The sequence below is a fragment of the Cynocephalus volans genome, chromosome 12 (assembly GCF_027409185.1).
Source record: "Cynocephalus volans isolate mCynVol1 chromosome 12, mCynVol1.pri, whole genome shotgun sequence".
NCBI lineage: Eukaryota > Metazoa > Chordata > Mammalia > Dermoptera > Cynocephalidae > Cynocephalus > Cynocephalus volans.
Window position 1 is genome coordinate 64664945 of NC_084471.1, and position 72089 is coordinate 64737033.

At 34.8% G+C, this 72089-nt stretch overlaps 3 protein-coding genes across 4 annotated transcripts; 1 reads left to right on the forward strand and 2 right to left on the reverse strand.

The window, feature by feature from the left end:
- Positions 1-9458: 9458 nt before the first annotated feature.
- Positions 9459-10397, reverse strand: LOC134360410 (olfactory receptor 6C2-like). The gene has a single exon (XM_063074744.1). It carries the CDS (start codon positions 10395-10397, stop codon positions 9459-9461), a length of 939 nt encoding a protein of 312 aa, XP_062930814.1.
- Positions 10398-37358: 26961 nt separating this feature from the next.
- LOC134361134 (olfactory receptor 6C70-like) lies at positions 37359-40344 on the forward strand. Of its 2 annotated transcripts, none has more exons than XM_063076082.1 (2): positions 37359-38281; positions 40326-40344. In XM_063076082.1, exons 1-2 carry the CDS (start codon positions 37359-37361, stop codon positions 40342-40344), a joined length of 942 nt encoding a protein of 313 aa, XP_062932152.1. The 2 variants fall into 2 exon arrangements, with proteins under 2 accessions (XP_062932152.1, XP_062932153.1); XM_063076083.1 differs by lacking the exon at positions 40326-40344 and adding an exon at positions 40186-40203 and having other exon boundaries at positions 37359-38267.
- Positions 40345-40392: 48 nt separating this feature from the next.
- On the reverse strand, positions 40393-43481 carry LOC134391683 (olfactory receptor 6C2). The gene is made up of 3 exons (XM_063115662.1): positions 42580-43481; positions 40907-40966; positions 40393-40480 (listed from the first exon to the last, which is right to left on the reverse strand). The coding sequence occupies exons 1-3, from the start codon at positions 43479-43481 to the stop codon at positions 40393-40395; spliced, it is 1050 nt and encodes a 349-aa protein (XP_062971732.1).
- Between the last annotated feature and the right edge of the window lie 28608 nt (positions 43482-72089).

A 72089-nucleotide genomic window follows, 5' to 3' on the forward strand; every position in this document is an offset into this window, starting at 1 on the left:
GCTGGATGCCTCCCTTCTCTGTGCACGCGCAGCTGGGCCAGGGATGGAATTGGGGGGTGGTGGTGAGGCCTACCTGCTGGGTTGCATGCTGGCACTGCAGGGCATGTGGTCTCTGCAGAGCTTCCGCCTCTCTGGCTGGATGTCTCCCTGATCGACACACACTCGGCTGGGCTGGGAATGGAGTTGGGTGGCGGTGGCGAGGCCCATCTGCTGGGTCGCACACCGACACCGCAGGGCGCATGGTCTTTGCGGATCTTCTGCTTCTCCGGCTTGATGCCTCCCTGCTCCTACGGTTTTGAGCTATCTGCATAAAGTTCCTACAAACATTCGTGTACGTCATTTTGGAGGATATATAATAGTCCCTCAATATCCACAGGGGACTGGTTTCAGGAGCATCATGAATAACAAAATTTACAAATGATAACTCATATAATATGGCTAAGTATTTGCATATAATCTATGTACATCCTCCCATATACTTTAAATCATCTCTAGATTACTTACAATAATTAATACAATGTATATGCTATGTAAATTATTGTATTATTTTTATTTGTATTATTTTAGTGGTGTTATTTTTTATTGATATTTTTCCCAAACAATTTTGATACTTTGTTCATTGAATCCTTGGATGTGGAACCCACAGATATGGAAGGCCAACTGTGTATTTTCATTTCTCTTGGGCAAATAAGTAAGAGAGGCTTTGCTGAGACATATGATAGCTATGTATATATAAAACTGCCAAAATGTTTTTCAAAGTGGTTTTGTATCATTTTACATGCCCACCAGCAATGCATGATAGTTCGTTGTCAACTATAGTTCCCACCTCTTTGTCTTCATTCCATTGTCAGTCTATATTCTAATTGGAGTCATTCCAGTGGGTGTGTGACTCATTTTAGTACTATTTGAATTTCCTAATGATTAATTATGTTGAGCATCTTGTCATGTGCTTATTGGCTATCCATGTATCTTCCCTTATAAAGTGTCCAATATATTTTCTTGACAATTTTCTGTTGGTTTTTCTTATTGTTGAGATGTAAGCTTTGCTAATATATTCTTAAGAATATTTTCATCTACGATCATGAGTGATATTGGTTTATATTTTTCTTCTTATAATTTCTTTTCCTGGTATTATTATCAGATTTGTGCTGATATCATAAAATGAGTGAGAAAGTGTTCACTTTTCCCATTTTCTCAAGGACTTTGCATAGACTGGATTATTTCTCCCTTTGACAGTATTCACTGGTGAGGTAATAAATTTGGAGTTTTCTTTGTAGTAGATTTTTAGATATGAATTCAATTTCTCTAACAGAAAGTTTATGCAGATTTTCTGTTTTATGTGTCAGGTTTTTAATTTGTATCTTTCAAATAAATTTTTCATTTCATCTAAGTTAGCAAACATGTTGCTTTAACATTGTCCATAGTATTCCTTTATTGTCCTGTTAATATCTATAAGATCTGTATTGATGCCCTGTCATGCATTCTTTATGTTGGTGTATCCATCTGCATTCAACCAGGAGACAGAAACCACAGAGTGATTTAAAAAGGGGAAGTTTAATATAAAGAATTATTAATCTCTGTGAAATTAGTTTCCACAGGATATAAGAGAACTCTAGAAGATACCCTAAGGCTCAGGCTCATGGAGGATTAACAAGGAAGGACAATTTTTGAAAGGGGGCTGACTTTACAAGGCAATGTAGTTCAAATCTCATTGCAGAAGGAGTCCATTGGGTGGCAGAAAAGTCCACTGGTTTTTCTAGGCCTTAATTAATCTATAGTCTTAAGCAAGGCAGAAGCAACACCTTGGGGCACTAGCTAGTCATAGCCAGTTTGTAAGCCTGAGGGTGTGCAGATGGAGTGGGGGTACAAAGGAGGGTGCAAGGGCCCTTCCATATCAGCAGGCATGTAAGCAGTGATCACCAGCCAGACCAGGACTGTGAGGTTGCTGAAGGACCAAGTGTACCTGTTGAGAGGCTGGGGCAGATGTCCTCACATCCAAACCTCTAAGAGACTGCCAGGCTGTCAGAAGTAGCAAGAGGAACCCCTTTCTTCTGTAATATTCCTCCTGTGCTCTCTTCTGAGCAAGCTTTCCATCTTGCTCCCTGAAAATAAACACTTAAAAGAAATCCATCTATTAAAGCAAATTGAAGGTTGAATTTGCAGCAGAGAGGCAATTTTTAATCCTTCTTAGTCTTTTTCTTCATTTCCCTTGATTCTTTTGCCTGTAATCTAAAAAAATAATTTAACAAATTATACCACAGTATTGTTTCTTGCTTAGTGTATAAAGAGGTATTCTGTCTTATTTTGGTTTAAATTTTATAGAATTTGGAAGACATCCATTATGCTGAGTGTTTGGTTGTTGTATTTAATTGTTGATAGATGAGTTTGTTTTATTTTTACCTATATTTTGTCTTCATAAATAATGATTATTAAATAGAGGAGTAGAATAAATTGTGTGTATAATTCATGGTCTACAACGATGAAGTTGTCTATTTTTTTCAACTATTTTGGACTGGTAATGGATTTTTCTCAGTGCTTTGTTCTTCTAACAATATTGTTTCTGTCTTAGGGGACTTTGGGTGAAAGATGAGTTTGACAGTTTTACTAGGCTACTATCTTGATCAATTCTTCCCTTCAATTGTTGGTTAAATTTTATCAAAAGACTTTTGCTTTGTTTGTCTTATCTAATAACATGGTCTACATGGTAGAGAGAGTACTTTAAAATTAGGAAGATTAGATGCTCTTGATGATCATAAAAACAGCAGCGTGGAGAGCACAGGGGACAGATTAGACCTTAAGAGCTTGATAAAGAGGGGAATAAGCTCTGAAAGGGATGAAAGTTTGGACAATAGCTGGTAAAAGATGTGATATTAAGGATTTTTTTCTTTCTTTTCTTAATCCATGGGAGTAGCAGAGCTATATATCACAATGAAAAAAGGATCTTGGAGACAGTCTTCATAAATAATCTATTATTAGATAAGCAAGCTCTTTGTCTTGCTCTGATAAGAAAACAGTTTATGTGAGAAAATTGTCCAGATAAATGAATTAATTCCCATTTCTGAAGTAGATAGTACAGTTGTTGATTTGCCTTACCTTTCTGGGCAAGAATTTTCTGGAACAAATAGTTAAGCTATGTGAAGGCAGGTGATCTCTTTCTTAATACTCAGAAGGCTTCAGAATCATTTACAAAGTAGAAAAAAATATCTGGGAAGAAAAGAAAATAGAAGAAAATTAAATACTCAGTACAGATTACTCAATGCATGAATAATTAAATTGAAAAAATGGTAATAGTGAAAAAGGAAAAGAATACTAAAGAACATGTGTTTCCAGAATGACAATTTCTTACCACTGTGGATAAAATTAGACCAAAAAACCTCCCCCATATCTTTGTAAAATTTTGCACATAGACACAAATAGAAAAATCTCATGTTTCCAGAATAAAAGAAACTGGTCACATGCAAAGAGTTGGGATCAGAATGCCTACAAATTTCTCATTGGTGACATTAGAAGCATAATATAATGTTGCCATATCTTCAATATTACAAAGGGATCCAGGCAAACCCTAAACTAAAAAATTACCTCACAATCTTCTATGGGATGCACTGAAATGTATGCTTTGGTAAAATGCATGATGAAAAAAAAAAGAAAAAGAAACATCCTGGTTACAAGAAACAGGAGACTAAAAATAGCAGAGACAAGCAGGATTCCTAAGGATAATGGTGAATTGGGTTCCCAGACACAGAGAACAATTACTCCAATTTGGACCAAAATGAAATTTTTTTTGCCCAAGAGCAGTATAGGGCCCTGCAGCTATAGCCACCTTTCCCTCCAAAATAAACAAATAGGCTTCATGAAAATCAGTGGATCCATCACTGTTAATATGGGCTGAATGATAAGTGGCATGTGGCTAAGGCTGAATGACATTGAATAAGTGTCATGACATGAATGTGTACACTGAACTGTAGTGCTCTTAACCAAAATCTTGTAAATGCCCTATTTGGTCTGTTTGCAATGAAAGAGAAAATACGCTTGCCAGAGAAATAGGAATTCTCTTACATACTCTTCTTCATTTTATGAAGGTACTTCAAAAAGTTCAATGGAAATTCAAAGGTCAAACGGAAAGATTTTATAATCTTTTTTTTTTTTAACTGAAACATAATTGATTATACGTATTTGTGGAGTACAGAGTTGACTATCAATACCTGTGTAAATATGTGATAATCAAATCAGGATGATTAGCATAATCATTACAATACATAATTATTGTTTGTGTCCATTAATTGATTTCTCACAGACCCTCTCTCCCTCCCCCTTTCCCACCTTTAGAAACCACGGTTCTGTTCTCTGCTTCTGAATTTTCAACATATTATTGTGATTGTTTTCATTTGTTTGTTTGTTTCTTTCTTAGCTCCCACTTATGAGTGAGGATATGAGACATTTCTCTTTCTGTGCCTGGCTTATTTCATTTCACATCATTTTCTCCAAGCTCATCCATGCTGCTGCAAATGGCAGAGTTTCATTCTTTTCTATGGCTGAGTAGTAGTATCTTTTAGTTCTATTTTTCCATGAACTTTTTGGAGTACCCTTGTGTATATATAGAACATCTCCAGAAGGGCACAGAAAGTCTGGTAGTAGAGATTGATCCTGAGGTGACTGACCAGCTGGGAGAAATGATAAGAAAGAGATTAACTTTATACTCTTTGAAATTTTGTTTATTTTCAATTTTATAAAACTTGTAAGTAATCTATTCTTTAAAAAGAGGGATAAAATAAAATCCACATCATAAGCAAACTGAAAAATATTTAAATTATCTCCAACAATATAAAACAACATTAATCTCTTTAACTGAATTTGTGATAAATGTAATATTCATGTAATAAATGCATATTAGAGAAAATGTGAAAATGAGAATCAGTGTAGGGTGTGACTAATACAGAAAAATTTTCCAAAAGAGATCATTTCCAGCTTGTTCTTGAAGGATATTTTGTAATAATAATGATCAATTGAGATATAAAGTTTCCTCAGATGTATGTGTGACTCTTTCATTCACATTTGTACTATCAGTACAATGGTTACCTGGGACCAGTTATAGATGACCAGGTATTTATTGTCTGGGACAAAAAGCAAGACAGGGTCTGCCAAGAGAAATGGATTTCCTCATGGAAGAAGACTAGCATTTTATCTGGCGAACATAATGAAAGGTTAAAAAAATGAAGAAAAGGGTTTAATTATTGCCAAGGTAATTATTGAAAATTGAACCGCATATTCTCAATTATGCAAGATGGGAATCAACCTAAAGTGTGAGTTGATAGAGGTAAAAATTAGATTTTTCAATCTTCTGGAACTTCTAATGAAGACAAAGAAGACATAAGAAAGTAATTAAGTAGGAATTATAGTCCATTTATTTATTGGGGGGAGAAGGGATATTGTAACTCCAGTGTACATATTCATATCACTGCAAATCATTATGTAAAAGATGTGTGTGAGATCAAAATATAACACTTCTCAACTGATAGAACATAAAATTACACGAGATGTAAATGATCACAAAAGCAAGCCATATATCTGCTGTTTTATGTAAATGTGACCAGAATATTAGTCAAATTTTTGTGATCCAGTTTCAGACAAGTGCCAGAGTAAAAAGAGGTGAGGCCCAGACCCAGAGTTAAATAAATAAAAAAAATTTAGTTTCATTTCATGGACTAAGCAGTTGGGGACACCTTTCAATGTAAATCTTCATACTATTTTTTTCTTGCATTTTCTCTTATTCTGACAAGTTTTTCATATTCGATAGTTGCATTCATTTCTCTTTTTGTTTCCTTTAGCTCTTATTTTCCGCTCCACAACTTTTCTATATTTCTAATTTAGTATCATTATTTTGGAACAGGTTCACCAACAGGGTAATAAGGAGAGAAAAGCTGAATAGAAGAAAGCTATAATACTCTTAGTCAGATGTTTTGTGAAGGAAGGAAGTATGGGGGCATAGTAATCACTCTTGTGTTGATAAATTTTGCTCCTGTCACATGTATTATGCAGTTTTGATTAGTGCGTGAACTAAATTGAGAGATGAATTAAGCATTGTATCTAGGGTTGCCAAATAATATACAGGGTGCCCGGTTAAATTTGAATTTTAGATAAATACTAAACACTTTTATAAAAAAATTAGGTCAAACAAATAATATTTAATGTAAATATACTCAAAATATTGCAGGTAATATACTAAAACAAAACAAAAACAAACAAAATTTACCTGAAATTCAGTTGTTAACTGAACATTATATCTCTATTTGCTAAATCTGTCAATCCTAATCATATCATAGTCAAAGTAACTTGCTGTAATATATTTTCTCAATTTCAATGCCTCTTGTGTCTGAAGGTAATACTTAAGACATCTGTTCTCTAGCTTTAAAAAAAACTTTACATTTATGCTCTTAAAAAATATAGTAATATTGATATCTTACACATTTAAGAAATTTAATAAGATTTAATGAAGGAAACTAATGGTATATTAATTACACACTGCAGTTAAAAAATGAGTGGAATAATAGCTATGAATGTCCTAAAGACAGACTTAACCTTTTTAATAATTTGACCTAGGGCCCTGCTGTCTATATTGCTTCTCCTTTCTGCTATGTTTATATGCCAACCTTCTGTATGTACACACCTTTTCTCTCCATTCTGACTGAGAAATACTGTCATTTCATCTTTCATACATACTTGACAAACTCTTTTAATCCTCCTTTTTCTGCATTGTTTTTATGTGAAATCTTGACTCCAAAACAGTAAATATTAGTTTAGTTGAGATCTTGTAAGTATCAAAACGTTTTGACTTAGGTTGAGTTTGCCTTTTCATAACCTTGCATGTTTGATCTGACAGCATAGAACTCACTGGGCATCATGCTCTTAATCTTCCTTTATCATGTTTATCCATTTTAGGTCTTATTTGTTATACTAACCCAGAAGCAGATTAAAAAGTAAACAGAAATCTTGCTGTATTTTATGTCCTGTATTTTTTTTTTTTTTGTCAGTTAGAGAGGTAAGGAAACCAAATGTCAGGGACTCTGCCATTCAGGGGATGGGATAATAGCTGGTTAGAACTGTAGGTTTTCCTTCATGGAGATATGAAGTAATTCTTTCGTGACCTGGGATGTACAGGCATGATCACCGACAAGGGTGGAGTTGACTGATAGAAAAGACTATTTATGGGTGTAGTGATGCCCTTGAATTTATTGCTGAGACACTCAAGGAATGATTAAAAAGTCAACTTGTGTTGTATGATAGAATTATCTATGCATTGTACCTATCATTTTTCCCTCATTCGTCTGTGCATTGTTTTCTCATTCTCCTTCACATCTAAGAATTTACTGTGATTATTAAGAGGAAATAGATGAAAATCTGACCCTCAAGGTGTCATTGTCTTATAAACAATTTGTTGTTTATCATTGAAATCTCATTTGTTGTTTTAAAAGTTTAGATTTGTGACCTTTTATTGCTATTAACTATTATGGTATATGCTGAAGGACTGAAAAATTTCCACCAATCCTAGCAAGGCTTTATCCCCAAGTGTTGTGTCCACTCCTCTTGCTAAACTCATAAGACCAATCAACAGCTGTTAAACCAGATCCAGTCTTCCAGCCCCTGCATTCTATCTCATGATTGACACAACCTGTTTCCCCAGACTTTCTGGGAATCTGAACAGCAAACAATAATCAGAACAAAACTGACCTCAGATTGACCATCTCCAGTGATCCCTATAAATCTTTAACCTCTTCTTTGCTTGCCTCATTATGATCATCTTGAGTTGTTTTCATGTTAAAACGTTTGATAAAGGCTTAAACTAATGGTGTTTTTTGCTCCTTTCATAATATGGATTGTTTGACAGAGGATAAAGAGGTGGGAAGAAGTCTAATTCTGGATGCCTTTCTAGTCGTACTACTTAATAAATCCCATGTTCATGAATAGGTACAGCTGACTCTGTTCGTGAATGTAAGTTATTTACAGCTCAGATATTATTGAAAAATCATTTTGAAGTAATTGTGAACACACTTAATGAAATTTCCATCTTATTCCTACACAAGGATCTAAAGGAGAGCACACAATACCCCCCCCAATGGATACTATTCTAACCTAGGGGTTATCTCATCATATTTTTTCCTTCTGACAGTTTTCAAAGGAGGTATTTTGAAATTTTAAAGAAAAGCATCATACTTACTTTTCTGATAGCAATTCATGACTTCTGTTGTCAATTTCACCACAAATGTCCTTAGGATTTTAGAGTAACTAAAAGCTGAACAAGGGATTTTAGTGGAGATGTGTCTATGCACTGCCATGTTTTTTCAAGAATTCACATTCACAGAAAGCCTTGGAAATACAGAGATCTTCAACTCGTTTTATTCATTTATCCCATCACTTGATATTGTTTCTCATTGGAAAGTTAGGAAATGATATTTCCACATGCAGATCCCCGTTAGCCCAGATCCTTCTTCTATGTAGTTTTGAACTGTGGATACTAACAACTTCAACTGCCTTAATCTTTGCCAACTTAGCTCACAAAGATAATCACACTGAGCTTAGTCTCCAACTCACAATGCAGGCCAAGCTAATGTTAATTATGAGATTAATAACTAAATTCCCATTTTCTGGAGAATTGGACTTTTAAGCTGCTTATTGTCAAAAGTGATCTCATATAGTTTATTCTGTTTTATGGTATTTCTGGCAGAAAGCATAAACTTGCACCTGTTACTCTGACAAAGTTAGAAAAAAAATTTCTCGTTATTTTTATTCTTATTTTTCTGTTTGTGTGTGTGCATACATATATGAGTGTGTGCATGGTATAGTCAAGCAGGTTTGTTGTATTTTCTTCCTGTTTGTTGAAATAAATGTAAATATTTTGACTTGTTAATATCTTTTGTTTGTCATATTTGCTTCTAGATTCTTATTATTTTTTCCTTTTAAAAATTTTTAAAAATATTTTTAAATTTTACTTGTTTTGCCTGTTTTGAGCTCACTTATTTCAAAATTTGTCTTATTAATACATTAAACAAATGAAATGTTTCTTCTAATATTTCAAATATTTCAGTAAATTTGAATGTTTAAATTAAAGAAGTTTGCAAAACCATTGTTCCAACATTTTCCTAGGAGCCATCCATACTACTTTATGAATATTTCTATAAATGCTATTTTATATGATTTCTTTTTGAATAATAACAGAAAACCCAAGCAAGAAATAAAGAAAAATTTTAATTCCTGGAAATCAATCCCATATTCTCTTAATGATAGAAACAATTCTGATTGACATTAAAGAAAGGAAGAAATTATTTCTTCTAACTAGGTTCACAAATCAAGCTTCACAGGACCATAAGAAAGTTATCCTGGCTGAACTAGTTAGAACTTCCAGAGAAATTGGTAAGGAACTCATCTTTCATTTTCATCCAATTGCTCAGATTCAGTATGTTCTCTTACTTGTGTAAGATAAAAGCAAGTTTTTTGATTGTTTTATTAAAACCTTGTTTCACTTGCTTGTTCCTTAAGGTATAAATAAAGGGATTTAACAAAGGGGCAACAGAGGTAGTGAGCACAGATACCCCTTTATTGATGGCCACCTCTTCTTTGGCTGAAGGCTTGAGGTAGATGAAAATGCAGCTGCCATAGGTGACAGAAACAACAATCATGTGAGAAGAGCAGGTGGAAAAAGCTTTTTTCCTTTGATGAGCAGAGGGAAATCTGAGAATTGTTTTGATGATATATATGTAAGAAAGAATTACACCTATTAGTGTGATAATGAATGTCAGTACTGCACAGATTATAACCATTTGTTCTATGAACCATGTATCTGAGCACGAAATCTTAAAAAGAGGAGATGCATCACAGCCAAAGTGATCAATGGCGTTGGAGTCACAGAATTCCAGCTGGAGGCCCATACCGAGTGGAATGACGATGATCATCAACCCAGAGATCCAGCAGCAGAGGACAAGGGTGGTGCAGACCCGGTGACTCATGATGGTCATGTACTGAAGGGGTTTGCAGATGGCCACATAGCGGTCATAGGACATGGCAGCCAGGAGAAAAAACTCTGTAGCCCCAAACAGTCCAATAAAAAATATTTGACTGGCACAAGCATTGTAAGTTATGGTGTTGTCCTTGGTTGATATACTGTAAAGGAATCTTGGGATACAGACTGATGTGAATGAGATTTCTAAGAAGGAAAAGTTTCGAAGAAAAAAATACATAGGTGTTTTAAGATGAGAATCAGTCAGGGTAAGAATGATAATGGTCAGGTTTCCAGTTATGCTCAGAAAGTATGTCAGAAATAGAAATATAAAAATGAGAACTTGCAGCTGTGGGTCATCTGTAAGTCCCAACAAGATGAATGTTGTTATTGCTGTGTGATTTCTCATAATCACATTTGACATTTTAGGCAAAAAAAAAAAAAAAAAAATTAATAGAATAGAAAACAGAAAAACAAGATGTTAACAGAGTCAAAGCTGATTTTTAGAGAAAATGAATAACATTAATAAAATTATTATGAGATTAATCTGGAAAAAGAGAGAAGATGCAATTCATCAGCAATGAGAGTGATGGCATCAGTACAGATTACACAGATATTAAAAAGGTTAAACGAAATATATTGAAACCTATGTACATAGATTGGGCACATTACATGAACTGGACTAATACTTTGAAAGATACATTCTACCTGAGCTCATTCAAGTTAGAATATTTAACCTACATAGCCCTATATTTATTAAAGTAAATAAATATATACTTAAATAATCTTACAAAGAGAACTCAGGATGGATAGATTGATTGTTGATTATTACCAAACATTTAAAAACAGAAAAAGAAAATTACCAGATCTACACAACTGCTCTCAGAAAACTGATCTTTGAAAACAAATATTAAAACATCTGATGCTGTTTCCAATATATGTAGACATAATATAACAACAACAAACAAAAGTGAAAAAGTAAAGTATCCCATAAATAAACAAAGTTTCAACATTTTCTTACGTGGTCAAATATATATTATAAGTGGCTTATGATATGTTAACTGTGTATATTGTAATTCCTAGGCTGGGCACATGTACAGACACACAAAATTTTAAGAAATGATATAGTAAAAGAAAACATAGAGGAAACACTTCAGGAAGTAGGACTTGTCAAAGACTTATGAATAAGACCTCAAAAGCACAGGCAACAAAATAAAAAAGGAATGGGATTGTATCAAAGTAAAAATCTTCTATACAGCAAAAGAAACAATTAACAGAGTGAAAAAGCCTACAGAATGGAAGAAAATATTTTCAAACTATGTATCCAGCAAGGGATTGATACCCAGAATATACAAGGAACTCAAACAACTTAACAGTAAATAGAAGGTAACCTTAATAAAAAATGGGCAAAGGAGCTGAAAAGACATTTCTTAACAGAAGATATACGAATGGCCAACAGGTACATGAAAAAATGCTCGACATCACTAATTATCAAGGAAATGCAAATCAAAACCACACTGAGATATCATCTCACCCCAATTAGACTGGCCATCACCAAAAAGACTGAGAATAACAAATGCTGCTGAGGATGTGGAGAAAGGCGAATCCTCCTACGCTGTTGGTGGGGCTGTAAATTAGCGCAGCCTTTATGGAAAACAATATGAAGTTTCCTCAAAACAACTACAGATAGAACTGCCATCCAATCCAGCAATTCCACTGTTGGGTACATACCCAAAGGAATGGAAAACATCATGTCAAAGAAATACATGCAACCCCATGTTTATCACAGCTCTATTTATAATAGCCAAGAGTTGGAACCAACATAAATGTCCACTGATGGACCACTGGATGAGGAAAATGTGGTATGTATGCACAACGAATACTACACTGTCATAAAAAAGAATAACATTCTGTCATTCACAGCAACATGGATGAACTTACAGAAAATTATGTTAAGTGAAATAAGCCAGGCACAGAAAGAGAAATGCCACATGTCCTCACCCATAAGCGGAAGCTAAAAAAAACTACAACTAAATAAAAAAGAAAGAAAGAAAGATGCAGCAGTCACAAAAATTTGTTGTACTTTCAAAAGGAGAGAACAGAACTGAGGCCAGCAGAGGGCAGAAAAGGTAACATGCATTTTTATTCCATTACATGACAGTCTCAAAAAGAAAAAAAGAAAACTTTATGATGACTGAGAACAAACAGATCAGTGGTTTGTAAAGGACAGTTATTTGTGTATATAATAAGAAAGCATAAGGAAAGTGATTTTTGTTGTTGTTTGTTTGCTAATAGAATTTTCCTTTAAACTTGTTGTTATGTTGGTTACTCAAATCTGTAAATATTAAAAAATTTATCGAGCTAGACAAAATGTCAATTTTATTGTATGTTAATTTAGAAAATAAAGTATTGAAGTTCTATGTTAAAATACCATCTAAAAATCAATAGTGTGTGTGGTAAACTATTATTCGTGAATTAGAAGACATAATATAGTAAAAAGATGATTTCCTCCTAATTGATCTGTACATTCAATAAAATCCATTTCTTGGAATATAATAGTTTCTCAGTATATCTATAAACACATCATAGGTATTTACTGACAAACATCAGGATCTATTCTTTACTCATATTTTAAGATTCTACTTGAGAAAAGTCCTTTACTCCTGTGGTCCACATAGAAGGTATTGCATTCATATTGGAAGCACTATCATGAGTCCTTTAATGATGGGGATGTGTTCTGAGAAATGCGTTCTTAGGCGATTGTATCACGTGTGAACATCATAGAGTGTACTTACTACACACCTGGGTACCATTTTTGAATGGTAGAATATAATCACTCAGAGCAGGCATTTCATCAGCTTTACTTGTCACAACTCCACAAGACATTTCATTTAAATTCTATCGAATATTGACCACATGGAAAAATTATAAAAAGTAAGCTTAAGACCTTATAAAAATAAGGTCTTTGAAAAATTACAGATATTAGCTAACCATAACTTTTCTCATGTGTTGTATTTACTGCCAGAGAGTCCCATAATTGCGTGGGGGATGCTCTTTTAGATGTTATTAGTAGTTTAAGGGGCAAACACTTGGACTGTAGTCCTTTTAGCCTGGAATTAGCATTTTTTCTAGATGATGTCTTATTAGACGGTTTGTTCCAGCCAAAGCCTGCTCCTTCTTTCTTTCTTTGGGAAAATGATATCAGATGGAGTCTATGTAACAAGAGGAAGCATTTAGTTTCTAGACTCTATCAGAGAGGACAAACAGTGATACAGGCTTATGGACAATTTTTTTTCCCTAAATGCTGTTACTGTTCTGAAGATCCATACTTGAAATATGTGCAAGAGGGAAAATTGAGAAACACAGGATATTGCTCCCCTGTGCCCATCTTCCTTCCTTTTTGCAGTCATCTTCTCTTCATTCCCAACTGCAACCTCTAGCAAAAGTCCCTGCTGATCTTGAGTATTACTCAAGGACCCGAAACAGCCCTAGTTATCTACTTTAGAATCCGGTCTCAGAAGCACTCTGACAGATTAATTAATTATAATGCAACTGTAACTTACTGATTTCTGTTTAATATGCTTAAAAGTATTTGTGTTTACAAAACACAAGATATTTTACAGATGAAATGCCAAACCAAATTTTATTAAGTTGGGGGGAGATACATTTGTATATTTGAATTTATGTGTGCAGATGTGCATGTGTGTGTTTGTGTGTGTGTGCGTGTGTTGTCAGTGTAGGCAATAGATGTTACATTGTATTTCCATTGAATTTGACTATTTTATTTCCCACATACTTTACTAATTCATAAAACAAGTTTGAAGACTTCATTTGCTTCCATGATTAATATTCTTAATAAATAAATGACATTACAAAAATGAAGTTAATTTGTCAGATCCTTATGAACTATTCAAATTAAAATGCACACACACGTAAACACACACATACATAAGCTTAGAAAGTGATAGAAAATATTTCATTCTATTAAATTTTACAAAAAATAACTGAATTGAGAAATATGAAAATACTTACTCTTTTAGTCTCTCATTCAGGCATTAGTTTTTGTTTTATCCACACAGATCCTTAGAGAAATTCATAACTGCATAAGAATGTATTAGTAGTGACATGAATATAAGCTAGTTGTGCTTTCTTGTTCAACTTGCACTCATTGGTAGCAGTTAAATACATGCACAAGCTGTCTCAAATTGTATATCCCTGTGTCTGATATTACCCATAAATCCTAATATCAGTTTAAATTTTAAAAGGAACTATTTGTGCATGATCTGAATGGCTGAATAGAAAGAAAGACTAATAGACAGCAGATAAGAACTAGAAAAAAATTTTTTTTGATTCTTGAAAGAAGTTAACCATCTGACCCAACAATCTTAATACAGAATGGGTAACTTAAAAGTTTCACCACAGATGTGATTGAGGATGTTTTACATGGTCCACCTGTAACAGGTAGGATCAACTAAGTCATAAAAAACCAAGTGTCCTTGGTGACCCTGCTTCAAAGTCACTCATGAACATAGATCTAATTAATATTATTGAAAAGTGAAACAGAGTAAAAGTTAATAAATGCACCTAGGAATTAAGACACTGTCCTTGGAGAATAGAACATGCATTAATGGCACCAAGGTCAACATGCATTATCAGCATAGTGAATCTTTGTAAAAATAATGATCCAAATAATGCTTCTTCATTCTTTTGTTCATTTTTCTTTTATTAATTTTATTTTGTCGATATACATTGTGGCTGATTATTGCTCCCCATCCCCAAAACCTCCCTCCCTCCTCCCTCCCCCCCCAACAATGTCCTTTCTGTTTGCTTGTCGTATCAACTTCAAGTAATTGTGGTTGTTATATCTTCTCCCCCCCCCGGTTTTTTTTTGTTTGTTTTTGTGTGTGTGTGTGTGTGTGAATTTATATATTAATTTTTAGCTCCCACCAATAAGTGAGAACATGTGGTATTTCTCTTTCTGTGCCTGACTTGTTTCACTTAATATAATTCTCTCAAGGTCCATCCATGTTGTTGCAAATGGCAGTATTTCATTCGTTTTTATAGCTGAGTAGTATTCCATTATGTAGATGTACCACATTTTCCATATGCACTCATCTGATGATGGACATTTGGGCTGGTTCCAACTCTTGGCTATTGTAAAGAGTGCTGCGATGAACATTGGGGAACAGGTATACCTTCGACTTGATGATTTCCATTCCTCTGGGTATATTCCCAACAGTGGGATAGCTGGGTCGTATGGTAGATCTATCTGCAATTGTTTGAGGAACCTCCATACCATTTTCCATAGAGGCTGCACCATTTTGCAGTCCCACCAACAATGTATGGGAGTTCCTTTTTCTCCTCAACCTCGCCAGCATTTATTACTCAGGGTCTTTTGGATTTTAGCCTTCCTAACTGGGGTGAGATGGTATCTCAGTGTGGTTTTGATTGGCATTTCCCGGATGCTGAGTGATGTTGAGCATTTTTTCATATGTCTGTTGGCCATTTGTATGTCTTCCTTAGAGAAATGCCCACTTAGCTCTTTTGCCCATTTTTAATTGGGTTGCTTGTTTTCTTCTTGTAAAGTTGTTTGAGTTCCTTATATATTCTGGATATTAATCCTTTGTCTGATGTATATTTTGCAAATATTTTCTCCCACTCTGTTGGTTGTCTTTTAACTCTGTTAATTGTTTCTTTTGCTGTGCAGAAGCTTTTTAGTTTGATATAATCCCATTTGTTTATTTTTCCTTTGGTTGCCCGTGCTTTTGGGGTCGTATTCATGAAGTCTGTGCCCAGTCCTATTTCCTGAAGTGTTTCTCCTATGTTTTCTTTAAGAAGTTTTATTGTTTCAGGGTGTATATTTAAATCCTGAATCCATTTTGAGTTGATTTTAGTATACGGTGAGAGGTATGGATCTAGTTTCATTCTCCTGCATATGGATATCCAGTTATCCCAGCACCATTTGCTGAAGAGGCAGTCCCTTCCCCAGTGAATAGGCTTGGTGCCTTTGTCAAAGATCAGATGGCAGTAAGTGTGTGGGTTGATTTCTGGATTCTCTATTCTATTCCATTGGTCAGTGTGTCTGTTTTTATGCCAGTACCATACTGTTTTGGTTATTATAGCTTTGTAGTATAGCTTAAAGTCAGGTAGTGTTATGCCTCCAGCTTTATTTTTTTTCAGCATTGCTTTGGCTATGCGTGGTCTTTTATTGTTCCAAATAAATGTCTGGATAGTTTTTTCCATTTCTGAGAAAAATGTCTTTGGAATTTGGATGGGGATTGCATTGAATTTGTATATCACTTTGGGTAGTATGGACATTTTCACTATGTTGATTCTTCCAATCCAAGAGCATGGGATAGCTTTCCATCTTCTTGTATCCTCTCTAATTTCTCTCAGCAGTGGTTTGTAGTTCTCATTATAGAGATTTTTCACCTCCTTGGTTAACTCAATTCCTAAGTATTTTATTTTTTTGGCGGCTATTGTAAATGGGCAGGCTTTCTTGACTTCTCGCTCTGCATTTTCACTATTGGAGAAAAGAAATGCTACTGATTTTTGTGTGTTGATTTTGTATCCTGCTACTGTGCTGACATCATTTATCAATTCCAACAGCTTTTTTGTAGAGGTTTTAGGCTGTTCGATATATAGGATCATGTCATCTGCAAACAGGGACAGTTTGACTTCATCTTTTTGGATCTGGATGCCCTTTATTTCCTTCTCTTCTCTGATTGCTGTGGCTAGTACTTCCAACACTATGTTGAATAGGAGTGGTGAGAGTGGGCATCCTTGTCTAGTTCCTGTTCTTAAAGGGAAAGCTTTCAGCTTTTCCCCATTCAGGATGATATTGGCAGTGGGTTTGGCATATATAGCTTTAATTATGTTGAGATACTTTCCCTCTGTACCTAACTTATAGAGGGTCTTTGTCATGAATGAGTGCTGAACTTTATCAAATGCTTTTTCAGCATCTATAGAGATGATCCTATGGTCCTTGTGTTTGAGTTTATTAATATGGTGTATCACATTTATTGATTTGTGTATGTTGAACCAACCTTGCATCCCTGGGAAGAATCCCACTTGATCGTGGTGAATAATTTTACGTATGTGTTGCTGTACTCTGTTTGCTAGTATTTTAGTGAGGATTTTTGCATCTATATTCATCAAGGATATCAGCCTGTAGTTTTCTTTTTTGGTTATATCTTTACCTGGTTTTGGTATCAGGATGATGTTTGCTTCATAGAATGAGTTTGGGAGATTTGCGTCTGTTTCAATGTTTTGGAATAGTTTGTAAAGAAACAGTGTTAATTCCTCTTTGAATGTTTGGTAAAATTCTGCTGTGAATCCATCTGGTCCTGGGCTTTTCTTTGTTGGGAGGCTTCTGATAACAGCTTCAATCTCCTTTATTGTTATTGGTCTGTTCAAACTTTCTACGTCTTCATGGTTCAGTTTTGGGAGCTTGTGTGTGTCCAGAAATTTATCCATTTCCTCCAGATTTTCAAATTTGTTGGCGTATAGTTTTTTATAGTAGTCTCGAATGATTCCTTGTATTTCAGATGAATCAGTTGTAATATCGCCTTTTTCATTTCTAATTTTTGTTATTTGAGTCTTCTCCCTTCTTTTTTTTGTTAGCCATGCTAATGGCTTGTCAATTTTATTTATCTTTTCAAAAAACCAACTTTTTGATTCATTGATCTTTTGAATTGTTTTTTGGTTTTCAATTTCATTCAGTTCTGCTCTGATCTTAATGATTTCTTTCCGTCTGCTAACTTTAGGTTTGGATTGTTCTTGTTTTTCTAGTTCTTTAAGGTGAAGTGTTAGGTTGTTCACTTGCCATCTTTCTATTCTTCTGAAGTGAGCGTTTAATGCAATAAATTTTCCCCTCAATACTGCTTTTGCAGTATCCCACAGGTTTTGGTATGATGTATCATTATTTCATTAGTTTCAATAAATTTTTTGATTTCCTGCTTGATTTGTTCTTGGACCCATGTGTCATTAAGTAGAATGCTGTTTAATTTCCATGTGTTTGTATAGTTTCCAGAGTTTCGTTTGTTATTAATTTCTAGTTTTAATCCATTGTGGTCTGAGAAGATACATGGGATAATTCCAATTTTTTTGAATTTATTGAGACTTGATTTGTGACCTAATATGTGATCTATCCTGGAGAATGATCCATGTGCTGATGAGAAGAATGAATATTCTGAGGTTGTTGGGTGGAATGTTCTGTAGATATCTGCCAATTCCAATTGGTCTAGAGTCTTGTTTAGATCTTGTGTTTCTCTACTAATTCTTTGCCTAGATGATCTGTCTAATATTGACAGTGGGGTGTTCAGGTCCCCTACTATTATGGTATTAGTATCTATTTCCTTCTTTAGGTCTCATAGAGTTTGTTTTATAAATCTGGCTGCTCCAACATTGGGTGCATACATATTTATGATTGTTATGTCTTCTTGATGGATCAGTCCTTTTATCATTAAGTAGTGTCCCTCATTGTCTCTTTTTATGGTTTTTAGTTTAAAGTCTATTTTGTCAGATATAAGAATAGCTACTCCAGCTCATTTTTCTTTTCTGTTTCCATGGTAAATCTTTTTCCATCCTTTCACTCTTAGTCGTTGTGAATCTTTACAGGTGAGGTGGGTCTCTTGTAGGCAGCATATAGTTGGGTCCTGCTTTTTGATCCAGTCAGCCAGTCTGTGTCTTTTAATTGGGGAATTTAAGCCTTTTACATTAAGAGTTGTTATTGAAAGGTGTTGATTTATTCCTAGCATTTTATTGGTTGTTTGGTTGTCTTAGGTGTCTTTTGTTCCTTGCTTTCTGATTTACTGTTTGTTTTCTGTGTTTGTTGGTTCCTTAGGTTGTAGATAGTGTTTTTTTTTTTTTTATTTTTTTTTATTTATTTATTTATTTATTTTATTTTATTTTTTTTTAAATTTTATTTTGTCGATATACATTGTAGCTGATTATTGCTCCCCATCACCAAAACCTCCCTCCCTTCTCCCTCCCCCCTCCCCCCCAACAATGTCCTTTCTGTTTGCTTGTTGTATCAACTTCAAATAATTGTGGTTGTTATATCTTCTTCCCCCCCCCCGGTTTGTGTGTGTGTGTGTGTGTGTATGTGTGTGTGTGAATTTATATATTAATTTTTAGCTCCCTCCAATAAGTGAGAACATGTGGTATTTCTCTTTCTGTGCCTGACTTGTTTCACTTAATATAATTCTCTCAAGGTCCATCCATGTTGTTGCAAATGGCAGTATTTCATTCGTTTTTATAGCTGAGTAGTATTCCATTGTGTAGATGTACCACATTTTCCGTATCCACTCATCTGATGATGGGCATTTGGGCTGGTTCCAACTCTTGGCTATTGTAAAGAGGGCTGCGATGAACATTGGGGAACAGGTATACCTTCGACTTGATGATTTCCATTCCTCTGGGTATATTCCCAACAGTGGGATGGCTGGGTCATATGGTAGATCTATTTGCAATTGTTTAAGGAACCTCCATACCATTTTCCATAGAGGCTGCACCATTTTGCAGTCCCACCAACAATGTATGAGAGTTCCTTTTTCTCCGCAGCCTCGCCAGCATTTATTGTTCATAGTCTTTTGGATTTTAGCCATCCTAACTGGGGTTAGATGGTATCTCAATGTGGTTTTGATTTGCATTTCCCGGATGCTGAGTGATGTTGAGCATTTTTTCATATGTCTGTTGGCCATTTGGATATCTTCCTTAGAGAAATGCCTACTTAGCTCTTTTGCCCATTTTTTAATTGGGTTGCTTGTTTTCTTCTTGTACAGTTGTTTGAGTTCCTTATATATTCTGGATATTAATCCTTTGTCAGATGTATATTTTGCAAATATTTTCTCCCACTCTGTTGGTTGTCTTTTAACTCTTTTAATTGTTTCTTTTGCTGTGCAGAAGCTTTTTAGTTTGATATAATCCCATTTGTTTATTTTTCCTTTGGTTGCCCGTGCTTTTGGGGTCGTATTCATGAAGTCTGTGCCCAGTCCTATTTCCTGAAGTGTTTCTCCTATGTTTTCTTTAAGAAGTTTTATTGTCTCAGGGTGTATATTTAAATCCTTAATCCATTTTGAGTTGATTTTAGTATACGGTGAGAGGTATGGATCTAGTTTCATTCTCCTGCATATGGATATCCAGTTATCCCAGCACCACTTGCTGAAGAGGCAGTCCCTTCCCCAGTGAATAGGCTTGGTGCCTTTGTCAAAGATCAGATGGAAGTAAGTGTGTGGGTTGATTTCTGGATTCTCTATTCTATTCCATTGGTCAGTGTGTCTGTTTTTATGCCAGTACCATACTGTTTTGGTTATTATAGCTTTGTAGTATAGCTTAAAGTCAGGTAGTGTTATGCCTCCAGCTTTATTTTTTTTGCTGAGCATTGCTTTGGCTATTCGTGGTCTTTTATTGTTCCATATAAATGTCTGAATAGTTTTTTCCATTTCTGAGAAAAATGTCTTTGGAATTTTGATGGGGATTGCATTGAATTTGTATATCACTTTGGGTAGTATGGACATTTTCACTATGTTGATTCTTCCAATCCAAGAGCATGGAAAATCTTTCCATCTTCCTGTATCCTCTCTAATTTCTCTCAGCAGTGGTTTGTAGTTCTCATTATAGAGATTTTTCATCTCCTTGGTTAACTCAATTCCTAAGTATTTTATTTTTTTGGTGGCTATTGTAAATGGGCAAGCTTTCTTGATTTCTCCTTCTGCATGTTCACTATTGGAGAAAAGAAATGCTACTGATTTTTGTGTGTTGATTTTGTATCCTGCTACTGTGCTGAAATCATTTATCAATTCCAACAGTTTTTTTGTAGAGGTTTTAGGCTGTTCGATATATAGGATCATGTCATCTGCAAACAGGGACAGTTTGACTTCATCTTTTCCAATCTGGATGCCCTTTATTGCCTTCTCTTCTCTGATTGCTCTGGCTAGTACTTCCAACACTATGTTGAATAGGAGTGGTGAGAGTGGGCATCCTTGTCTAGTGCCTGTTCTTAAAGGAAAAGCTTTCAGCTTTTCCCCATTCAGGATGATATTGGCAGTGGGTTTGGCATATATGGCTTTAATTATGTTGAGATACTTTCCCTCTATACCTAACTTATAGAGGGTCTTTGTCATGAATGAGTGCTGAACTTTATCAAATGCTTTTTCAGCATCTATAGAGATGATCATATGGTCCTTGTGTTTGAGTTTATTAATATGGTGTATCACATTTATTGATTTGCGTATGTTGAACCAACCTTGCATCCCTGGGATGAATCCCACTTGATCGTGATGAATAATTTTTCGTATGTGTTGCTGTATTCTGTTTGCTAGTATTTTAGTGAGGATTTTTGCATCTATATTCATCAAGGATATCGGCCTGTAGTTTTCTTTTTTGGTTATATCTTTACCTGGTTTTGGTATCAGGATGATGTTTGCTTCATAGAATGAGTTTGGGAGATTTGCGTCCATTTCAATCTTTTGGAATAGTTTGTAAAGAATCGGTGTCAATTCCTCTTTGAATGTTTGGTAAAATTCTGCTGTGAATCCATCTGGTCCTGGGCTTTTCTTTGTTGGGAGCCTTCTGATAACAGCTTCAATCTCCTTTATTGTTATTGGTCTGTTCAAATTTTCTACATCTTCACGGTTCAGTTTTGGGAGCTTGTGTGTGTCCAGAAATTTATCCATTTCCTCCAGATTTTCAAATTTGTTGGCGTATAGTTGTTTATAGTAGTCTCGAATGATTCCTTGTATTTCAGATGAATCAGTTGTAATATCGCCTTTTTCATTTCTAATTTTGGTTATCTGAGTCTTCTCTCTTCTTTTTTTTGTTAGCCATGCTAATGGTTTGTCAATTTTATTTATCTTTTCAAAAAACCAACTTTTTGATTTGTTGATCTTTTGAATTGTTTTTTGGTTTTCAATTTCATTCAGTTCTGCTCTGATCTTAATGATTTCTTTCCGTCTGCTAACTTTAGGATTGGATTGTTCTTGTTTTTCTAGTTCTTTAAGGTGAAGTGTTAGGTTGTTCACTTGCCATCTTTCCATTCTTCTGAAGTGAGCATTTAATGCAATAAATTTTCCCCTCAATACTGCTTTTGCAGTATCCCACAGGTTTTGGTATGATGTATCATTGTTTTCATTAGTTTCAATAAACTTTTTGATTTCCTGCTTGATTTCTTCTTGGACCCATATGTCATTAAGTAGAATGCTGTTTAAGTTCCATGTGTTTGTATAGTTTCCAGAGTTTTGTTTGTTATTAATTTCTAGTTTTAATCCATTGTGGTCTGAGAAGATACATGGGATAATTCCAATTTTTTTGAATTTATTGAGACTTGATTTGTGACCTAATATGTGATCTATCCTGGAAAATGATCCATGTGCTGATGAGAAGAATGAATATTCTGAGGTTGTTGGGTGGAATGTTCTGTAGATATCTGCCAATTCCAATTGGTCTAGAGTCTTGTTTAGATCTTGTATTTCTCTACTGATTCTTTGCCTAGATGATCTGTCTAATATTGACAGTGGAGTGTTCAGGTCCCCTGCTATTATGGTATTAGTGCATATTTCCTTCTTTAGGTCTAATAGAGTTTGTTTTATAAATCTGGCTGCTCCAACATTGGGTGCGTACATATTTATGATTGTTATGTCTTCTTGATGGATCAGTCCTTTTATCATTAAGTAGTGTCCCTCATTGTCTCTTTTTATGGTTTTTAGTTTAAAGTCTATTTTGTCAGATATAAGAATAGCCACTCCAGCTCGTTTTTCTTTTCTGTTTGCATGGTAAATCTTTTTCCATCCTTTCACTCTTAGTCTGTGTGAATCTTTATGGGTGAGGTGGGTCTCTTGTAGGCAGCATATAGTTGGGTCCTGCTTTTTGATCCAGTCAGCCAGTCTGTGTCTTTTAATTGGGGAATTTAAGCCTTTTACATTAAGAGTTGTTATTGAAAGGTGTTGATTTATTCCTAGCATTTTATTGGTTGTTTGGTTGTCTTAGGTGTCTTTTGTTCCTTGCTTTCTGATTTACTGTTTGGTTTCTTTGTTTGTTGGTTCCTTAGGTTGTAGATAGTGTTTTTGTTAGCTTGTTTTCTCTTCATGAATGCCATTTTTATTGTACTAGCGGGTTTAGATTTTTCTTAGGTTTTTATGGCAGTGGTAGTTATTTTTCAGGAACCAAACCCAGTACTCCCTTGAGGATTTCTTGTAAGGGTGGTCTTGTGGTAGTGAACTCCCGCAGTTTTTGTTTGTCTGAGAAATATACTATTTGCCCCTCATTTCGGAAGGATAGCCTTGCAGGGTAGAGTATTCTTGGCTGGCAATCTTTGTCTTTTAGTATTTTGAAAATATCATCCCATTCCTTTCTAGCTTTTAGGGTTTGTGATGAAAAGTCTGATGTTAACCTGATTGGGGCTCCCTTATAGGTGATTTGACGCTTCTCTCTTGCAGCTTTTAAGATTCTCTCTTTGTCTCTGAGTTTTGCCAATTTGACTATGACATGTCTTGGAGAAGGCCTTTTTGGGTTGAATACGTTTGGAGATCGTTGAGCTTCCTGGATCTGAAGATCTGTGATTTTTCCTATACCTGGGAAGTTTTCTGCCACTATTTTGTTGAATATGTTTTCAATGGAATCTCCATTTTCCTCCCCTTCTGGAATACCCATGACTCGGATATTTGAGCGCTTGAGGTTGTCTGATATCTCTCTCAGATTTTCTTCCATGTCCTTGATTCTTTTTTCTTTCTTTTTGTCTGCTTGTGTTATTTCAAACAGCCCATCTTCAAGTTCAGAGGTTCTCTCTTCAACTTCGACAAGCCTGCTGGTTAAACTCTCCGTTGTGTTTTTTATTTCGCTGAATAACTTCTTCAGCTCAGCAAGTTCTGCTACATTTTTTTTCAGGACATTGATTTCCTTGTATATTTCCTCTTTCAGATCCTGTATACTTTTCCTCATTTCATCATGATGTCTAGCTGAGTTTTCTTGTATCTCATTCAGTTTCCTTAGAATTATCACTCGAAATTCCTTGTCAGTTATTTCAAGGGCTTCTTGTTCTATAGGATCTAGAGTATGAGATTTATTAACTTTTGGTGGTGTACTTTCTTGATTTTTTGTATTTCTGGTGTCTTTTTTTTGGTGTTTATTCATTGTGGCAGGGGGTTTCACAGTCCACCGGTTTGAGACTAATGACTCACTAGGATGTTGCTGTGGTTGCCAATTTGGTATGGCTCCCGCCGTGACTGCTCAGTTGGCCTCTAGTGTCTTGTGTGTGTGGTTGCCTCGGGTCTTGGGCTTCTCCGGGGATCCACCTTTCTGGTCAGCTTGTACTCTGCTAGGCTGGTGGATCACGTACCACAGGGTGTGTGATCTCTGTTGAGCTTTCACTTTCTGTACAGGACTTCTCCCCGTTCCGTGTGCTCTGGCCCAGGCTGTTAGATTGTGCAGTGGCGACCCCACCGGGTGTGTGGTTTCTGTCGAGTCTCCGCCTCCCTGGCCGCACGTCTCCCCCCTCTGTGCACACTGTGCTGGGCTGGGGTGTGTCTTCTGCACCCCTCGTCTATCAGCTGGGCTTTCAAGACCCTGCTCAGCACCGCCTCGCCCAGGAAGTCTACCAGGTTTCTGCTAGGCACAGACAACCGGTCTCTCTGGGTGCCTTTGTAGCACTGTGTAGATCTTTCTCGGGTCTTGTTCACCTTTGTATCCCCCCGTTATAAACCGAGTCTAGTGCCCGCCTGCAGCCTGGTCTCCGGCAGGTTCAAGCGGACCTGGGAACTCTCCTACTACACTATTCCCAACCAGAAATTCGTTAGGCTTTTTTCCAAACTGGTGGTCGCAGAGATGGTATCTGCCTCCCAGTAACAGGAAGTTTACCGGGGCGGAGTCCAGGGTGTGGTGGAGTGACAGTCGGCCCGCCCGTACTTCCTAGACCTCACAACACTGGTCGGGATGCCCCACACCCCCAGCCCCACCAGAGAACCGCGGAGGGAGTGGGGGAGGGAGTGAGAGAGGAGGCCGGCCCGCAGGGTCCGGAAAGCCCCGCGCCAGGCCAAGCAAATGGGCTCAGTGATGGCCCAGCAGGGCGGAGCTGCCCACACCTGGGAAAATGGAGGCAGCACCGGGGCAGTGAGTTGCCTGGTGGTGCAGGCGGAAGCCGCGTGGGCATCCACCCCCCGAACAGATCTGTGCCAGGGATCACTCACAGTGCTGTGCCAGGTCGGGCGCTCGCTCTGTCTCTGGTTTGTTGCCTTCCGTGTTCTCGGCGCTGCCGCCTCAGGCTGTTCAGTCGCGGCGCTGCTCGGGCGCTCCCAGGAATCTTCTTTAATGCCGGCCTGAAACCTCAAATCCTGAATAGGGCAGCTGGCCGCCTTCAGTGCGGCCCCAGCCTCCGGGATCCTGGCTGCATCCACAGCAGCCCTGGCGCCGTGTTCCCTGTTTCAAGACTCGCTTTTGCAGCTAAGAATCAGTTCTTTTCCTGCTCCACACTTCAAAGCTGTTGCCTGTAAATGAGGCAGCCTCTCCTGCCAGGGGCAAAGTGGCGTTGAGCCCCCACGACCGGCCAGCAGCAGCAGTCCTCCCTTAAGAGATGGCCAGAGGAAGGTCCACAAGTTTCCCGGCTGCCTGAGGCCCAGTGGCCACCTTTTCCACCTCAGCTACTCCGCGCCAGCCACCGCAGCCGCCGCCATCTTGCCCCAACTCGTAGATAGTGTTTTTGTTAGCTTGTTTTATCTTCATGAATTCTATTTTTATTATACTAGCGGGTTTAGATTTTTCTTGGGTTTTTATGGCAGTGGTAGTTATTTTTCAGGAACCAAACCCAGTACTCCCTTGAGGATTTCTTGCAAGGGTTGTCGTGTGGTAGTGAACTCCCACAGTTTTTGTTTGTCTGAGAAATATACTATTTGCCCCTCATTTCAGAAGTATAGCCTTGCAGGGTAGAGTATTCTTGGCTGGCAATCTTTGTCTTTTAGTATTTTGAAAATATCATCCCATTCCTTTCTAGCTTTTAGGGTTTGTGATGAAAAGTCTGATGTTAACCTGATTGGGGCTCCCTTTCAGGTGATTTGACGCTTCTCTCTTGCAGCTTTTAAGATTCTCTCTTTGTCTCTGAGTTTTGCCAATTTGAGTATAACATGTCTTGGAGAAGGCCTTTTTGGGTTGAATACGTTTGGAGATCGTTGAGCTTCCTGGATCTGAAGATCTGTGATTTTTCCTATATCTGGGAAGTTTTCTGCCACTATTTTGTTGAATATGTTTTCAATGGAATCTCCATTTTCCTCCCCTTCTGGAATACCCATGACTCGGATATTTGAGCGCTTAAGGTTGTCTGATATCTCTCTCAGATTTTCTTCAATGTCTGATTCTTTTTTCTTTCTTTTTGTTTGCTTGTCTTATTTCAAACAGCTCATCTTCAAGTTCAGAGGTTCTCTCTTCAACTTCGACAAGCCTGCTGGTTAAATTCTCCGTTGTGTTTTTTATTTCGCTGAATAACTTCTTCAGTTCAGCAAGTTCTGCTACATTTTTTTTCAGGACATTGATTTCCTTGTACATTTCCTCTTTCAGGTCTTGTATACTTTTACTCATTTCATCATGATGTTTAGCTGAGTTTTCTTGTATCTCATTCAGTTTCCTTAGAATTAGCACTTGAAATTCCTTGTCAGTCATTTCATGTGCTTCTTGTTCTATAGGATCTAGAGTTTGAGATTTATTAACTTTTGGTTGTGTACTTTCTTGATTTTTTGTATTTCTGGTATCTTTTTTTTGATGTTTATTCATTGCGGCAGGGGTTTTCACAGTCCACCGGTTTGAGACTATTGACTAACTAAGATGTTGCTGTGGTTGCCAATTTGGTATGGCTACCTCCGTGACTGCTCAGTTGGCCTCTAGTGCCTTGTGTGTATGGTTGCCTCGGGTCTTGGGCCTCTCCTGCAAGCCAACTTTCTGTTTAGCTTGGACTCTGCTGGGCTGCTGGATCACGTACCACAGGGTGTGTGATCTCTGTTGAGCTTTCACTTCCTGTGCAGGACTTCACCCTGTTCCATGTGCTCTGGCCCAGGCTGTTGGATCATGCAGTGGCGACCCCACAGGGTGTGTTGTTTCTGTCAAGTCTCCACCTCCCTGTCCGCACATCTCCCCACTCTGTGCACACTGGGCTGGGCTGTGACATGTCTTCTGCAACCCTCGTCTATCAGCTGGTCCTTCAAGACCCTGCTCAGAACTTCCTCGCCCAGGAAGTCTACCAGGTTTCTGGTAGGCACAGACGACCGGTCGCTCTGGGTTCCTTTGTAGCACTGTGTAGGTCTTTCTCGGGACTTGTTCCCGTTTGTATCCCCCCATCATGGACCAAGTCTAGCGCCCGCCTGCAGTCATCTCTCCAGCAGGTTCAAGCGGACTTGGGAACTCTCCTACTGCACTATTCCCCACCAGAAATTGGTTAGGCTTTTTTCCGAACTGGTGGCCACAGAGATGGTATCTGCCTCCCAGTAACAGGAAGTTTACCGGGGGCCGGAGTGCAGGGTGTGGTGGAGTGACAGTCGGCCCTGCCCGTACTTCCTTGCCCTCCCAACACTGGTCTGGGACGCCCCATGCCACCAGCCCCGCCAGAGAACCATGGAGGGAGTGGGAGGGGAGGCCGGCCCGCAGGCCCCAGGAAGCCCCGCACCGGGGCACGCAAGTGGGAAGGCTCAGTGAGGAGCCGAGCCGGGCCAGAGCTGCCAACACCTGGGAAAATGGAGGCAGCCCCGGGGTGGTGAGTGGCCTGGTGATGCAGGCGGAAGCCGGGTGGGCATCAGCCCCCCGAGCAGGGCCGGACCAGGGGTCACTCACAGGGCTGTGCCAGGCCGGGCGCTCACTCTCTGCCTCTGGTTTGTCGCCTTCCCCGTTCTCGGCCGCTGCTCGCTCGTTCCCGCGCCACGGCTCGGGCGCTCCCAGGAATCTTCTTTTATGCTGACCTGAAACCTCGAATCCTGAATAGGGCAGCTGGCCGCCTTTAGCGTGGCCCCGGCCTCCGGGATCCTGTCTGCATCCACAGCAGCCCTGGCACCGTGTTCCCTGTTTAGAGACTCGCTTTTGCAGCTAAGAAACAGTTCTTTTCCTGCTCCATTCTTCAAAGCTGTTGCAGTTTCCGAGGCTGGGAAGTCCGAAGTCCATCTGGTGGTGGCAACAGTGAAGCAGAGGTCCCACCGAGTCCCCCACCTCCAGCTGGGAACCCCACAGCTCCTGAAGCCGCCGTCGCTGCTTTACCTTCCCTAGCAGCAGCAAGAACTCCTTTTGTTCATTTTAATTCACATTTTATTGATTGCTGATGATATAAAATAATTTCCCCAGTGTTTACTGGCAATTTATACTTAATGAATAGAACATTCTTGCTCTTTGGCTATTTTTGAATAAAAGAGTACACCAATTTCTTCCTTATCTTTTATAAGGTATTTGCACATCCTTGTTATCCTTAGTTTGTATTAAGTACTTGCCAGTCTTATGTATTAGAAATCTTTCACAATTTAACATTTAATACTACTATTAATGGTGTTGTTATACAGAAAATTTGGTTACTATGTCATAAAATATATTCATGTTTTGACTCATTTAGAATTTGCTATCATTATTTGAAAGTCTTACTGACCCGGATCTCATCATATATTTACTTATGTTTTCTTCCAATAATTTTATCGCTTACTTTGTTTACATTTACATCTTCTATATGGATTATAATTTGATGGAAAGTCTATGGATATGTAATTTTTCTCCAAGTGATTAGCCAGTTATAATGCAATATAATTAAGAATCAACTATCACATTACATTTTTGTTTAATTTTTAAATTTGCTTTTAGATCTTACCTTAATTTCATTTGGAAAGGAAAAAAAGAGAGCCATCATCAGTCCAAAAATCTGAATAATTCCTAAAAGCCAGAAATGCTATCATGGAAATCAAGTGAAGAAAGGGTTTTGGACAGATAGGCTACCAATGTTCTCTGGTCCCTGCCAGAAAAAATAAAAAAGAAATAAAGAAATAGAGGAAGATAGGAATGAAGGAAGGAAGGAAGGAAAGAAAAAGAAGAAAAAAAGAAAGAATCACTATGGAGGAGATAAAAATCATACTAGGCCTCAAATTCTGTGAGTAAAATTTCAAATACAGGGTCTAGCAAACAATCACAGACACAAAACAATTAGGAAAAACAAACAAACAAACAAACAAACAAAAACCTACCAGAAATACGGAAATAAACCAACAGTGTCTATAGATGCTGGAATTATCTGGCACCCTAGTATAATAAACTATATGTGTGATGTTCCAAGACAAGAGGTAAATTCTAACTACTGGATATTTAACCTCTCTATGTTCTCTTTCCTAAAATACATTAAAATAAGGATTCACTTATGGTCTGGGTGTTAAGCTTTTTTTTTTCTTTCTCAACTTTCTTTTCACAATTGTTCTTTTCCCACATCAAGAAAGACAAGCACAGTTCTCACCTGTCCTCAGTCTTGCTGTATAACTATAATACATGGACCTGAGGTACTAAAACCTATGGAGCTCTGTTGGGAAAATAGAATAGCTTAGTCCGCGACCTCTGCTCCAGTACCATTGGGTGTGGTTTAGCACATCCACTGTAAGCAAATTGTGTGTGTGTGTGGAGTTAGTGCGCATATGCGCCAATGTATCTTTTTAGTTTTGTTGCTATTCTTGTGTTCTTCAGAGAGAGAGAGAGAGGAATTTTAGTGAAGCAGGCAGGCAGGAGTCTGCCTTGGGTTTCTGCCTGGCCCAGCCATGCTTTCCAACCCATGGCTTCCAAGGACCTTTTGGCTGATTACCTAGCTCATAGACCAGTGTGAAGGGGCTGGTGACCCAGCCTGGCATGTATGGGGTCTGGTGACCCAGCCTGGCATATGAAGGGCTTGTGGCCCAGTCTGTGAAAGGGCTTGAGGGGTCTGTGGGCTACAGACCCAGCCTTAGCTTGACAATTGGCCTAGTCGGTGCAGGATTACCGGCAGGTAAAAGAGCCCAACAACTGGCATAGTTGTGGTCGAGTAGCTTTACAACTGGCATCACAAACAGGATTAAGAGCTAGACAATTGGCACTGTGAGGATTCCAGGCCTTAGCCTAGCTGGACAAGCACCAAAAGGACTATTCAAAATACTGATGCCAGTGAAGTCCACTTTATCCAAGGCACCATAACCAACCCATGTTCTTTTAAAAGCTACATTTCCTATGCAATTTTACTTTTAACTTTCAATATTTTCTTATAAAAAAGAATCCCAAAGTTGTAAACATGTGAAACATAATTTGTAAACTACTTGTTTATTAGGAGTATGAAGGCACTGATTGTACTGGTGTATAAGTTTGAACCAATAAAATATAAAGTGTGGCTGAAAGCTATAGAACACTACTTCATATAAAAAGCCTAGCTTGCTCCCTGTGTCTTTCCAGAGTTAACTTTACTGGCTGTATTTTATTTCACATATGCCAAGAGGTCATTCAGACCCCATAGCACCTGTGAAAAAATAATCACTTTGAAAAACGACTGGGTGCAAACAGCAGTTGAGGGCAATAGAGGGACAGACCCTCTTCTCTGAGAATAAAGTGGTGTGTAGTAATCCTCCCTTACCTGCTCTAAAACCCCCAGGGGATCCCTGAAACTGGGTAGCACTAAATTCTGTATGTAAATTCTATGTATACTATGCTTTTTCCTATACCTACATATCTATGATAAAGTTTAATTTATAAATTAGACACATTAAAAGATTAACTATAATAACTAATAGTAAAATAGAACAATTATAACAATACACTGTAATAAAAGACATGTGAATATGGTCTCTCTCAAAATAATCAATCATTAAATTAAGTTTTTGAAATGGAGATCTAAAATTATTTTATTCATTATTCATACATAATTTGGTATTAGAATTCTTTAACAAAGTTTTATTTCTCTCTATATATTCATATCCACAACCATGTTCATAACCATATCTATATCTATATCTATATTTGTGGTGATATTGTGGATTCTTTTCATTTAATATTGTAATTATTTATTTTTATAATAATTATTTTGTTTGGAACTAATTATTTTGCAAATCTGGCCTTCAAACAGGTTCCTGTGCCACTTTGAAATTTCCCCGTTGGTTTTTGAGCATGCTAATGTCATCAAAATGCCTTATATCATAATTTGAAAGATGAAGCTAAGAAAAAATTCCTTGAGAAATCATTAGTTTACACTGATACCTGTAATTCTAATCCAACAACAATGAATTTTTCTCCCATTTGTATGTAATTCCTATTTTTTTTTTTTACCTGTAATGAGATTCCTAGTTCCCAACATCAGTATATTTACTAATTTGTTCAATGCTAAAAATTCACACAAAATAAAATCGGAATTACTCTACAAGTATCACCAGTAATAACACACCAAAGAAATGAAATGAAATAATTATTTCTTTTCCTTCTGCTCTTTATAATACATCCCGCAGAGAGTGAATGATCAGAGTGCAACATACAAAAAATTACACACTAAATTATTTTGGTTTTTTTTCCCTTGAGGTTATTAATTCAATGTGAATATTGTTACTTCATTTGTTTTCACTTATATTCAATTGTAGGGTTTTCTCCCTGTCTTTTTTATATAATATGGTCCTTAAAACTTGAAAATATATAAAATAGTAATATGATTGAAAAATTAAAATTATATCTAATATGTATACTCAGAAAAGCTTCATGAATTCATTCTATTTCTTGAAAAAAGTGGAAATGGCATGTTATGGTCTAAAAATGTTACTCTTTCAATCATATACTTATGTACTTAATAAAAAATTATTGCTCAATATTTATACCCCATGTATGGTATCAGGCATTAGATTATTGGCTATTTTCTAAATTGAGTATCTTCACCTATCCCTCCCTCTCTCTATCCATCTACATGTTTGTTTTATCGGAGGTATGGGATAACTGTTAACAAGCTATACTTTGAATCAAAGATCTAATTGCAATTCTGTCTTTATAATTTTTAAACTCTGTAATGAGTGTGTAAAGTAAAACAATTTCCCTAATTCTCAGTTTTATCAACAGCAAAACCAGTTCATAATTATGCCTTCCTTGCCTATTATGATGACTAAATTGACATAACAATGATCTCAGTGCTTCATGCATAAGTGTTCAATACATGATAGTTGCTATAATAATTAACACTTCTGAAATGTTGAACTTAGGTGTGCATCCTCCAATCACTGAAGAAAATGTTCAAAAATTCATTCTCGAACTGTGACATTATGCCCAAATTCTGTTTTTTCTTAACATTGAACACAATCGCTTTTCAAATATATGAGTAGGAGTTATATTTGTGTTAGGTACTCATATGCTAGTACTCGTTTTCCTAGTGATAGGTTTATATTTTGGAAAAAAATATCAATCAAGATGAATTATCATGGTATCTTGGCATGTATGTATTATCTATGATCCAAAATAACCTGCTAGTTTGCAGTGTCTTTATGATCATTTTGAAATGGTTGTTTTTAATGTGACAAACCTAATGGTACTCTAGATCATGTTTGAAGCAATTGAACTATTTTAAATTAAATGATGAAGACAAAAGGCCAACTGCTGTTTTGTAGGCTGTTTTGAATATTTTTTAGTCTTTTCTATTTTCCCTTAGGGACACTGTCCCCTTAGACTTCTCATAGAGAAGCATTCACTCCTTTTAAATAATTGGAAACTAGTAAATACTTCACAAGTTTCAAGAAATCATCTTAGTTACGATAATCTTTGTGAAGGCTTGTGAGGCTGGGTTAGTTGGGCATACAAACTATCTTTATCTGGTATTTAAAAAAGTTTATTAGAAATCTTTACTACCTAAGATGTAGATACTACCACAGGTTCAGTTACATGTGATAGTGAAGAAAAATAACATTATTAAAACATTCATATCTTCACTCTCTGCTTTGAATTAACTTGAGATTATTTTATGTAAATTTTCCTGCTGGCAAAATTAGATATTGTTTTCTAAAGAGTATATTTGCCTTTTATTATGGTTGCTTATGTATTCTAGAGAAAATAAGAAGATTCCAATATATACTGCTAATGGTGAGTAAAATTAGTAGTTACCTTTCTTTTAAAAATTTAAGAATAACAAAAACAATGTAAGTTACAGACAAATAAGTAACATTAATTCAGAGATGATACATTATTATTCCTTTATTAATAAACCACCAATAATTCCTCATTTTCTATGTTGTGAATCCATGAATGCAAAAGCACGAAGTTTCATTTGTGCAATTGCAACTAAATTTCTATAGCTTTAGTGGTTTAAATCAGACACTGCACTGTAGGATTGTGGAGGAAATGATGATCATTGTATTGCTGTCTAGATAAAATTAACTTAAACAATTTTAGAAGTCAGTAAAACATATGTGATTTAAACATTTTAATTGGAAATAAGAAAAATTATATACACATACTGTAGTTTACTGTTTTCTCCTTCGGTGCTTATATTCTACGTTCATTCGAAAATAGTTCAACTATTTTCCAAATTGACAACACAAGTTAGCTCAGGAGGAAAGTGCATCATTCTTTTTTAGTTGAAACATGATTCTAAATATATAATCAGTTTCTGAATTAACTAATACTTTTTTGCTGTTGTTAAAGTAGAGAAGTTTGAAAAACGATAGGTTGTATTTGATCCTTTACTTTGATAGATTGTTAAGAATGACTGTATTTCTTACTAAAAATATAAATGCAAATATAATATCTCACTCCAAGAGAATTTTATTTTTAATCACTATTGTTTTTGTGTACATTTGCAGAAATCATAGCTACATGAGCCATATGTAAACTTTTTAAAAAACTGGGTCAATTTATACAGACTTCTCTAGAATTTTGTACCTAATATATACCTAGAATATTTTTTATGAGACTAGATATTCAGTACTGTCCTCACTTCAAAGTATATTATCTGAATAAATAAAATTACTAAAGAATTGCCAGTGTTTAAACATTTAGATTGTTTTCTACTTTTACTTACTCTTGAACAGTATCATTACATTTAGCTATACATAATGCAAAGTTCAATTAATTGTTTTTTGAGAAATACAAATTTTAAATTAAATAATTTAAAAGTATTTTTTATTTTAGAAATTTGTTTTATCTGTTCACATTACTGAGCTTTCTTATTGTAATAGTTTCAGTTTATTATCTTACATATTCTAAGGACTCAATCAGATCAGGAGAAAGTAAACCTATTGTATCTAATGTACAAGTTCTCTTTATAATCTTAATTGGTTACAATAGAATTTTATGATGTATACTTTTTAAAAAAAACCTTAATTGGTTACCGATTTCTGAGTAATGCTGAATTACAGTGGTGATGGTCAGCATCCTTGTATAGCTCCAATTTCATTGAAAAATTTTCTAGGATTTAGTCAATTATTAACGTCCACTCACTTAGTCTTGCTGTTTTTAGAAAGCTTACGAAGCTTTAATTAATGAATCTATATTGGATGATAAAGTGACATTCTCTAAAATATTGCTTTACTTCTTTATACTGTTAATAGAGTGACATAAAAATAGGCAATTACTAATTTTGGACCATTGTTGTAGCATTTAAGTTAAAAATAAAACTATTTGGTCTGCAACACATATCACTTTTTTCATGGTATTGGCAATGTTACTGCTTCTCATATAAAGTCAAAGCAAAAGTGATTTGAACCATGTTTAGTATTGTAAATTTTTTTCTGACATATGTGGTTACTGGAAGTATTTAGGCATCCATGATGGAAATAATCACTGGGGAGAAAAGACAATTTTTTTTTTGCAACAAACATATATTTTCACCTCCCCACACAGAGAACCTTCATTTTCTCTCACTTCTTTCTTTCTCTCTGAGTCTGTCTCTATCTATCTATCTAACATATTGTACTGTACATGGAATAGTATTATATAGTATCAATTCTATGTTGTCTTGTGGAATATGCTTTCTGGAATTAATTTCATATTTCTAACATTTATTCATATTGTATATGTAGCTATGGTTTGAACACTTGCAGCAAGTATTTCATTGCAAGTAAACATACTATGATTTATTTATTTATTCTTCGTTTTTATAGTTTTATCTAGTATGTTTGCATCTATTTAGAAAATGAGAGTTATCTTTGAAGTTACTTGTGTTTCCTTTCTAAGTCTTAGCTATTTGGTCATAACGAGCACCTGTTAATCATTCTCTATATACTAGATGTATTTAAATAAAATGAAAATTATTTATTCTTAGAAGATATTTTATAGTTTGCTTATAAGTACTTTAAATGTTTCAAATCTATTAAAGTTGGAACATAGACTTTTGACAACTCTTTTAGTTATCGTTGTAGTTATTTTCTGGTTATATTTTATAGCTTGCTAATTTATAGTTTACTGTGTTTCATAAATTTTTTACTTTGCCTCTCAATTTCTAACTTCATTTTTATAAAGATGGCCAGAGGATGCCCTTAAAATTTTAAATTTCTAAAAATTGTGACTTTAGCCCCTTTCTTATTTTTAATATTGTATTTTTTTCTGACAAAAATATGTCTTTTTTAATGATTATGAAAGTTTTTTCTCTTATTGATTTTTTTTGAAATAATATGTACTTTAAAACATACTAGGGATTTTATTCTTAGTACATAAAGTTATTATTAGTGCATTATCTAAAAAATATATTAGCTACAGTTTTAAATTAAATGAATCAGCCACTTCTGCATCCTAGTGAATAACTGTGAGTTTTATAGAAATTTGAAACAGGTTTGCAAAATTTTAATATGTAAAATAAACATCTGAATTTAAATAAAGCATTAATTAGATGAGCACAAATTCAGCATAACTTACCTTCTCCTTAAAATTTGCAAAATTGTAGGCAGTTATTACATTATTGAAAAATAAAATTTAATATTGTTTTAGTAATATCAGTTTATTAATAGTATGTTTTTAAACAAAGATGTAAACAGAATTTCCTGCAGTTTTCCCTATCACTGTTTTTCTTCACTGAAATTTAAAATGAACTTGAAAAATATTCAATTAACCATTTGCACTTTCAGAACTGAGAAATTGGAACAAACTCAGTACTCATTGGATGCTGTAATTTAGGAACTGAATGAAAGCACTGTTTAAGTGCAAAATTAAAATTTTTATAAATTATATAATTTATTATATAATAAAAATGGAATATCTTTTCCACAATTCAGAGGGTCACTCTGGTCTTAGCAGATTTCAGTGATTAGGGAGCCTCTGCCATGTCTGTCATTATTTGAAGCTTGATAAAACAATAAAAACTCTAACTACATTTTTAACTTTTGTATGTACTGGTCTCTTTGCTGATTATTTAGTAGTTACTAGATATTGATACATTACGTATACATCTGATTTAAAGCTTATAACTGAGATCAAACTATTTTACTGGGTGCTAAGAAAGAAGGAAGGAAGGAAGGAAGGAAGGAAAGAAAGAAAGAAAGAAAGAAAGAAAGAAAGAAAGAAAGAAAGAAAGAAAGAAAGAAAGAAAGAAAGAAAGAAAGAAAGGTAGAAAGAAAGAAGGAAAGAAAGAAAGGAAAGAAAGAAAAGACCACAATTATACTTTGAACTTTGAGAAAGACAGAACAAAGCTGAGGACGCTAGAGATTGGGGGGAAGGAGGGGGCGGTTGAGGAGTGATGGGCTGGGGAGTGATAGTTTGGGTGGTGGGCATGGGAAAAGATTACAATTTGTAATGATGAATATTCTAATAATAATAAAAATAAATTAAGAAAACATGGCTATACATGCTTAATAATCAGCTTTGTTTTCCTAGATTCAACTAGTATTTATTCTGTTGAGAAATAGACTCTTAAACTATCTGGGAGTCATTTTCCATGTCTTCATCAGTAGTTTATAGAGAAGTTGCAACAGGCTACAACGTGGCTCTAAACAAATGTCACTTTAATATGAAACCTGAAGTTTTATGTTTAACTATAGGTCTTGTTTCATTGCAGTGGCATAATTTTCTTTGGATAAAATTAATAATTTAAAAATTAATGAATTATTTTTGAATCCTGAACCAAGATCTTTATATAATTTATTTAACAACTGGACAAATTTGGAATTAGCTTCAATTAACTGGATGTTTGAACTGGAAGGGTAAAAAATAAATAAACTATTATGTGTTTCACAGATTAATTTCCAAACTGAGTTGACTTCTACAATACTTTTAACTCAATTAACAGTTTCTTTTGCATGGTTCTAGATTCTATCTTCAACATCCATGAAGTATTACCTCTTAATTGGATATGTTTGTGAATATGGATCCTTTCACATATATTTTCCTGAATATAAATCCACTCATGGAGTTTCTGATTTTTTGTACCTTTTTATTTCTAGAACTTGACCAAAATCACACAAGAGAAATGAAGAACCATACAAGGCAGATGCAGATAGAATTTATCCTTTTGGGACTGACGGATAATTGTCAGTTACAGATTGTAATTTTCTTTTTTCTACTTCTAAATTATGTGTTGAGTATGATGGGGAACTCAACCATCATTGCCCTCACTCTGCTGGATTTCCGCCTCAAGACCCCAATGTATTTCTTCCTCCGTAATTTCTCTTTCCTGGAAATTTTATTTACAACCACCTGCATTCCCAGATTTCTAATCACCATTGTAACCAGGGAAAAGACCATTTCCTACAATGGTTGTATATCTCAGTTGTTTTTTTACATATTCTTGGGGGTTACAGAATTTTTCCTTCTGGCTGCTATGGCCTATGATCGCTATGTTGCTATCTGCAAACCTTTGCATTATACATCTGTCATGAATAACAAAGTTTGTCATCAGCTCGTACTTAGTTCTTGGGTTATTGGATTCCTGGTCATTTTTCCTCCACTGATTTTGGGTCTTAACCTAAATTTCTGTGCTTCAAATATCATTGATCACTTCATTTGTGATATTTCTCCTGTTCTGCAACTTTCATGCTCAGACACCCATTTACTAGAACTAATTGCTTTTTTCACAGCTGTGATGACACTCATTGTCACATTGTTTTTAGTAATCCTTTCTTACTGTTACATCATCAAGACAATTCTAAAATTCCCTTCAGCTCAGCAAAAGAAAAAATCCTTTTCCACCTGTTCTTCTCACATGGTTGTTATCTCCATCACTTATGGTAGTTGTATATTTATCTACATAAAACCAGCAGCGAGTGAAAGGGTTACTTTAAGCAAAGGAGTAGCTGTGCTCAATACTTCAGTTGCCCCTTTGTTGAACCCATTTATTTATACTCTGAGGAACCAGCAAGTTAAACAAGCCTTCAGAGCTGTATTTAGGAAGATGTTTTCTACTTCAGACAGGTAATACTACTTATTGAAATAATTAGCATGAAGCATAAAAGAAACTTTGAACAGAAAATGAATCTGACTCTTCTAGTTTAAGAATTGACATCTAATATTTAATTATTTGTGCTACTTTGGCTTGTCTGATATTAGAAACTGTTTTCATTCTATCCATTCTGACTTTAACCTTCTGTTCTTCAATATGAAAACTTTTCTATGTTAGGAATATAAAATTGCTAAATCGATTTTCTCTAAATGCATGTTAGAATAAAGTTAATGAAGGGGTTTGGTTGTATCATAGAAAATAAGTGTTTGAAGAGCTGGATCTGTTAAATATGAGGGCACTTCAAAAGTTTCTGGAAAACTTAAATTAAAAGATAATGCAAATTTTTTGTCCTTAGAAAAAATTTACCTTGTTTATTTTAAAAGGCCATGTTCTTTCCCTCCCCTCCTAGGAGACTATAGCTAATAATATTATTTTGCATGTTTCTAAATAGCTGGAGAAGAAAATTTTGATGACAATCACCACAAAGGTACTAAGCGAATCATTGTTCAATATATGCATGTATCGAAACAATACACTGTACCCAACAAATATGAACAACTAAAAATAAATTTAAAAACATTTTGAAGCACTATTTAAAAAGTCCATGCTCTTTAAAGCTCTTAGATAAATTGAATTTAGTCATTACTAAATATGCTTAAAAAGAATTTTGTCTCTTTAAAAGAGAGCTCTTTCAAAAATAATGTAGAAAATTATTCTGTAAAGTGTTTTTTTTTGAAATGTAAATCAACATAGTAAGAAAGCATAATTTCCTTTGAAGTGAATTATACATTATATTGTGTGATATTGTTTTAGCATTTACGTTGAACAAAGTTTCAAAATTACAGTAGAGAATAAATATTATTTAATACACAAGTGGTTGATTTCATGTACAACCTTTTAAAGAACTTATAAACAAATGTAGTCTCTTAACACATGTCAATTAATATATTAAATGAATAGGGATATCTGAAAATTTTATTATCTGTCATATAAGCATTAGTTTTTAATTCCATACAAGTTGTCCACAGTAAATAATGTTGAATATCAATGTCTTAAGGCTTAATTGACTTTAAAGATAAAATTATGCTTACTTCCTCCAAAGTAGGGATACAAAAATATCATTTTTTCTTTTAACTCCAAAGTGTCAGCTCTTAGAACACAGATGTCACACTCTATAATTGTCCTGAAAAGTATGTGGTTGTTATTATATCAATTGATTTATACCGTGGTGGTGATTAAGCTATTAGTACAAGCTTATCTTCCTTATGTGCCAGTGGTATTTGTTCTTGTCTATGTCTGTAGTTACCATGCATTTCCTTAATCAATATTCTTAAAAATATTTGCCTAATAATTTTCATGAAAATGAGAAAATTCAATATGAATGGATAAAATAAAATTTATTGCCATATTTTTGGTGGCCGCTGATCTTCACACCAAATTACAAGAAGATAAGTATGACTAGAAAGATAAGTAAAGTTAAACGGACAAATTACTTTTAAAATAGCAAGACAATGATTAGAGCTGTCAGTCTGCCTAGAAGAACTGGAGAAGATAAGTGCATAGAGTAGTGTGCTGTGGAAACTGCCCATGTTTTTCATTATCTGTACAGCCTCATTGAATAAGAAGTAAAGCAACATGCTCTGTCCTCCATCTTTACCTCTCTCTGGCAGATAGCATCTTTCTAAGTGACTCCAATACAACAACGTTTCCTGTCTAACATGCTCTCACACTACAACTTTGACACTCCTTCCTACAAGAAGTGGAGTCCAAATTTCCTTCCTGTGAATTTGGCAAAAATTAGTGACTACTCCACCCAGTAGAGTATGGCAGAAATGGTGTTTTGTGATTCCAAGGCTAGGCAATAAAGAGGATATAGCTCTTATCTAGATCACTCTCTTTTGGGACACCATGCTGTGAAAAAGCCCAAACTGGATCTAAGGAGAGACCACATAGAAAATGGCATATAGAATAAAACAGAGGCCTTAAACTGACAGCCAGATGCAACTACGAGACATGAGAGTGAAGGTGTCTTTAGATGATTCTTGGGGGTCCACAGAGTCCCCCATTAGACGGAAAATGGACTCCAAGGACATTCTTTTCCTTCTCCATTAAGAGAAGCCACATCAGAAGAAGCCATGGGCAGCCTACAGAGCCTGAACAATAACACACCTTTATGATATGTTCACTCATTGCGCATGTATACAGCCTTCCCCATAAATATTCATAGCATTCGTCTAAATTCACTGAATATGAGTATGAACCTGATATTGGAAGGCATAAGTACCAGCCTTCCTCCTTTTTTCCCCAGAGAGCTTATCTTTGTTCCTGAAGAGACCTGTGCTCCCCAATCTGCAGATTGTCTTTGTTAGGGAAAACAATGTCTCTCTTTTCTCTTTAGTGGATCTTGTCGTTCTCTTTTTGTTAACAATATTTATAACAGTTGCACTCACTTTGGTTGATAATGAATATTTTAGAGAGTCTCTTATGCAGGCTTCCTAATTCAGATATTTTTTACAGTGATTTCAGTACATGAGAGCTCCGTGGTGAATGCTCCACAAGGTCATGTTGATAATAAATACGCTTCAAAGATGGCAGGGAGATGGAAACTGCAATTTGATCTCATCTTTCTCCTTATCAAAACAAAACCTTATATAAATTAGAATAAAACAGATTATGGTATACAAAATCTGTTACATAAATTACTAAATGTTTATACAACTTAATAGAACTTAATTCTTTTCTTTAAAGTCAATATAGCAATTTAAAATAAAAACAAAGATAAGCAGACACACTGATAAACTTGAGTGTATTTTTTTGTAGAGAGACCTGTGTCAGGTTGTATACTTCCAGTTAGGTTTTTTTTCATCCTTCCCCCACCAATATCACCCTGCAGCCTGAAAGGCAGAATAGTGAAGTGGATTGAACGTGACTTCAAATACAAAATCAGGCTTCATCATTTTCTACCTATGATATAGTGGCCAATTCACTCAATCTTCTTCTGTCTACGTTTTAACACAAAACATATTTACAGATGGGTAAGGGCCTTTAATCATGACATTTACAAAGAGCTTGACACATCATTGGTAGTTCAAAAAGTGTTCTACTGATATTTCAAAGCCCACTTCAATGTTTAAAATAAATCCCTGATTTTGTCATTAATATATGGGTATTGTTTTCAATTTTTCTTCAACTGTTGTCTTTTTCCTTTTTGTCTGTTATCCTGGAAAAGTAGCTATCTGTTTCAGATATAATAATTAAAAAGGGGAGAGCATTATTAGTAGAGGCTTGCTTTCTTTTCTTTTCCTTTTTCATTGACAAACACAGTGTTAATAATTTCAAACTGTAAAGTCTGTAACTTTTGAATATTTTCTTGAATTTTTCCCTTGATCATAATTCCAATATTTATTTCTGTTTGTAGTGTCTCATTTTTTCTTATTTCTGCTGTTTGAGTGTCTTTCAATTACCTTTGTGTTCATGTAGATAGTAGTTTTATTTCATCAGCAGTTAAATTTTAGTGTTTCAATTCACTTTTATGCATCAATTCTGATTATGATAATCCATAATAAATGACTTCATGTTTATATTTGTTTAAATTAAACATATATCTTTTAAATGAAGTACCTCTCTCATGTAATATAAAGAAATAGGTAATACATCTTATCAGTGATGTGTATTGTGAAGGTGTTTTCATTTCTTCAATTCTGATTAATTCTAATCTACTGTGGATATCTCTTTTCCCAATTATTTTAATTGGTCTAGAATGCTTTACTTGGTTTATTTGTTATATATTTCTGCTGTTGTTATCTTTTATTTTTATTTCAATTCTGGTATTTGTCATATTCATCTTGATAACTTTGCATTAGAGGAATAAACTAGCACTATCGCTACATAAATTAACTTGTAGATAATTTATACTCTTTTAATTAATATTACTTTTCTCTCTTCCATACAGCAGTGAAGAAAAGACTAGGTCAGAAGTGGAAAAAAACTTAATTTCCTAGAAATATGTTCTTTAGTTTCACAATGAAAGAAAACACCAGGTTGGAGTTTTGAAAGAATAAGGAGTTTGATGAAGGTGAGATCAGGATATAATATTAAATGTTGTTCAGAAGGTGAATCTGACTGATTTTGTAGTCAGGAAGCAGAAAATAATTTCAAAGCTGTATGAAAATATTTAGGAAGACTTCTTTCATTTTACTTTGATTCATCAAAATTTCTACTTCTTAAAAAAAGTACAATCCTCTTTAGAGAGTCATTGAAAGCTTGTTTCACTTGCTTGTTTCTCAAGGAGTAAATGAAGGGGTTCAACAAGGGTGCAACAGAAGTAGTGAGAACTGAAACTCCTTTATTTATGGCCACCTCATTCTTTGCTGAGGGCTTGACATAGATGAAGATGCAGCTTCCATAGGCAATGGAAACCACAATCATGTGAGATGAGCAGGTGGAAAAGGCCTTTTTTCTTTGCTGAATAGAGGGGAATCTCAGAATTGTTCTCATTATGTATGAGTAGGACAGAATCACACAGACTAGGGTGATAATGAGTGCAAATACAGCCACGAGTATAACCATCTGTTCTATTACCCATGTATCTGAACACGAGATCTTTAGAAGGGGACCTGCATCACAGCTAAAATGATCAATGGCATTAGAGTCACAGAATTCAAGCTGGAGGCCCAAGCTAAGAGGTGGGACAATGATCAGCAAGCCAGCCACCCAACAGCAGAGGACTAATAAGGTGCACACCTTGTTGTTCATGATGGTCATGTAATGCAGGGGTTTACAGATGGCCACGTAGCGGTCATAGGACATGGCAGCCAAGAGAAAAAACTCTGTTCCTCCAAAGAGAATAACAAAGAATATTTGACTTGCACAAGCATTGTAGGTAATGGTATTGTCCCCAGTTGATATACTATACAAGAACCTAGGAATACAGACTGTGGTAAATGAGATTTCTAAGAAGGAAAAATTTCTGAGGAAAAAGTACATAGGAGTGTTAAGGTGGAGGTCCACCAATGTGAGGGTGATAATAGTCAGGTTCCCTGTTATACTCAACATGTATGTGAAAAATAGAAAGAGGAAAAGCAGAACTTGGAGTTGTGGGTCATCTGTCAGTCCCAGCAAGATGAAAGTTGTTATTACTGTGTGGTTTCTCATCTCTGACCTTTGATATCTACTCGATCCTCATGTGAACATCAAAATTTATGAGCAGGTAGATATTCAAATTCTATAGCATAAGACCATATATATAGAAGCCAAGCAAACCAGCCTACATTTATTTTCTCCCTTTACATCATAATATCACCACAATTCCAATAGCCTTCCTGCATTTTTCATGTATGAGCAGTAGAGATTTCCTCAAGGATTCATGTTATTGCAAAACAATCCAAATTTTTCTTTGATTTTTCTTTGACCTTCAGAATTTACAGATGTAGTAATTATAATTCATTGCATAGATTGGATCTATAAATGGGTTAGAGAAAGATGCTGCCGCTTCCTGGGCACTGAAAAGTTTTTTGTACAAGACAAACTCTGGATATAGAACATATCCAGGTAATTAAGAACATGAATTCTCTTCAATTGCTATTTTCTAAGGATTGTTTTAAGGGTAGATACATTTCTCCTGGAAAGCAAACAAACAATAATGACTTTAACATAATGAAACTCTGAATCCTGAGCCTTTCCTTGTTTCTTTATTCTTTTCTGCTTGTATTCTCTATACTTAATCCCATAGTACCTATAGGTGGTTTGACGTACAACAATTTTGCCTATAGTGTGAGAAAATGTTGTGTTCAAGATATCTACAAAAGGAATATTCTCATATGCTTTTACTTTCAGTAATTGACTGTGGTCCCTTTTCTCTTAAAACCCCAGAAGCTAATTTACATTTAACATCACTAAGTATAGTCTTCTAGGTTGTGTTTTTTTCCAGTATGTTTTTAATTCCCTTAAAAAGACATTAGCGTCTCCTTCTCATCTCACCCCTCTCAATTTAGGCTTTAACGCTCTTGTGTTCTGAATTTCACTGCCAACCCTCTGCAGCTTTCCTGACACCTACCCGGGCTTCATTACTGTTGAAACTAATGGCATGTCTTACTTTTTATCCTGGCTGGCCTTGCCACAGTATTTTTTCCTTAAAGTTCAATCATTTTAAAAATGGTTTCACGCCACCATTCTGATTTTTTCCCCCTAGCTTTAGATCTCTCTTTTAGTGTCTCTTCTTCAGTGAGATACATGCGTTTCCCCATATTCTATCTTCAGACCTCTCACTTCTTGTTTTCTGTTGTTCTTCTGATTCTATACTTTCCAAGAGTGAATTCATCCAGTCCAACTGATTTGATTGCCATTTATGTAATGTGGTACAGACCAGATCTATTCCCCACGAAAAAGCATTGCCAAGAATCTGTCACAAGTTGGATATTTCACAGACACCTCACTTGCCACATGCTCTAGGTGAAGTCAAGCTATCCCTCCAAGCCTTCTCTCCTTCCTGAGTTAACTATTTTTTGATATAGATTAATTCTTTTGTGTGGCCTGCAAGACCCTTTATGGACAGGGCCTTCCTTGATTTTCCCATCTCATCACTCACCATTTTCTTACCTTTCTTCCTCCTGGTTCAAGTTCCACTGACATTGACTACTTGCAATTCTTCGTGTTTTGTACATGCTCTCTCTTCTGCACAGGCTAATCTTTTGATGGACTATTGCTTACTAGTCCTACAGGATTCTCCTTAGTTATCAGTTCTTCAAGAAAATCGTCATTTACTCACACAGAGAATATAAAATTATGTTTCTTTGTTTTCTCCAAGTACCTATTGCTTCTTTTCCAAGTACATGTCTTTGAATATATCATATGTATTATATTCTCCCCTGTACATATATTTATCCTGTATACTTCTATAAACTTCTCTAAAGAAGAGACAATATTTTATAAGCCCCTGTAAAAGAAACAAATTTAGTGAAGAAATAAAATTTAGTGAAAAAACAAAACAGAATTGTCTATTACTCAGAGTAAGCTACCTTCCTTCATGCCTATTCTAGTCAATTGGTTCAAAGTTCTTATTTTCATATCTGTTTCAAACTGCACTGTCACTTTGAGTGCATTCTTAAACAAAAGGCCTACATATTCCCAACTCTAAACTCTGCAAATTCTTCTTTTTCAGTTCATTTTACAGAGTTTTTCTTTTGCCTGTGAACCACTTTTTACTTTACACTTAATCATTCTCTACCTGCTGTTGTTATTTGTTAGCATGTTTCCGGTAATCTCTCTCCCGATCTCTTCCTTGTTAAGTAGTTTTTTTCCCTTTTTTCCAGAATTTGCTCCCCATATACTATTTTCTAGAGATGCAGTTGTTCAACTTCTTGCTTTCCTTTTTTCCCCCCAAGTCTGAAGCCACCTGCTGTGTATCTAAAGATTTATTTCTCTTCTAAGAGAGAATTTTAATTCTCTTTATTAAAATAAGCAGGAATTGAAAATATATATGAATACATTCAAGAAGTTCAAGAATATACTAATATTCTTAAGATCACTGGATCTTTTTTTAATTTAATTTTATTTTGTCAATATACAATGTGGTTGATTATTGTGGCCCATTACCAAAACCTCCCTCCTTCCTACCTCTCCCCCCTCCCTCCCAACAATCTCCTTTCTGTTCTCTTGTTGTATCAACTTCAAGCAATTATAATTGCTGAAGATCACTGGATCTTTTGAAAGTCACTTGAAAATAAACTCAAAAAACAAGGGCTTTGTTCTTTCTCTGCTATATCCTTTGTTGCTACGGAAACTGTGCCTGATACAAAATATGTGTTCAATAATTTTTTAATGAATGATTTAATGCACATTTTGTGTAATTTTAACTTAACTTGCTTTTTAATCTTTTAAAAAGTGAGGAAAATTTCAGACAATACTGATAGCCGAAAGGTTCACATCGCAATCTGAAAAAGCTTAGAATTGCTGCTAAGTCCTGTGATTATAACTAAGATAAAATCTTTTTCTTCTTTGTTTAAATAATTTACTTTCCTACCTGCATCTTAAAATCCATTTCTCTCATATTAACAATCCCAGTACATTTGCTAATATAACCTGAATGTAATTACTGAAATAGCCTTTTCATAGTAATAATGTTAATTCCACTCATCTCTGCACTATCCAGAACCAACCTCAGTGAGTAGTGTTTTTAGAAAACTAAAAATATTTAGAAGAGAGAAAAATCAATAAACCTACTTTTCGTGAGAGAAAAATAATGTCACATTTCTATAGCCTGCAGCTGTCATAGAGTCTGAAAAACTGTGCCATTCAACTTTTCTTTGCCTGGGCAATACTCCTCTTTTTTCTATCTCCCCAGTTCCTCAGTTTACCTAAAATATCACAGCATCTTAAATTTCTTCTGACCTGACATTTTTGAGGTAAAGAACAAAGTCCTACAATAATAGTGGGTTTCTCCCTTATACAGTGAATGGGAGCCAGGAACAATATGGGATTTAAAGAACCCAAACTCTCTTTTTCTGGTGATTCTGCTACTTTGGAAGAGATGTTATCATGATTAAGATTATTTGTCATATTAGAAATCTCAGAAATCTGGAATCAGACATAGTCAAAAATAATTGTGATCACTCCGCTTTCTAACAACTAATGTTGCCAAAAAATACAATTCTGATCCTTATATTTTCTAAAACAAATAAAGAGTAATAACTTTCAGAGTTGCTGGAATATTTAGAATGCAAACAAAGGAATGTGAGAAAATATTTGCACACCATATATCTGAAAAGGAGTTAATCGTAAAACATGTAAGGAATCCCTACAACTCAATAGCCCAAAAAACAAGTAATCCAATTTAAAAATGGGCAAAGGACTTCAATACACATTTCTCCAAAGATGACATACAAATGACTAACAGGTATATGAAAGGTGCTTAAGGCTCTCAAAGTTGTATTTGCACTTCTGTGTACATTGAAGCATTGTTGATAGTAGTCAAGATATGGAAACAACTCAAATGTCCATCAGCAAATGAATAGATAAAGGAAATGTGCCATATGCATATAATGAAATACTATTCAGCTTAAAAAATAGATCTTGCAATATATGACTACATGGATGAACCTGGAAGACATTATGCTAAGTAAAATGAGCCAGTGACAGAAGAACAGATACTGATAGTACTACTTACATGAGGTAATAATATAATTAAGTTAGAACAGTGGTTGCCAGGGGCTGAGGGCATGGTAAAATGGGGGAATTGTTTAATGTACAAAGTTTTAGTTGTGCAAGATGAATAAACTCTAGAGACCTGTACAACATGGTCCCTATAATTAACAACACTGTACTGTGCATTACAAATATTTACATGGATAAATATCCTGTTAAGTGTTCTTACAAAACAGAACAGAACAAAACAAACGAACAAACAAATGAAAAAACAAACAACCCTCAAAGCTAAAAAGAGGCACAAAAAACTAAGAGGAATAATCAATATGCTTATTACCTTGATTGTGGTGATGGTTGTACGGGTGTATGCATATGTCTAAACTCATGAAACTGAGTACATTAAATATATGCCATTTTTGCTTATAAATTATACCTCAGTAAAGCTTTTAAAAAAAGAAATGTATGTACTGAGGACCACAATATTGTCTATATAAACTGTAACTTCCTTAATTATTAACAAGCTGTGGCACATTCTGCAAAATAGCATTTGGCCCTATACCCACTGGTCCTACTCCCTTATGAATAGGCTATTGGTGAATCACATCTACGGGTATTAGTTCAACAATATCGTTTGGAAAGGAGATAGAATTCTTATTTTGAGTGTCTTAAAGACAAAATTTACTGCCTTAATTATTTGACCTATAGTTTGCCTTTTTCTACTTTTATATCTTCTCTCATGATCCTTTACCAAAACTTTAAATTTAACTAGCCACTTGTCTCTTTTTCTCTTCAGAAACACAGTACCACTTTTAATCCTCTTTTCAGTCTTTGTATTTTGTTGAGTGAGGATGAAGACATCTTCTCCTTTTTCAGAAGACAAGAATTCTCTTATTCTCCTAGTTTACTTGTGTCTTATCCTTTCACAATCTTTCCGCAAACGCAGTGTAAGCAAAATTGTGACAAAGGTAACTTTGCCTCCATAGCCTCTGTTCTCCAAACTCATCTTCTTGAACACTCAAACTTCTTTTGCCTGCTCCCAGACGTATACTGGCTGGGTGCATTGATTGCACATAGTGCTCCCCTCTGACATTCTCTTGGCCCGACTCTTCCAAAGGAATGAAGCAGCTCTGGAACCTTCTCTTTCTCCTTTCTCCTATTAGAGCACATCTGCTTAATTCTATGGCAGGACTTACTTACACCTGCCTATGGGAAAATATGAAGCAAGCTATTTTAAAGGGAATTATTTCATTCAGTGTCTACTAATTTGCCAGGCACCAGGCTAAGCTATGGATCATAAAACTCCTTCAATTTATATGAAAATGTTCACTGTAGTATTTTTGTAATGTTTTACCTTCTTCTTCCAGAAATACTTGCATTTGACTAGGTTATTTAATGTGTGTAATTCTCTGAATTAGAATCATCGATGATATTTGTCACAAGCATAGATACTGAGACTCACACAGAGATAATCAATTTTAGCCAGGCAATGAGGTGGGGTGCTAGTGGAGTAACTAGAAATTTGAATAACTGTAGTATGATGAGCAAAAGAACCATCTAAGCAATTCAGGAAGCTTATTGCCCAACCTCGACATCATCATTTACACTCCCCTCCATTAGTGTTGTCCCTTATGTCATAAGCAAGCACCTAGTTTATATATTTACATTATAATTTCAGACACAAATAATGGTTGACTGAAATACTAACTGAACTTTTTAATCTGCATTTTGGGTCTTGTTTTGTTGATGTCATCTCTGACCATTGTGTGAATTCTCTTAGCAAGAGGAATGATTCTATTTCTATTCGTGGGGCAATAACTGTTCCAAGTCCTCAGCTAGCAGTAATTATTTGTAATGGTAGCTATGAACATATGTCTTATCTGAAAAAACAGTCTCTAGGGTTCTTGCTGTTTCTCCATCACTGTATGAAATGATATTCCCCAGGAGATACCAGTTAGTTTGTTGTATGAATGATTTTTCACTGTTTGCTTTTAAAACATTCCTGCAAATAACATGAGGCCTCTGGGTCTGGAAGGATAAATTTCTTCTTCCTATGGACATGTGCTTTATAAAAGACCACGAGGTACATATGGAAAGGCCCACCTTGCTTTAAAGGGACCATCACAGGAAAATGGACAAATTCAGGAAAACTAATAAAACACTCTGTTAAGGGCAATGGTGTAGATTTGGCATAACTAGGATAAAGATACTAACAAGGCACACTGGCCAATATTATACATACAGCCTGTCACATGCACTTCCTAGTGAAACTCTCAAGGTTTTTCAAGAAATCCATAAAACTGAAACTGTTTCTTTTGATGAAACTTCTGCCCTGAATGACTGGTCTTTGCAAGCCTCTCACTCTCATCAACAGCTTACACAAGGAAAGGAAAGCAGAGTCCTCTGTTTTCAAATTCTTTGAGGTTTTCCATGTCCCTTATCTTCTTTTTTTAATGCAAATCCTATTCTTGACATTGTTAGATAAAATCAATCTATTAATGGTTTCTCTTTTATACAAGTAAAATAGTATACTCATAATTTACCATGTCTTATTTTTTGCTTTGGGTTTATCTGAGAATTAATTCTCTCCCAACTACTTCAGGGCCAGAAAAAGTGCAATAAGTAGAACAAACTATGAAGTACCTAAGAACTGACATCCTTTCTGTCATCTCCTTTTTCCTACTTCTCTCTCTGAACACACACCAGGCAAAAACTGTCTTAGTGAAATAGTATTCTCCACCTTGAAATACTGTATAGTGCACAATGAAAAAATACAAAATGTCCTCTCATTGGTCTCATTTAGCTATTAAGATAACATTTTTGTTGAACTAATAGATAAGAGTGATTGAATTATTTCTGCTCAAGTGTTTCATTGTAAAAGAATATTTACAATTTAGAAAATGTTGACATTTTAAACAATGTAATATTACTTTTTGCTATATATTCCAAAGATTTGGAAGGTATATTTCTGTGGTCCTTCAAATTACACTGCATGTGTGACTACATACGTATACATAAATATGTACTGGCCATAATGTCAATCTTGTCAAAGGGCTGTTGAATAGCTTGAAAACATGTCCACTACAATTTTCCATATTAGAAAGTTGAAACAGGCTTAACTAACAAAATCACAAAAGAATACACCAATACATATTTCTTTCCCATATCTTTCAAAAAAGAGAGTAATTCTCATATCTACCTTACAGTACTCACTCTTGACAACTTTTTACGGTTTCAGCTGGCAGCTCCTTAGTGGGTTTAACTGTGTTAAGGATGACATGACTTTTATTGGTCAAACATAATCATCAACTTATATTTACTCTGCAGGCATCTTCTAGAGGGTCTTGAGATCTCCTAGTTTCTCATTTTTATATTATATAAAGAGTCTCTTTAGAGATTCTTTCTTATTTTAAATATTGGAAACATTTACTTTGCTCTCAGCTGTGATGGTAAGACAACCTTATGAAAGAGAGGAGAACAAAATAATTTCCTCTGGTTGAGAAGAGCAGATGCTCTCATCTTTCTGAGTAGGGAGGTAGCTTTTCTTTTCCAAAAATAATAATATTTATGTTTCCTGCTCAGTCTTCTGGATGTGCACTGGGATTATCTGAATGAATAAAGTAAAAGATCCTTAGTGACCAGGCTTAAACATCACTAATGAACCGTCTGTGTAATTAACTTTGGCAAAGCAACTGAAATAGGCAGCAGCAGGGACACTTTCCTTTGAGACATAAGATAGAACAACAGCATCAGACAGAGGCCAGGTGCCCATCCTAATAAGGAAAAAACCAAAAAAACCAAAAATTCACACAAGTCTGATTCAATTCCCTACTACACTTTCTAAGGATATGAGCATGTCTGTTTTAGATATCAATGACTGCTGTTTCAATTCTTAATCTCTATGAATGATTAGGTTATCTTTCCCTGTACCTCTATTAATTGTTGGATATAAGCATTAACATCAATTGTCTAAATAATAGAAACCACATGTGGCTCTGAAGTTGGAATTAACATTAGATCCTAGAACTTGAGCATAGTAGCATGACTTGATTGTGACTTTTGGCCTTTCTCCCTTCAAGAGGAGTAAATGTGTTTTGTATGAAAAAAAGAGGGAAGTGAATAAATGGGTTAAATGTGGTGGCTTGTCTGATTGTTTTCAAATAGCCACTGTGCTTCCCTGTAAGAATTCTATTTTCTCAAATTTTGTCATTAGTTTTGCAATGTGACTGACTTTACCCAAGAATCATCAAATGGTTCCACCCTTACTCTCTCCATTCTGCATTGAAAAGGGCATGTCCTAGATATGGGTGTCTTCTACCTCCTCGGTCATAGAAGGAAAAACATGTAGAGAAGAAGTACAATTAACATGTAAAATAAGTATAAATAAGTCTTTAATATTGCAAGCCACTGAAATTCTTTTTAGTTGGGTGTTACAAGTATCACCATCTATTGTTAAGATGATAAAATTGTAAATAATCATATTATCTTTAAATATTGATCAATTTACTATTAGTCTTATACATTTTAGTTCTTTTCTTTGTCTTTGCATTATGGAGTAACTAGGATTTTCTGTATGATACCGAATAGAAGTGGTTAAAAAATTAAACCTCAGATATTTCACCATTAAGTACCATATTCCCTATACATTTTTTGTAGGCAGTCTTTATCAATTAAATACCCTGCTATTCCTAATTTGTTAACTTTTTATCATGCTGTATATTACATTTTATGAAATGCTTTCTCTGCATACATTAAGATGGACACGTGTGCTTTTTCGTATACTTCCTTAAGGTTAATTATGTTGATTGATATATACACGTTAAAAGAATTGAATACCTTAAATATTTTTGTGATGTGTTATTAATCCTTTTTATATTTTATTAACTTTGGTTTACTAATACTTGGTCTTAAATTTTCTTAAATCCATGTTTTATTTCTAAGATTTGCATCAGTTTTCTTCCTTCTACTGTCATCATCAAGTTTTGTATCAAGATTAAGCTGTTCTCATTTTTAAAAATGTGGAGGTACCCCGTAATCAATGCCAGGGAGTGTCTGTATAGGACTTGTATTAATTCTTTCTTAAATATTTGCTAAATACTTCCTTGAAGTCATTAGGTTCTGAAAGTTTAATTACAGGACGTTTTTCAAATGGGAGTTCAAAGTGCACTGAGTATGCGTCTGTTCAAATTTTCTATTTTTTGATGTAACACTTGTACTAGTTCGTTTCTGTTGCTTGTAACAAAATACATGGACCTGGGTAATTTGTAAAGAAAACAAAATTTATTGCCTACAGTTTCTGAGGCTGAGAGTCCAAAATCCAAGGAACACACCTGGTGAAGGCTTTCTTTGGTGGTAACTTCAGTGATGGCAGCGTATCACATTGCAAAAATGGTGGAGCAGAGAGAGACTAAACTCCTCATTCACTCTTTTTAAAGCCCTCAGAACCACCATTTTTAATCCATTCACTACATCATGATCTTACTATCTAATCACCTCTTCAAGGCCCCACCTTTCATTACCATAATAGGATTTCCCACCCTCAACAGTTACAATGGGGATTTAAGATTCAATGAGGTTGGGGGGCATCCAGTCTACAGCACAGTCATGTCATATTTTTTGTAGGAATACCAACACTATTTATAAATTTATTGACACTGTTATAATTAATTATTGAACTTTATGTCTTTATGTGTGTAGTAATGTGCACTCTATTTCCTGATATACTTTTTGGACTCATCTCTTCTTTTTTCGTGATCATTCTTTCATGATATTTAATGATCTCATTAGTCCATTTAGAAAATCCTCTTTGGCCTTCCAGTTTTCTATTTCCTGCTCATTCTCCATTTGCTTTTTTCTATTTCCATAATTTAAGCTTTAATCTTTATTAATTTCTTTTCCCAATTTAGGTAGGTTTAATGTCATGCTTTTTCTAACTTCTTTGGGTTAATACTTAGATCATTGATTTTTTGAGTTTTACTAGTTTTTTTCTGATAGGATTAGTACTCCAAATGTGCTGCAAATCACTTTATATTCATCCCATAAATTTGGTACTTTATACTTTCACGTGACGTATCAAACATTTTTTCCTAATATTTGTTATAATTTATTATTTGACCAGTCCTATCTTTAGATGCTATTTCATAATTTACAATCATATGGTGAGTTTCAAGTTATTTTTGCCTTTTTTTTTCCCATTCTGGTCAGAAATTAAATTCTGGATGATTTCATTTCATTTCATATATTTCAAAATATATATATTTTGGCAACTGGCCAGTATGGGGATCTGAATCCTTGACCTTGATATTATAACATTATGCTCTAACCCACTGATTTTTGTAATTTTTATGTTTGCTTTATGGCCTACCATATGGTAAATATTGTGTAAGTACTTGCACCGAATACCAATTCTGGAGTTGTTGGATGCAGTGTTTTATATATACAAATTCAAATTTGTGTATTATACTTTTCAAGTTTGCTAATCCTTAAATATGTATTTTATATCTATATGCACTTGTTATTGTTTGATTATTTTATCAGTTATTGAGATTATTGAGTTATTGTATTATGAGTTATGGTTAAACTGGTCACTGTGGATTTTCCTCTTTCTTTTGAAAGTTCTAAGTATTATGCTATGTTGATTTTAATCTTTTATTAAAGACATAGAAATTTAGAATTATATTAGATGTGAAAACATTATCATTATAAAACCTTTCTCTTTGTCTCCAGTAATTTTTTTTCTTTTAGTCTTAAAGGGTACTTGGTCTTATTATCACCATAGCCCCAGCAGCTTTGTTTGTTCAGTATTTGTATGATATACATTTCCATGCTTTCACTTAAAATCTTCTGTACATATATTTAAGATGTCTCATAAAATATGTATTGCTCATTAAAACCTATTCTGCTAAGGCTCGTACTTAAAGATATCATTTATTCCATATAGGTTTATGAGTAACAGTTTAAACAAAAACGTTTTCCCCTTCTACATGAGAAATGAACTCTGTGTTAAATTTAACTCTATGTTTTCAAGTTTCTAGTTGATAAAGATGGTATGTCAGCTGCATAACCATGCAATGTAGCTTGTAACAATTCTAATCCCTGGTTGCTAAAATGCATGTGAAGACTGGGAATGCATTAAAAATATATAATGGGAAACCATAGTTTTGCGCTTCCCTGAGTGTGATAATCCTTAAAATTTGGCATGTCCACGGGAGCTATGTTTACAAATTATTACAAGAGATTTTTAGCTCTTAGGAGATATGGGGCTTCTAAATTTCTGTAGATCTGCACTGATCCATGAGAATAATCATTCTATTGCACATGGAATTCCAAAGGAGTGCTGCAAGGACTGAGAAACCCCTGATGTTTTTTTTTCTGACACAGTGAGTTTCTTGTCCATGACACGTGTAAATTTTAGTGCAGACTATTCTGATCTTGAGAAATAGGATGTCTGTTTAAGCCTCAGAAAAGTCACTGTGTATTTTGTTACATTTAATATTATTAATGATATATTCATTTTTATTTTTTAGTTTCCATTGCCACAAGATATATTTGTACTTAAATATTATTTTGTGCTTTCTTTTGGGTTTACTTCATCTTGTATATGATTTTTTTTCCTCCACGTAGTTGCTTGACACTTGGTGTTTTTTGCTTTGTTTTTACTATTTTTAAGATGCTTATTTGACTTATACACGTATAATAATATGGTTACTTTTACCTTTTCATGGACAATGCAAGGACTTTAGCATACTTTAATGTCATTTGCCACAGCACTTGTAAATTCTATAATATTTTATAAAATTATTTCAATTTTAAATACTTTTACAATACTCAGGACATTATAATTAATGTGATGATCAATATTAATTTATATTTACCAACATCTGAATCCTTATTTATTTAATCTTTCTATTTTCCCTTCCTCTTTTAATTCTCTTCTTTTCTTGCATGAGTCAGCTGATAAACAATCCTCTTAGATTTTGCTGGTCTGGAACGCTTTATTTTACTTTTATTTTATTTCTTTTTTCATAGATCTCTTAAAGTTATTTCTTCTTTTTAACTAAAATTTTGTTCCTTTGACCAACATATCTCTGATCTTCCTTCTCAACCCCCATCCCTCCATCCTTGCTAAACACCATTCTTCTCTCTACTTCTGAGTTAAACTTTTTTAGATTCTGCATATGAGTGAGATCATGCGATTTGCCCTTGTGTTCATGTCTTATTTCACTTAGCATGATGTCCTTTGGGTTCATTCACATTGTCACAAATGACAGAATTTCTTTCTTTTTAAAGGATCATTAGTATTCTGTTATGTATATATATCACATTTTCTTTATCTTATCATTCATTGATGGACATTTAGGTTGATTCCCTACCTTGGCTATTTTGAGTAATGCTTCGATGAACATGAGAGCATCTCTTCGACATACTGATTTCATTTCCTTTGGATACATTCTCAGTAGTGAAGATTGCTGGATCATATAAGTAGTTCTATTTTTAGTTTTTTGAGGAACCTCCATACTGTTTTCCATAATGACTGTATTAATTTACATTCCCATCAACAGTGTGCAAATGTTCCCTTTTCTCCACATCCTGTCCCATACTTCTCTTTCATCTTTTTGATAATAGCCATCCTAACAAGTGTGAGGTGCTAGGTCTTTGTGGTTTTTATTTGCATTTTTCTGATTATTAGTGATGCTGAACACCTTTTCATTTGTCTGTTGACCATGTTTTCTTTTAAAAAATTTCTGTTCATGTTTTTTACTCACTTTTTAATCAGGTTATTTGTTTTCTAACTATTGAGTTGTTTGAGTTCCTTATATATTTTGGATATTAACCCCTTTTGGTATTGTTTACAAGTATTTTGTCTTATTATGTAGGTTGTCTCCTCACTATGTTGATTGTTTCCTTGGCTGTGCAGAAGCTTTTTACTTTGATGTAGCCCCATTTACCTATTTTTGCTTTTGTTGCCTGTGATTTTGAATTCATATCCAAAAAAGTATTGCCTAGACCAATGTCATGGAAATTTTCCCTTATATTTTCTCCTACAAATTTTACAGTTACAGGTCTTATATTTAAGTATTTAATCCATTTTGAGTTGATTTTTGTCAAAGGTGTGAGATTAGGGTCCAATTTCATTCTTTTGCATGTAGCTATCCAGTTTTTCCAACACGATATATTGAAGAAATGGTCCTTCCCTATTGTGTGCTCTTGGCACCTTTCTTGAAAATAAATTGATTATATATGTGTGAATTTATTTCTGAGTTCTCTTATTTGTTTCATTGGTCTATGTACCTATTTATATGCCAGTATCATGCAATTTTTATTATATTGCTTTGTAGTCTATTTTGAAGTCAAGTAGTGTGGTGCCTCCAGCTTTGTTCCTTTTGCTCAAGATTGTTTTGGCTATTCAGGGTCATTTGTGGTTCAAAGCCAGTTTAAAAAAATATTTCTGTCAAGAATGCCATTAGAATTTTGGTAGGGATTGCACTGAATCAGTAGGTCACTGTGGGTAGTAGTGACATTTTAATAATATTAATCTTTCCAATCCATGAACATGGGACATTTTTCCATTTATTTGTGTCTCTTTTAATTTCTTTCATCAATGTTTTATAGTTTCCAGTGGAGAGGTCTTTCACTTCCTTGGTTAAATTTATTCCTAAGTATTTTTTTGTAGTTATTGGAATTGGGATTTTTTTCCTGGTTTCATTTATGATTAGATTATTGTAAGTCTATAAAATTACTACTGATTTTTGTTAGTCAATTTTATATCATGTAACTTTACTGAATTAGTTCATTCTCACAGTTATTTTTTGATGAAGTATTTAGGGTTTTCTACATATAAAATCATGTGTCTGTAAACAAGGACAATTTAACTTCTTCCTTTCCAATTCGAATGCTTTGTATTTCTTTCTCTTGACTAATTGTTCTGGCTAGAACTTCCAGTAATATGTTGAATAGAAGTAGTGAGAGTGAACATCCTTGCCTTGGTTCTGATCTTAGAGGAAAAGCTTTCATCTTTTCATTTTTGAGTATGATTTTAGTTGTGGGCTTTCCATATAGGGCTTTTATTGAATTGAGGTACATTTTTCTATACTTAATTTGTTCAGAATTTTTGTCATGAGAAGATATTTAATTTTTTTCTGCAGCTATTGTGTTGATCATATGGGATTTGACCTTCATCCTATTGATGTGTTGTACCCTTTTTACAAATTTTGTATGCTAAACAATCCTTGCATGCTTGGGATAAATCTCACATCAACATGATGAATGATCGTTTTCATGTGCTGTTAAATTCATCTGTGTCCATCAGAATATTGGCCTGAAATTTTCTTTTCCTATAGTTTCATTGACTGGCTATGTGAGTCTGGCCTTGTAAAATGTTTAGGTTTTTTTTTTTTTTTTTAATAGCTGGTGTTATAAGAGCATGTTTAGTTTTAATTTGTTTTAATAGCCAGAACATTTTGGTAAATGAAGTTTGGTGGACTTACACTAGGCAATTGCAGGATTCATTTTATAGTTATAGTTATTTAGAAAATATTCCTAGGCATAAAGAGCAAAATATCAGACTGCCCTCCCACAAACACAAGTTAATTTAATCTATTTTCAACTTAGATTAGAATATAATCAATGGAACCAAAGGTAGTACTTTAAACAAATGGTTCTGTAAAATTTTCCTATCCACATTACAAAAAATCTACACTTATCTCACATTATAAAAAAAATTAAAGTAGATCATAAGATTATCCTAAAGCTAAATCTCTAATGCTTTTAGAAGAAAAACATTGAGAGTTTGAAATTAGGCACAGTTTTATTAGTTAGGACATAAATAACACAAGCTATATTTAAAAAATTGATAAATTAGACTTCATAAAATTTTTTTAAAAAGAGGTCTTCAAAACAATCCATTAAGAAACTGAAATCCTGGCCAAGTAAACACCCCTGCAAATGGGCACCCTATGGAAGCCACCACTGTAGCCACTGGCAGCCCCCTCCTCTCTCACCATCCAACAAGGAGCCAAGTGGCCAAGTGAGCACCTGTGTAAATGAGCACCTAGGCAGAAGCTGCTGCCACTGTTGGTAGCCACCTCTCCCACTGACTGACTGGATACTGAGTGGCTGAGTGAGCACCCCTGAGACAGGACACCCAGCGAGAAGTTGATAGCAACCTCTTCCCTTCATGCCGTTTGACCAGGAGGTGAGGGTGTGTCCCACCACTGAGTAGTGCCACAAACACTGTTTCCATGCAGGTGATCCACTATAGCCATCGCCACAGCTACTGCCACTGCAAGGATGGCCCACCGCCACAGTAACAGCCAGAACCAACCTGCGGGCAGCCTGCCATACACACAACTGCATTGACACAAGGAGAGTTATCAGTAGAGCCTACAAATAGAAGAAGAAGTCTTTCTCCTCAAAGCCCACTACCGAGTAACAGAAGAACAACTGCTCTACAAGATGACCAGGTATCAATGAAGAGACAGTAGGAATACAGATAAAGAAGAAAATATGACACCACTGAGGAAATACAGTAATTCTCAAGTACCAGACTCCATAGAGCAAGAAATCCTTGAAATGTCTAAACAGGAAAGATCTTAAGAAAATGCAAAGAGACCATAATATTAAGAAGAACAATCTTAAGAAAACTCAAAGCGATAAGAGAAGACTCAATTAGAGAACACAATAAAATGAGAAAAAGTATCCAGGATGTGAAGGAGGAAATTTACATAGAGATTAATACCTTACAAAAGAATGCAGCAGAACTCCTGGAACTGAAGGACTCATTTGGTGAAATAAAAAACACAGCGAGAGCTTAAGCAGCAGGCTAGAGAAAGCGGAGGAAAGAATCTCAGATCTCAAAGACAGTCTTTTTAAAATAACCCAGGCATACCAGAAAAAAAAAAAAGAAAGAAAAAGAAAAAAGAGTTAAAAAAAATGAGGAGATAGCAGATTACCTTAAGAGCACAAACATCCAATTCATGGGCATTCCAGAAGGGGAGGAGAAAGGAAAAGGCATTGAAACATATTCAAGGAATTAATAACAGAAAACATCCCAGGAATAGGGAGTGATATGGACCTTCTTATCCAGGAAGCCCCAAAATCCCCAAACAGAGCCAACCCCCAAAGAACCTTGCTGAGATACATTATAGTCAAATGGGCAAAGCTCAAAGACAAAGAGAGAATTCTAAAAGCAGCAAGAGAAAAGCACCAAGTCATCTATATGGGAGCCCCCATCAGACAAACAGCAAACCTTGCAACTGAAACACCACAGGCCAGAAGAAAATGGGATGATACACTCAAAATATTAAAAGAAAAAAAATATCAGTCAAGACTTCTATACTCAACAAGGCTCTCCTTCAGCAATGAGGAAGAAATACTGTATTTCCTGGAGAAACAAAAACTACAGGAGTTCACCACCACACAACCAGCCCTACAAGAAATTCTCAAGGGAGTACTACATCAGTAATCCTTAAAACAATAATCTCTTAGTCATAAAACTATTGTAAATACTAAAACAAGAAAACCAACTGTTAAAACAAAAATTCAAATGAGAAAGACAAAGAAACTAAATCATACTGACTAAAAAAAAACAAGAAACACTGAATACGAATAATAAAAGGGGAAAAAAACCCCAAAAGATATTTAAAACTTCTAAACAAAAAGCAATAAAATGACTGGAGTAAAATAATACCTGTCAATAACAACCATAAAAGTACATGGATTAAACCCCCCATTCATAAGACACAGACTGACTGATTGGATTAAAAAACTAAACCCAACTATATGCTCTCTTCAAGAGACTCACCTCACCTATAAAGACACACAGACTAAAAGTACAAGAATGGAAAAAGATATACCATGCAAATGGAAGCCCAAAATGAACCATATTAGCTATTCTTATGTCAGATAAAATAAACTCTTTACATCTACTACTTTTAGGATTAGTTGTTCTTGTTTTTCTACTCCTTTGAGGTATAGCATTAGGCTGTTTATTTGAAATCTCTCTATTCCTTTTATGTAAGCACTTATTGCAATAAACTTCCCTGTTTGTACTGGTTTTGCAGTATCCCACAGGTTTTGATATGATTCATCTTTATTTCATTAGTTTCAAAAAGGACATGAAAGATCAATGAAACAAAAATTTGGTTTTTTGAGAAGATAAAGAAAATATATGCACCATTAAACTAGGTTAACAGAAAAAAAAAGAAGATAGAGGACCCAAATAACAAAAATCTGAAATGAAAAGAGAGACATTACAACTGATACCACAGAAATATTAGAATCATTATAGACTGTTACAAACAACTATGTGCCAGTAAATACGAAAACCTGGAGGAAATGGATAAATTTCTGAACACATACAAATTTCAAAGACTGAACCAAGAAGATATAGAACACCTGAACAGACCAATAACAAGCAGTGAGATTGAAGCAGTAATCAATAGTCTCCCAACAAAGAAAAGTCCAGGACCAGATGGCTTTACTGCTGAATTCTCCCAGACCTTGGAAGGAGAACTAATACCAATTCTCTTCAAACAATTCCAAAAAATTAAAACAGAAGCCATTCTCTCAAACTCATTCTATGAGACCAGCACTACCCTGATATGAAAATTAGACAAAAATGCAAAAAAGAAAGAAAATTACAGGCCAATATCCCTGATGAACATAGAGCAAAAATCTTCAACAGAATATTTCCAGTCAGAACACAGCAACACATCAGAAAAATTATATACTGTGATCAAGTGGGATTCATCCCAGGAATGCAAGAATGGTTCAACATGTGCAAGTCAATAAATGTGAGACTCAACAAAATCAAGGACACAAACCATATGATTTTATCAATAGAGAAAAAGCATTTGACAAAATTCAACATTCCTTCATGAGAAAGGCTCCTAGAAAATTAGGTATAGAAGGAAAATATCTCAACACAAAAAAAATCATTTATGATGAGCCCACTCCAAATATCATCCTGAATGGGAGAAAATTGAAAGCTTTTCCCTAAAGAACAAGAACAAGACAAGGATGCTCTCTCTCACCACTCCTAATTAACATAGTATTAGAAGTACTAGCTAGAGCAATCAGGCAAGAGAAAGACATAAAGGGAATCCAGATTGGAATGGACAAAGTCAAACTGTCCCTGTTTGCAGATGACATGATCTTACATATAGAAAAACCTAAAGACTCTACCAAAACTTACTTTGTTTTAGAACTGATTAACAACCTTAGTAATGTTTCAGGATGCAAAATCAACACCCCAAAATCAGTGGCATTTTAATACTCCGTTAACAAAGTAGCAGAAAGAGAAATCAGTCACAAAGAAAATAAAATACCTAGGAATCAGAGTAATCAAGGAGGTGAAAGATCTCTACAATGAGCACTACAAAACGATACTGTGAAAAATTAAAGAGGACACAAAAAGGTGGAGAGATGATCCATGCTTTTAGATTGGAAGAATCAACATTGCAAAAATGTCCATAGTGCCCAAAAGCTATCTATCAATTCAATGCAACCCCCATCAAAATACCAATGACATTCTTCACAGAAATAGGAAAAACAATCCTAACATTCACATGGAACAAGAAAAGACCATGAATAGCCAAAGCAATCCTGAGTAAAACAAACAAACAAACAAACAAACAAACAAACAAACAAACAAAGCCAGAGGTAAAACACTACCTGCCTTCAAATTATACTGCTAAGCTATTGTAACCAAAACCATATGGTACTTGTATAAAAACAGACACTCAAACCAATGGAACAGAATAGAAAACCCAGAAATCAACTCACATACTTACAGCCAACTGATCTTTAACAAAGGCAACAGGAATATACATTGGGGAAAAGATTGCCTCTTCAATAAATTGTGCTGGGAAAATTGGACATCCATATACAGAAGAATGAAGCTAGACCTGTACCTCTCACCATATATCAAAATCAACTCAGAATGGATTAATGACTTAAGTATAAGACCTGAAACCAAAAAAAAAAAAAAAAAAAAAAAAAAAATCACTAAAAGAAAACATAGGGGAAGCACTCCAGGAAGTAGGACTGGGCAAAGACTTTATGAATAAGACCCCAAAAGCACAAGCAACAAAAGAAAAAATAAACAAATGGGATTATATCAAACTAAAAAGCTTCTGCACAGCAAAGGAAACAATTGACAGAGGGGAAAGACAACCTACAGAATAGGAGAAAATACTTGCAAACTATACATCGACAAGGGATTAATATTCAGAATATATAAGGAACTCAAACAGCTTCAGAGTAAAAAAACCAAATAATCCAATTAAAAAATGGACAAAGGAGCTGAATAGACATTTTTCAAAGGAAGACATACAAATGGCCAACAGGTACGTGAAAAAATGCTCAACATTGCTAATCATCAGGGAAATGCAAATCAAAACCACACTGAGATGTCATCTCACCCTAGTTTAATTGGCCAGTGTTAAAGAGACCGAGAATAACAAATGTTGGTGGGGATGTGGAGATAAGGTAACCCTCCTACACTGTTGGTGGGACTGTAAATTAGTAAAACCACTATAGAAACCACTATGGAGGTTTCTGAAACAACTACAGATAGAACTACCATATGATCCAGCAATCCCACTTCTGGGTACATACCCAAAGGAATGAAAATCACCATGTTGAAGGGATTCCTGCACTCCTATGTTCATTGCAGCTCTATTTACAAAAGCCAAAATATGGAACCAACCTAAACCAACATCAACGGACAGCTGGATAAAGAAATGTGGTATATATACACAATGGATTACTACTCAGCCATAAAAATATAATTTTATTATCAAAGATTTGCCATAGCCCCAAATCCATTATATATGATTACTTAAAGAAAATATTATGTGAAAATACAATAAGTACTATGTAGCTATATAGCTATTAAAATATCATTGATTTAATAGAATTAATAAAAATGTTTTCCAGGGTGTATGTTTTAAGAGAAAAATCAAGATGAAGCTTTTTAGTGATATGTTGTGTTTTGTGAAATAGTATAAAATAATCATGTATGTGTGTGTGAAGATGTATGAACTTATTTTTACAAAAAAATTATAAAATTTAAAAGCATAAAGTAGAAACTTATGTGATGCTATAGAATGACCCTCAGTTTGCATGTGATTGATGTTTTGTCATGATTAGACTGAGATCATGCATTTTTAGGAGGATACCACTGAGGTGATATGTTGTTCTCAGTGCATCATATTGGGGGAAGAGAAAATAAGAACTCCACATGTATTCTTGGCCAGGAAGAGATCTTCCAGGATTTTACACTGTGAATTTATTATAATCCCCCTTTTAAATCTTAAATATTTTGGAGAAGATTCTTTGAGACCATGTAAATATGCTATATCGGTTTAAACTTTCACACACTCACTTTAGCATCCATCAGTGAATCAATCTTGCCTGGGGAAATTGTTACTGTGGTGTTTTAATGGTGAATTATCATTTTTATCATTTCTTCCACATTTATTGATAGGAGAATTATTCTGTGAGGAAGAGTTGTCACTTCTCTTAAGTTGATTATTTACTTATTTGCTTACATAGGTATGGATTTATCAATATTTTATTCTGGGGACTATAATCCAATCCTATAGTTGTTCAAGATGTTTCAGTTTTGATCATTGGAAGCTCTTTTAGGTGGAGTGCTATGCCTTTTCAATATGCTATCATTATTTGAGATTATGAGACCTTTGTTATTTTCTGACACTGAAAGTTGCTCCATGCTTATCTTGAATTTTTCATGCCCCATCCATCCTTGAAATATACCAGGTTTACAAGGAGAACTAATTCCATTTATTAGAAAATGGTATTTAAAAACCAAGACCTGAGTACTAGGTGTGCCCTTGTCACTGCTTTAGCCCTTTTAGGTTGTTAGAGATATAAAACATATGTATCCACACTAATACAGGCATATCTATATTTATTTCTATATTTATTGGTTATAAGTTAAAACAAAAGAGAGAAATTATGAGTCCATAATGATACTTCTGACTCTGTTCACCATCACAGAATTTATTCTAATTATTGCCTTTCTTTAATTGTAGCTTCTTTCTTCAACATTGAAATAATTGAATCCCATTATGAGAATATATTTACCTATTTGTTCAAATTCTGCATACAAACTAGTTTCAAAATTCTTTACCCATGTCATTGATAGAAACAAGTATACAAGCTACATTGTTTACAGTTCATTTTGTACACCTAAGAAATCTAGTTGAAACCCTGTTTCCAAAGTTACTTAGGTAAATTCCTTTCTTCCTCTTTTACATAAGTGTGGTTATATGAGTTATTTGTAATAGATTCATATATATTTGCCACAGATTACATTTCATTTCCACCCTCACATTCTTGTAATTTACATATAGATAATTTACTCTGTGGTATACAGTTCTATGGGTTTTGGCCAGTTCATAGAGTTGTGTATACTCCACCACAGTTCTGTACAAACCAATTCCTTCACCTTAATAATTCCCCTGTGGAGAACTGGATATCCATATGCAGAACAAAGAAACTAGACCCTTATCTCTCATCATATACCAGAATCAACAAAAAATGGATTGAAGACTTAAATGTTAGATCTGAAACTATAAAAATACTAGAAGAATACATAAGAGAAACACTGAAGGAAATTGGCCTGTGCAAAAATTTTACACAGAAAACATTTAAAGCACAGGTTAACAAAGCAAAAATAGGCAAATGGGATTTCATGAAACTAAAAAGCTTCCACACAGCAAAAGAAACATTCAACAGAACAAAGAGGCAACCAGCAGATTGAAAGAAAATATTTGCAGCTATTGATCTGATAAGAGATTAACATCCAGAATATACAAGGAACTTAAACAACTCAACAGCAAAAAACCAAATAATCTGATTGAAAAATGCACAAATGACCTGAATAAACATTTCTCAAAAGAAGACATACAAAAGATCAACAGGTATATGAAAAATTGCTCAACATCACTAATCATCAGGGAAATGCAAATCAAAACCAAAATAAGGTATCATCTCACCATGGTTAGAGTGCCTATTACCAAAAAGAGAAAAAACAAACGCAGGTGAGAATGTGGAGAATATTTATATGCTGTTGGTGGGAATGTAAATTAGCACAGCCATTATGGAATATTGTATGGAGATTCCTTAAAAAACTAAAAAAAGAACTACCATATGATGCAGCAATCCCACTGCTGAGTATTTATGCAAAGGAAAGAAAATTAGCATATCAAAGAGATATCTGCACCCCCATGTTTACTGCAGCACTTTCACAAGAGCCAAGATAGGGAATCAACCTCATTGTCCATCAATAGATGAATGGATAAAGAAAATTTGGTATATATACACAATGGAATACTACTTGGCCATAAAAAAGAATGAAATCCTGTTACTTGTAGCAATGTGGATGAGCCTGGAAGACATTATGTTACTGAAATAAGTCAGACACAGAAAGATAAACACCACATGTTCTCACTCATATGTGGGAGCTAAAAAAAAGAAAAGTTGAACTCTTAGAAGTAGAGAGTAGATAGTGGTTACTAGAGGCTGGGAAGGGGAGGAATAGCGAGAGGTTGGTTAATGGACACAAAACTACAACTAGATAGGAAAAATAAGTTCTATTTGTATACAGAACTGCTTGGCATGTATAATCAACAATAATTTATTGTATGTTCTCAAATGGCCAGAAGAGAGGAGCTCAAATGTTCTCATCACAAAGAAATGATAAATTTTTGCAATAATGAATTTGCTAACTACCCTGATTTAAACGTTACATATTCTATGTGTATTAAAATATAACTCAGTACTTCATAAATATGTACAATCAATATGTTTCAATTAAAAATAAATTCCGCAAACAAATTATACCCTCTTCTCCAACAACTGGAAATCCCTGATTGTGTCTATTTTTTTTTCTTTATAGCTTTGCCTTGTTCAGAGATCTACATAAATGAATTTGTGAAATATGTGTCATTTTGTATTTTGCTCTTTTCACTTTGAAGATTCATCTTTACTGTTTTATGAGTAAATAGTTTGCTTCTCTTTTTTGCTGAGTAATATTCCAATATATGTATGTAGCAGTTTGTTTATCCATTCACCTATTGAAGAAATGTGTATTGTTTCCTATTTTTGCTGATTATGAATAAAGCTGTCATAACGATTCACATACATGTTTCTTAGAGTGTTAAGTACTCTGCTAAGATGGAGAGAGATCTCAGCTGCCAGATGTCAGAGAAATTGATTAAAGCAAGAAGGCTGAAATAAAAATAACAGTCAAGTCTTTAATTTCTTACTGCAATAGCATAAAAAAGAGGCCAAAACTAGAGAAGGTGCAACCCCCCTACCCTCACCCCCATTCCACTTTCTACCATGAAATGGCACACCAATTGAGTGTCAAATGGAATAACACAGACATAAGGGTCCTCTTATTGCCAAGGGATCACCCTGTACTTTTATGAAGGCAGGGGCCATGTGAAGGAAAGGAGGAAAATGCTAGGAGTGAAAAAGCACTGAGCAGTGAATCAGAGTAAAGAGTCTTCAAGTTTTTCCAATAAGGAGAACTGAAAATGGAGTCACCTGGACAAAGAATGCAGATGTGTGTAAGAACGTGGTCAGTCACGGTGGCCCGAGTCCTTGACTGCAATTTCCTTCAGAGGCTATGATGCATTGGCCGTGCACCAAGTCTGATGTAAGGAGGGCAGCTTTTCCCTGTGCAGCCTGGCAGGGAAAGCCTTTTTCCCAGAGTGGGGCCTGATGAGTCACACACAGGATTTTTGACCAGGATCCAGACCAGGAGCTAGGTTACTGAGTTAATATAAGTTTTTATTTCTTTGGATAGGAGTGGAATTCCTTGTTCATATGGTTATGTGTAGATTTAACATTTTAAGAGTCTTCCAATTGGCTTCCCAAATGATTGTACCATTTTGTATTCCCACTAGAAAAGTATGAAACCCCCAGTAGCTCTACTTCTTTGTAAGCAATTGATACTGCCAATAGTTTTATTTTAAACATCCAAGTAGTTATGGTTTTAATTTGCATTTCCCTAATGATTCATGATGTAAAGCATCTTTTCATATATGCATTTGCAATTGATATATCTTCTCTGATGGAGTCTCTATGCAAATATTATGCACGGATTTTATTGGGTTGCTTGTTTTCTTATTCTTAAGTTAGAGTGCTCTTTATATATTAGAGATACAAGTGTGTTGTCAGAAGTGTGGTTTGAAACATTTACGTCCAGTCTGTGGTTTATCTTCTCACTCTCAACAGTGTTATTCCAAGAACTTTAAAATAATGAATAAAATAAATTCCAAATTATCAGGCTTTGCTTTTACGGATTATAGTTTGAAGGCCAAATATAAAAGTCTTTGATAAAACCAAGGTCATGCAGATTATTTCCTATGTTTTCTTCTAGAATATTATAGTTTTACATTTTCCTTTGGTTCTACATTTTACTCAGAGTTACTTTACATAAGATATGAGGTAACATGGAGATTTATTTCTTTAAATATGGAGAATTGTACCAGAAATCCTTCTTGATTAAATTGCCTTTGTCCCTTCATCAAACATTACTTAAAATTCTGTAGATTTATTTCAAGGGTGTTTATTCTCTTTGATTGATATAAGTGTTTATTTATTTATTTTTTTACCAATACCACAGTGTCTTACTATAGCTTTATAGCAGGTTTTGAAATGAAATAGTGTGAGTACTCATATTTAGTTGTTTTTCAAAATTGTTTTGTCTAATATACTTCTGCTGCCTTCAGTCATAAAATTTACACTTTGGCTGCCAATATCTGTGAAAATGTCTGCTAAGATTTTGATTTGGATTGCAAGAATCTACATATCAAAATATGGACAATTGGCATCTTAAAAATATTTAGTCTTTTGTAAGAAGCAGTGTATTCATTTTTTTAAAGCTTGTCTGATTTTGTTTATCACTGTTTGTATTTTTAAGCATACAGATTTCATACAAATTTTGTTAGATTTATACCTAAGTATTCATGTTTGACAGCAGCAAATGTTATTGTTTGTTTATTTTGGATCCCAACTATTCATTCCTACTGTAAAGAAATACACTTATTTTTTGTAGATTGACTTTCTATCCTGTAAATCTGTTAAACTCATTTATTAGAACTTTGAACATTTTTGTAGATTCTGCCTTTCAAGCTGTGTTCTAGGTAAGATTCCAGCTTAGAAAGGTACACATGGGATTTGGAATATGGAAAAAAGAAGAAGTCAACATAGTTTGTTAGCAGTTGCCACCAGCCACCATGTGATTTTGCCAGTGGCTTCTGGGAATCCTGAGAACTGCCAGCTTCATTGCTAAAAATACCAGAGATCATTAATGGGTACTTTCTCTTTTTTAAGCACTTGATGCAAGTCAATCATTTTCTTTCCCGATCTTTCTTTCTCCAGTTCTTCCATGGTGCCCTCCCTCCCCACCCACCCAAATTCCCTGTATTAACCCCCTTAGAATTTGAAATATCTCGAGTATTTTCTGTTTTCCTCACGTAATCACATTTGGTACAGAGATGAGTAAAAAGATGTGAGAAATATGTGCAAGTAAAACAAACAGGATTTGATGAAAAATTAGATATAAGAGTAGAGAAAGAAGCCCTAGGAAATGAATCCTGGGTTTTGGATTTGGTAAATTAGGTAAGATGATATTCAGTATATGCATGGTCATATAGAAAACACGTTGGTAATAGGTAGAAGACACTTTAGGTTTTGAAACTTGGTTTTGATATTCATATAAATTCATATATAAATATGAATATTCATATATAAATGTAGTTGGGATATTTACATTGGTAGTTCCAGATACAAAAGGGATGGCTTGTGGAGGCAATCCTTTTATGTAATTTTACATAGCAAGGGTGTAGTTTTTTTCCCCCCCTTAGTCAGTGGGTTTATTTGAGGTTGTTTTTGGAGTGAAGAGCCAAAAAGATTTCAGTAATGCTACTCAGTACCCAAGCCACACCACTTCTTCATGGTGAAAATTAGAAAATCATATATTTAGGCCTTGGGTATAAGATAAAAGTAAGTGTGTCATACATTTAGAAGTCACTGTCTCATAACATAGTGTTAAACTATGAAATACAACTTTAAAAGAGGGGTATATAGAATGACAGCACAAAACTACTGTCAACAGTTTAGTTACAAAAGACAAATATTTAATGAGAAACTGGGGGTGGGGGGAATGTCCTAAACAAGAGAAGAGAAAAGAAATGTGTAGTTACTTAAATCCAGGAATGAAGAATGTAGTAAAAAAGAGATTATATAATAAAATGATAACAAATATTTATTGAGTTTCTGAAACAAATACTTTAAATGACCTAATTTATACTCTTCAAACAAATTTAAATATTTTATGAGTTATGGAGTTTTAACCTAATTTGACAGTTAATAAAACCTAATAATTGAAAAGTTAGGTAGACTTGTTGCAAATCACTTAGGATAGGTAGCCATATCATTAACACAATAAAATACACCAAATCGAAATTTAACAGTATTGATTTAGTGCAATCCAATGAAGAAATACATTTGGTCTGGGGCATGTAGACTTGTCGCAGGTGCTTTTGGGAAAAGGAATGATATATCATGTATCTTCACATCTAGTTAAAACAAAACAAACACAATGAAAAATGAACTCTGATGTTCATTTTCTATGCCATCCTATTGTCCAGAGATTTTCAGCTGCCCTGGTAAGCTGATGCCAAGAATGTGTCTCCCTCCACAGGGCACATAAAAATTCCAGCCACTAGTAACCACTTTTAAGTGACTGAATGTACATTATACTTTATATATTTGACTCTCTATAGATTATTGGTAAAAATCTGACAAAATGCAGCACTTGGGCAAGGCAGAGCCCCAATCCTTCACTATTAGAAATTTACCCAGGGGATGCTACTCTTTAAAGAGTTTGGAATGTATCCTTAGGTGGTTTTTACCTTGTAAGTGTCTCTATTTGCAGGTAAGCATGCTTTCTATATAACCAAATTGGCCAAATGGATTCAGCTGACATGAATTTGAATGGTGTGTTCTTTACCCAAGAACTATTTCCTTCTCACTTTCAAGAAAGAGTAGCTGCCAGCCCCCAACTCCACCTCTTGAACAATTTGACCCAGGTAGACCATGTGAATAAAAGTAACTCTGATAACAATGGCAATAATAATAGCTAACATTACTAAGCACTTTCAGAATGACCAGCAAAGTCTCAAGCTTGCAAATGACATAGCCAGAGTGCAAACCCAGACAGCCTGACTCCAGTGTGTATAAACTCACCAACACATTATGTCTGAGAATCATATAACTGACCCTCTTGGGTCAAAGAGATGGTAAGTGATTAACACCTATTCAAAGATGGGTCAATCAACTCTTTTCAACTGACATTTCTATTGGAGTTGGTGTCAGGGAGTCTCTTCCCAATGTAATGAGTTTAAAACAGTTAATAAAAGAGTGCAAAGTACTCTTCGTGACAAGAGTATCTGTATTAAGGAAGAAGGAAAGAAACTTAAACAATAAAGATATGATATAGAAAAACAGAAAGACAGATCATACAAGAGTGAGACTGAGCAAGAATAAGTCATGATACATATAAATCCTTTCTTCTAACTCCTGAGCTAAGCAGAATTTTTCAGAACTTGCAAATCTTCTCAAGCTTGTCAGTCCAATAAATCTTTTTTACTTATACTGGTTTTATTTTTGATTTGTGTTTGTCAACTAATATAATATCATAATACAGTAGACATATCTTATCAAAATTAGTCTGATAAAAGAGATAAAACAAAAATATAAGCTAAGATATTATATGTTTATAAAGTCTTAAAGCAGTCTTGGAAAAATGTCCCCAGAGAGCACCATTTTCAAGCCAAACCTTGTTAGCTCCCTGTAGAAATGTTTTGTAGAAACATGATTACATGCTTTTGCCCTTTCCTCTAAGTAATAACTATAATTATAAAAGTTGTATACTCATATAATTGTTCTTCATGGCATAGTTTGTTATATTAACTGATTTTTCTTATTTAGGCACTTACAATAAGTTGCTGTACGATGAAAGAAAAATTAGCAAAGGTTATTCTAATTCTTAATGATTTGCTGTTATAATGACAAACATGTAATTCAATTTTTTTCTCTTTTATATAGGATATAAGTAAAGTAAGAGTTAAATATTTTGATTAATATAAAAATTAATGCCTCCCTATTCAATGTTATTTAATGTTTAATGCTTGTTTACATATCTTCTATTCCTGTATCCCATAAATTTCCTCTAAGTATCGACTTAAGGAAAAAACATTAAAACAGTGGGTGTATATATAAAAAAATATATATACACATATATACATGTATACTTCTATACATATATACACATATACACTAACATACACAGACACACACATGTATGTAAGTACATACATATGGATGTGCATTCATACACTTATATGATTTAGCAGCTAAAGATATACACTGCCATATTTTGTTTAAATACATTGGACAGTGATAAATATCAATATTATTTCCAGTATATATATATTAATATAGGAGGTGGCTTTAATTCTTTCTTTGAATTGTACCATAGGAATGTGCATCAGTTCATTCCATAATGATTTTATGCATAAA

Bases quoted from the DNA above. Each gene is read 5' to 3' on its own strand.
- LOC134360410 (XM_063074744.1), bottom strand. From the start codon at position 10,397: ATGAGAAATCACACAGCAATAACAACATTCATCTTGTTGGGACTTACA.
- LOC134361134 (XM_063076082.1), top strand. From the start codon at position 37,359: ATGAAGAACCATACAAGGCAGATGCAGATAGAATTTATCCTTTTGGGA.
- LOC134391683 (XM_063115662.1), bottom strand. From the start codon at position 43,481: ATGAGAAACCACACAGTAATAACAACTTTCATCTTGCTGGGACTGACA. The intron at 40,967-42,579 runs CTCTCTAAAGAG...ATAAGGTTTTGT, and splicing joins GTGAAACAAGCTTTCAATGA to TTTGATAAGGAGAAAGATGA. The intron at 40,481-40,906 runs GTATTTATTATC...GTTATTGTTCAG, and splicing joins CTCCCTGCCATCTTTGAAGC to GCTCTGTAGGCTGCCCATGG.